We start from the raw sequence: 72,089 nt of genomic DNA on the forward strand, positions 1-72,089 counted from the left end.
ATACAGAAGGTCTAGGTATAGGACATACTGAAGGTCTGACATACAGAAGGTATAGGACATACTGAAGGTCTGACATACAGAAGGTATAGGACATACTGAAGGTCTGACATACAGAAGGTATAGGACATACTGAAGGTCTGACATACAGAAGGTATAGGTATAGGACATACTGAAGGTCTGACATACAGAAGGTATAGGACATACTGAAGGTCTGACATACAGAAGGTCTAGGTATAGGACATACTGAAGGTCTGACATACAGAAGGTATAGGACATACTGAAGGTCTGACATACAGAAGGTATAGGACATACTGAAGGTCTGACATACAGCACATACACATATAAATACACCACCCTAAAATGATAAGAATGTTAAATAAATAGTTGAAATTGAGGCATAAATGGAAAATAGGAATCAGGGTTTTTAGTTTGATGAATACACTTTGAACATCATCTTGTTATTTTTTTATGCTGCTCTTAATCTTCTAATCCTTTCATGTAGGACTGTGTTCCCGGACAGATCGTCCAGTCCCACACGTTCCTCCACATCAGAATAGAGAAGATTGTCCACCCATCTCCTCAGCAGGTCCTCCTGGGGGGACAGAAGAGAAGAGGGTCCACCCATCTCCTCAGCTGGTCCTCCTGGGGTGACAGAAGAGAAGAGGGTCCACCCATCTCCTCAGCTGGTCCTCCTGGGGGGACAGAAGAGAAGAGGGTCCACCCATCTCCTCAGCTGGTCCTCCTGGGGGGACAGAAGAGAAGAGGGTCCACCCATCTCCTCAGCTGGTCCTCCTGGGGTGACAGATTGTCCACCCATCTCCTCAGCTGGTCCTCCTGGGGGGACAGAAGAGAAGAGGGTCCACCCATCTCCTCAGCTGGTCCTCCTGGGGTGACAGATTGTCCACCCATCTGGTCAGCATCAGCCTTTTCACACCATCATGTTAGGCACCATGGGATGTGTAGGGCAGTAACTAATTGAAGTGGCCTACATGTTATTGAGTACTGGAATACTTAAGGCCTACTGTAATGAAAAACTTGGAAATACAATTTATATTATTTTTAGGCTATTGATTTTCGGTGATTAATACAAAACACAATACATTTAATTACAAACATCCCTTTATTTCATCCTGACATAAAATTGTAAAAAAAAAACACTTGACAACAACGAATAAGGTAAACTTATTTTACGCCAATTTACATTTATATTTCACTTTAAAACACTCACTTTATTAAAGCTGCTATAAGCAATAATATGTCCACATTTTAATGGCCTTTTTATTTGTATTGGTATCCAGACAGCCAGCAATAGGTAAAAAAAATGTAGTCTCTGTGACACATCTAGGGGGCGCAATCTGCAGTCATTTCGACGGGTTTGTTCTTTCCGACCAATGACAAAAGCTTCTAGGAACATCTTTGAATGCAGATTGTGGCCCCTAGAAGTGTCACAGAGACTACATTATTTTTGGGAGCGTTTTACTCATTACTGGCTGTCTGAATACCCCCCCCCCCCCCTGCTGGCTGTCTGCCAGTGTCTGGATAGTGGATACCAAAACAATAAATAAAAAACAAAGTCATTAAAATGTTGACATATTATTGCTTACAGCAGCTCTAACATCTACTCTGGCTCTTTGTTGTGTGTTATTGCATTCCATTCACGTGTACAGAGGGTGGGGCGGCGACTTATAAAATACACGTGTACAGAGGGTGGGGCGGCGACTTATAAAATACACGTGTACAGAGGGTGGGGCGGCGACTTATAAAATACACGTGTACAGAGGATGGGGCGGCGACTTATAAAATGTGTATCAAATCTGTAAATACAGAATCAAACGACTTCACTCGTGTGAAGTGAGCCAGTGGGACTAAAGAGTTCTCAAATCTCAAAAGCCCGAACCCGACCGGGGCCTGATCCGACCCCACATTCTTTTTATAATAATCTGTTCCGTTTGAAGCTGGTGCCGACAGCAGTGACGTCTCCCAAGTTCTGCCCAAACACCACCCGACCCTTTTTGTGTTTTATAGCATGATTAGTTTATAATTTAGCTATTAAAAAATAGCAGATCTACAAGTTCATAGCACGGCACCGAGTGGCGCGCTATGAACTTGTAGGTCTGCTATTTTTTTTAAAACGTGAACACGTGGCGCAAATCATTGAATGTAAATTATTTCAGAGCGAACGTTTTTTTAACTCAAATCTTTGCTTCTTGGGGGGGGGGGTCCCTGGAATTACATATTTTCAGAGGGGGGTCGGCGGCCAAATACAGATAATTCTAGGGATCCTTGACATGAAAAAGGTTGAGCACCACTGACAGAAACATGAGGTTTTAGAAGACATTTTGTAGAATGGAGTTCAGGTAGAAATGGGTTAACCGACCCGGCGTTTTAGGACCGGGCCTAAAGTGGATGGATTCCCACAGAGGACAGTCAGTCCAGCCCGACGTCACTGCTTAAAACACAGAGGACAGTCAGTCCAGCCCGACGTCACTGCTTAAAACACAGAGGACAGTCAGTCCAGCCCGACGTCACTCTGCTTAAAACACAAACGTTAAAAGTCCATAGACTTGACCGCCACATAACGTCACGTCTGAAAGCCCCTCGTTGGGAGGGGGGAGGGGCCGGCTGTCTTAGGGCAAAAACATAAAAAAAGAAAAGCCAAATGTTTTCTGAAGTGAAATGTAATTCCGTTACGCCCAGTGTCAGGTTAGAGGACGCAGCGCTACATCACTACAAATACATGTAAACATGAACATAAATATAAATTATACATTTATAAAAAAACAGCAACCAATGGAAGCATTTCCTTATAGTCCCCCCCAACCAGCAACCATGTCCTCATAGTCCCCCCAAACCAGCAACCATGTCCTCATAGTCCCCCCCAAACCAGCAACCATGTCCTCATAGTCCCCCCCAAACCAGCAACCATGTCCTCATAGTTCCCCCAAACCAGCAACCATGTCCTCATAGTCCCCCCCAAACCAGCAACCATGTCCTCAGTCCCCCCCAAACCAGCAACCATGTCCTCATAGTCCCCCCCAAACCAGCAACCATGTCCTCATAGTCCCCCCCAAACCAGCAACCATGTCCTCATAGTCCCCCCCAAACCAGCAACCATGTCCTCATAGTCCCCCCAAACCAGCAACCATGTCCTCATAGTCCCCCCAAACCAGCAACCATGTCCTCATAGTCCCCCCAAACCAGCAACCATGTCCTCATAGTCCCCCCAAACCAGCAACCATGTCCTCATAGTCCCCCCCAAACCAGCAACCATGTCCTCATAGTCCCCCCCAAACCAGCAACCATGTCCTCATAGTCCCCCCCAAACCAGCAACCATGTCCTCATAGTCCCCCCAAACCAGCAACCATGTCCTCATAGTCCCCCCCAAACCAGCAACCATGTCCTCATAGTCCCCCCCAAACCAGCAACCATGTCCTCATAGTCCCCCCCAAACCAGCAACCATGTCCTCATAGTCCCCCCCAAACCAGCAACCATGTCCTCATAGTCCCCCCCAAACCAGCAACCATGTCCTCATAGTCCCCCCCAAACCAGCAACCATGTCCTCATAGTCCCCCCAAACCAGCAACCATGTCCTCATAGTCCCCCCAAACCAGCAACCATGTCCTCATAGTCCCCCCAAACCAGCAACCATGTCCTCATAGTCCCCCCAAACCAGCAACCATGTCCTCATAGTCCCCCCAAACCAGCAACCATGTCCTCATAGTCCCCCCAAACCAGCAACCATGTCCTCATAGTCCCCCCCAAACCAGCAACCATGTCCTCATAGTCCCCCCAAACCAGCAACCATGTCCTCATAGTCCCCCCAAACCAGCAACCATGTCCTCATAGTCCCCCCCAAACCAGCAACCATGTCCTGATAGTCCCCCCAAACCAGCAACCATGTCCTCATAGTCCCCCCAAACCAGCAACCATGTCCTCATAGTCCCCCCAAACCAGCAACCATGTCCTCATAGTCCCCCCAAACCAGCAACCATGTCCTCATAGTCCCCCCAAACCAGCAACCATGTCCTCATAGTCCCCCCAAACCAGCAACCATGTCCTCATAGTCCCCCCAAACCAGCAACCATGTCCTCATAGTCCCCCCCAAACCAGCAACCATGTCCTCATAGTCCCCCCCAAACCAGCAACCATGTCCTCATAGTCCCCCCAAACCAGCAACCATGTCCTCATAGTCCCCCCCAAACCAGCAACCATGTCCTCATAGTCCCCCCCAAACCAGCAACCATGTCCTCATAGTCCCCCCCAAACCAGCAACCATGTCCTCATAGTCCCCCCCAACCAGCAACCATGTCCTCATAGTCCCCCCAAACCAGCAACCATGTCCTCATAGTCCCCCCCAACCAGCAACCATGTCCTCATAGTCCCCCCCAAACCAGCAACCATGTCCTCATAGTCCCCCCAAACCAGCAACCATGTCCTCATAGTCCCCCCCAAACCAGCAACCATGTCCTCATAGTCCCCCCCAAACCAGCAACCATGTCCTCATAGTCCCCCCCAAACCAGCAACCATGTCCTCATAGTCCCCCCAAACCAGCAACCATGTCCTCATAGTCCCCCCAAACCAGCAACCATGTCCTCATAGTCCCCCCAAACCAGCAACCATGTCCTCATAGTCCCCCCAAACCAGCAACCATGTCCTCATAGTCCCCCCAAACCAGCAACCATGTCCTCATAGTCCCCCCCAAACCAGCAACCATGTCCTCATAGTCCCCCCCAAACCAGCAACCATGTCCTCATAGTCCCCCCAAACCAGCAACCATGTCCTCATAGTCCCCCCAAACCAGCAACCATGTCCTCATAGTCCCCCCAAACCAGCAACCATGTCCTCATAGTCCCCCCAAACCAGCAACCATGTCCTCATAGTCCCCCCCAAACCAGCAACCATGTCCTCATAGTCCCCCCCAAACCAGCAACCATGTCCTCATAGTCCCCCCCAAACCAGCAACCATGTCCTCATAGCCCCCCCCAAACCAGCAACCATGTCCTCATAGTCCCCCCAAACCAGCAACCCATCATACAGTCTGGAGCAACGGAAGCTCTGATCATGAGTCAAATATAAAGCAGAAGTTGAGCCTCCTCCCCACTTCCGTTTCACAGTCGCACAAATGTATCCTAATATAAACAGAAATTATTTAAACATACACAGTATAGCTTGCTGCTTAGTAGAAATGGCAGATTGCCCAGCCCCCCCCCCCCCCCCCCACACACACACACACACAGCGCGTGAGGACCCTCACTATAGCGCTGTGTGTGTGTGTGTGTGTGTGTGTGTGTGTGTGTGTGTGTGTGTGTCTTACACACTGAACACAATAATGTAGAATTATGATGATTTTGTCAGCAGTTGAAGAGATTGCAGATTGAAGCGTTATCGATTGCGGTTATGAAAATTAGGGGGGGGCGGGTTTCTGTGAAGAATGAAATAAATAATAACCGAAAACAGGCTAAGTAGGTAGATTTGCTATTTTCTTTTAGAAAAATCTTGAAAATGTGGTGCAAATCTTTGAATATATATTCTTTCAGAGCAAACGTTTTTAACTCAAATCTTTGCTTCTGGGGGGGGAGCGGGTCCCTGGAACAACATATTGTCAGATGGGGGTCCCTGGAACAACATATTGTCAGATGGGGGTCCCTGGAACAACATATTGTCAGATGGGGGTCCCTGGAACAACATATTGTCAGATGGGGGTCCCTGGAACAACATATTGTCAGATGGGGGTCGGCGGCCAAATACAGATAATTCTGGGGGTCCTTGACATGCAATAGTTTGAGAACCACTGATATAGAAACATGAGGGTTTTACAGAAAACTGTCAGGATTCAGAAGCCGTTTTAGAAAACGTTCCCCAGGTCTTAAAGGGTTAATCCACACAGCTCCCGGGCGACCCGGACGGTGACCTTTTGACCCCCCTCCCATGGCGCCGTTCGGTGCGATCCGATTGGTGGCTTCAGCCGTCGGTGGCGAGGATCAGCGCGGCTCCGAACACGCCCACGTTGTGACCAATCAGCTTCATCTGGTTCCAGAACTCCACCCTCCGCTCGCCGTGCCAGTAGCCCAGGTTACCGTCTATCAGGAGCACCACTAGGGGCAGCAGAGTGGCCAGGACCTGTACACACACACACACACACACACACACACACACACACACACACACACACACACACACACACACACACACACACACACACACACACACACACACACACACACACACACACACACACACACACACACACACACACACACACACACACACACACACACACACACACACACACACACACACACACACACACAGGTTACCGTCTATCAGGAGCACCACTAGGGGCAGCGCAGTGGCCAGGACCTGTGTATATATATATATATATATATATATATATTACAGTCGCGCTAATTTATCCTAATATAAATAGAAAACATCTAAAGCATATATAGCTTGTGTCGTAAGTGGCGAACCAGTGACGCCCCAATGTGGCCCCTAAGATCTCCACCCCCGAGCGTCTCAGCAACGAGGACATATGTTATGCTTGTGTGACACAATGCACATGACGTTCACCTATTGTGTTACTGGAATACTGTTTTAAATGATGTGTTCTGACCCCACATGTATTATACTCATGAAACAGTGTTTTTTGCAAGGCAGCCGATGGGTTAAATCTGCTATGTTAAGTCTTCTTCAACTGTATGCATTCATTACATTATTGCAGTCGCTGTATATTGTGTTTCTCCTATAGCAGCAGTAATGAACTGAAGTAACCCAGAAATGAACTGAAGGAACCCTCTACGTGTTCACGCTGTTGACCTTGGCTAGAAATGAACTGAAGGAACCCTCTACGTGTTCACGCTGTTGACCTTGGCTAGAAATGAACTGAAGGAACCCTTTACGTGTTCACGCTGTTGACCTTGGCTAGAAATGAACTGAAGGAACCCTCTACGTGTTCACGCTGTTGACCTTGGCCAGAAATGAACTGAAGGAACCCTTTACGCGTTCACGCTGTTGACCTTGGCCAGAAATGAACTGAAGGAACCCTCTACGTGTTCACGCTGTTGACCTTGGCTAGAAATGAACTGAAGGAACCCTTTACGTGTTCACGCTGTTGACCTTGGCTAGAAATGAACTGAAGGAACCCTCTACGTGTTCACGCTGTTGACCTTGGCCAGAAATGAACTGAAGGAACCCTTTACGTGTTCACGCTGTTGACCTTGGCTAGAAATGAACTGAAGGAACCCTCTACGTGTTCACGCTGTTGACCTTGGCTAGAAATGAACTGAAGGAACCCTCTACGTGTTCACGCTGTTGACCTTGGCCAGAAATGAACTGAAGGAACCCTTTACGCGTTCACGCTGTTGACCTTGGCTAGAAATGAACTGAAGGAACCCTCTACGTGTTCACGCTGTTGACCTTGGCTAGAAATGAACTGAAGGAACCCTTTACGTGTTCACGCTGTTGACCTTGGCCAGAAATGAACTGAAGGAACCCTTTACGTGTTCACGCTGTTGACCTTGGCTAGAAATGAACTGAAGGAACCCTTTACGCGTTCACGCTGTTGACCTTGGCTAGAAATGAACTGAAGGAACCCTTTACGTGTTCACGCTGTTGACCTTGGCTAGAAATGAACTGAAGGAACCCTTTACGTGTTCACGCTGTTGACCTTGGCCAGAAATGAACTGAAGGAACCCTTTACGTGTTCACGCTGTTGACCTTGGCTAGAAATGAACTGAAGGAACCCTCTACGTGTTCACGCTGTTGACCTTGGCCAGAAATGAACTGAAGGAACCCTTTACGTGTTCACGCTGTTGACCTTGGCCAGAAATGAACTGAAGGAACCCTTTACGTGTTCACGCTGTTGACCTTGGCCAGAAATGAACTGAAGGAACCCTCTACGTGTTCACGCTGTTGACCTTGGCTAGAAATGAACTGAAGGAACCCTTTACGTGTTCACGCTGTTGACCTTAGCCAGAAATGAACTGAAGGAACCCTCTACGTGTTCACGCTGTTGACCTTGGCTAGAAATGAACTGAAGGAACCCTCTACGTGTTCACGCTGTTGACCTTGGCTAGAAATGAACTGAAGGAACCCTCTACGTGTTCACGCTGTTGACCTTGGCTAGAAATGAACTGAAGGAACCCTTTACGTGTTCACGCTGGACAGATGCGTGTCCACGGACGTGTTTGCTCGTGCCCCTGGCTATGAGCACGCCTGGACAGGGTCATAGCTCTAAAAATGACGCTATGTGAACCGAGGTGTTAAAAGTATGAACGTGCCTTTGTTCAGTCAGAAGATGATTCCTTGCACCTCTAAGCTTTATCTCCCACTCAGCCAGATAACCAGAATAGGGAGTTGTGCTTGTTCATTTTGCAGGCTGACTGAGTCTGTCTCCTATCTTTTTACTATTTTGTAAATTAATTTGATTTTACTTGAATAAACCTATTTTTTATACTTCAGTGTAATCTACGATGGCCTCCCGTGTTATTGAGTAGCCAATAATACAGTATGTCCGTTGTCTGTGTTTTTCCTGTCACTCCGTGGGGTAAGTTTAGTTTGATTTAACAACTTCATTCTTAGTGACAGCCTGCCGGTGTTTATCTTTCCCCGAGCGGGGAAGAAGACGGCGCGCCCCGATCCGATCCGCAAGTACAGGAATGGTTGGCTAGTCTCCCGTGCTGGCTTTGATGGTGTGTGACTGGTGTTATAGTATAATATTATAAGTTATTAATGGCATATTTAATAAAACATAATATTGTGCGCACGTCACACAACAGCTCTGTAGGGGAGCTATACAGTACTAAGATGTACATGTATGGACGGAAGCCACATGTAATGGGTTTATCTTTTGAAGAGGTGTTTTGAACACCTTAGCTACTAGTGATTTGTAGCACAGCTATTTTGAGACGAAGAGAAGACAGTGAAAGTCCTGACATACTGGGCTACTATACTGCTTAGCAAACCGGAGTAGACCAGTGTTCAGGCGGAGAGGGTGATGAGAGCCAGCTCTCTTTAACAGCTTGTTGCCCTAAAGATATTTTAAAATATATTTTTGTGAACGGAAATGGCAACTTCCGTTACTCAGCTCATGGGGCTGTAGGTCCAGACTCTATATAGCATTCCTTACTCAGCTCATGGGGCTGTAGGACCAGCTCATGGGGCTGTAGGTCCAGACTCTATAGAGCATTACTTACTCAGCTCATGGGGCTGTAGGTCCAGACTCTATAGAGCATTCCTTACTCAGTTCATGGGGCTGTATGTCCAGACTCTATAGAGCATTCCTTACTCAGCTCATGGGGCTGTAGGTCCAGACTCTATAGAGCATTCCTTACTCAGTTCATGGGGCTGTATGTCCAGACTCTATAGAGCATTCCTTACTCAGCTCATGGGGCTGTAGGTCCAGACTCTATATAGCATTCCTTACTCAGCTCATGGGGCTGTAGGTCCAGACTCTATATAGCATTCCTTACTCAGCTCATGGGGCTGTAGGACCAGCTCATGGGGCTGTAGGACCAGCTCATGGGGCTGTAGGACCAGCTCATGGGGCTGTAGGTCCAGCTCATGGGGCTGTAGGTAAAGCTCATGGGGCTGTAGGTCCAGACTCTATATAGCATTCAGAGATTGTGGAATAGGTAATAGTCTGGCTACGCGAGACTAGTACCAACCTGACAGGAAACAGGAAGCAGAGCGTACCTGAGCCGCCAGGCGGACGTAGCACCCAGACAGAAAGCAGAGCGCCAGCAGGGAGAACAGCGCCCCCAGCAGGAAGACGCTCATCTCCCCTCCAGGGATGTGGTTGACGTAGGCCAGCCGGTCCTCCTGGCTGTGCTGCAACGAGTACACCTGGTGGACGGGAGGAGGTACTGCAGCTTTAGAGAGACCTTTTTATTGATATCAAACCGTTGATATCTCGAGAGTCGGATTTTGACTACAGTTCAGTTCGATGCTAATAAAAGGAAAACAGCCGAGCATGTCTGGGAGCAAATAATCACTGAGTTGACAGTTTACGACATTAACTTATATATATATATATATATATATATATATATATAGAGTATGACATTCCAGCTGACAAAGTAGTTTTTGTCAGCTGGAAGCTATTCTGTTTTATAAGCTGATAGGCAGCAGTGCAGTGAGCCGTGCTGACTCTGCAGTGAGCCGTGCTGACTCTGCAGTGAGCCGTGCTGACTCTGCAGTGAGCCCTGCTGACTCTGCAGTGAGCCGTGCTGACTCTGCAGTGAGCCGTGCTGACTCTGCAGTGAGCCGTGCTGACTCTGCAGGGAGCCGTGCTGACTCTGCAGTGAGCCATGCTGACTCTGCAGTGAGCCATGCTGACTCTGCAGTGAGCCGTGCTGACTCTGCAGTGAGCCGTGCTGACTCTGTAGTGAGCCGTGCTGACTCTGCAGGGAGCCGTGCTGACTCTGTGGTGAGCCGTGCTGACTCTGCTGAGCACTTCATAATATGACCAATTTTGTCCGTAGCCTATTATTATTATTACGGGAACCCCTTTTGGTGTTTTAAGCATTACGTTATACTTTAGCTTGTGAAAAATAGCAGATCTACAAGCTCATAGCGCGCCACCGAGTGGCGCGCTACGAGCTTGTAGGTCTGCTATTTTTGGTCTGCTAAAATTGAACATATATTCTTTCAGAAGACTTTTATTTTTATTTTGAGGTCAGGCCTAAATGGATTAATGTTGGCTAGTGGCCAGTGGGTTGTGTTTCTGAAGGCTTCTAAATCCTAATAGTTTTCTGAAAAACCCAATGTTTCTAAGTCAGTTGTGCTCAACCTTTTTCATGTCGAGGACCCCCAGAATTATCTCTATTGGGCCACAGACCCCCCATCTCAAAATATGTTGTTCCAGGGACCCCCCCCCCCCCCCCCAGAAGCAAATATTTGAGTTAAAAATGTTCGCTCTGAAATATATATTCAAAGATTTGCGCCACATTTTCACAACTTTTCAAAAATAGCAGACCTACTAGCTCTGAGCTTGAGCTTGTAGATCTGCTATTTTTTAAATAGCGAAAGTATAACATAATGCTTAGTTGAAACACCAAAACACACGCACGCACGCACGCACGCACGCAAGCACGCACACACACACACACACACACAGAGTCGTTACCATGCAGATGAGGTAGACCCCCAGCAGCAGCTGCCCAGTGTTCTGCAGAGACCTGGTCCTGGGTTTCTGTCTGTAGGCCTCGCCCGCTCCGCTAGCCAGGATGAGGAACCCTCCCACGATGGCCACTGCTCGGGAGTACATGCGCACCTGATGATGTCACACACACACACACACACACACACACACACACACACACACACACACACACACACACACACACACACACACACACACACACACACACACACACACACACACACACACACACACACACACACACACACACACACACACACACACACAGCCACAAGGACCAATCAGAAAGAGACAGACAGTATAATGGATTGCATTTTTATAGCACTTTTCTATGCACTGTGCTTACTCAAAGCGCTTTACAATGGTTCATTCATTCATACATTGGGAGGTGAAGGTTCATTCATTCATACATTGGGAGGTGAAGGTTCATTCATTCATACATTGGGAGGTGAAGGTTCATTCATTCATACATTGGGAGGTGAAGGTTCATTCATTCAACATTGGGAGGTGAAGGTTCATTCATTCAACATTGGGAGGTGAAGGTCCATTCATTCATACATTGGGAGGTGAAGGTTCATTCATTCATACATTGGGAGGTGAAGGTTCATTCATTCATACATTGGGAGGTGAAGGTTCATTCATTCAACATTGGGAGGTGAAGGTTCATTCATTCATACATTGGGAGGTGAAGGTTCATTGATTCATACATTGGGAGGTGAAGGTTCATTCATTGATACATTGGGAGGTGAAGGTTCATTCATTGATACATTGGGAGGTGACGATTCATTCATTCATACATTGGGAGGTGAAGGTCCATTCATTGATACATTGGGAGGTGAAGGTCCATTCATTCATACATTGGGAGGTGAAGGTCCATTCATTCATACATTGGGAGGTGAAGGTCCATTCATTCATACATTGGGAGGTGAAGGTTCATTCATTCATACATTGGGAGGTGAAGGTTCATTCATTCATACATTGGGAGGTGAAGGTACATTCATTCATACATTGGGAGGTGAAGGTTCATTCATTCATACATTGGGAGGTGAAGGTTCATTCATTCATACATTGGGAGGTGAAGGTACATTCATTCATACATTGGGAGGTGAAGGTTCATTCATTCATACATTGGGAGGTGAAGGTTCATTCATTCATTCATTGGGAGGTGAAGGTTCATTCATTCATACATTGGGAGGTGAAGGTTCATTCATTCATACATTGGGAGGTGAAGGTTCATTCATTCATTCATTGGGAGGTGAAGGTTCATTCATTCATACATTGGGAGGTGAAGGTTCATTCATTCATACATTGGGAGGTGAAGGTCCATTCATTGATACATTGGGAGGTGAAGGTCCATTCATTCATACATTGGGAGGTGAAGGTACATTCATTCATATATTGGGAGGTGAAGGTTCATTCATTCATACATTGGGAGGTGAAGGTTCATTCATTCATACATTGGGAGGTGAAGGTACATTCATTCATACATTGGGAGGTGAAGGTTCATTCATTCATACATTGGGAGGTGAAGGTTCATTCATTCATTCATTGGGAGGTGAAGGTTCATTCATTCATACATTGGGAGGTGAAGGTTCATTCATTGATACATTGGGAGGTGAAGGTCCATTCATTGATACATTGGGAGGTGAAGGTTCATTCATTGATACATTGGGAGGTGAAGGTCCATTCATTGATACATTGGGAGGTGAAGGTTCATTCATTCATACATTGGGAGGTGAAGGTCCATTCATTCATATATTGGGAGGTGAAGGTTCATTCATTCATACATTGGGAGGTGAAGGTTCATTCATTCATACATTGGGAGGTGAAGGTACATTCATTCATACATTGGGAGGTGAAGGTTCATTCATTCATACATTGGGAGGTGAAGGTTCATTCATTCATTCATTGGGAGGTGAAGGTTCATTCATTCATACATTGGGAGGTGAAGGTTCATTCATTCATACATTGGGAGGTGAAGGTTCATTCATTCATTCATTGGGAGGTGAAGGTTCATTCATTCATACATTGGGAGGTGAAGGTTCATTCATTCATACATTGGGAGGTGAAGGTTCATTCATTCATACATTGGGAGGTGAAGCGGTGAACAGTCGACGCCAGCGTCCTCACTTCACACATTCACACACCAATGGTGGCGAGCTCACACCGACCAACTCATTGGAGGCAATGTAGGGTTCAGTGTCTTGCCCAAGGACACTTCGACATGTGGACAGGAGGAGGAGCCGGGATTCGAACCACCGACCCACGGATCATTGGACGACCTGCTCTACCTTCTCAGCCACAGTCACTGAAAGTAGTCTCACGTAGGGTTTTTCCATAGAACTACACATCCCACAATGCACTGGGCCATCTAGCCTTTATACATGTCTATGGGCTGGTAGAGTACATATAACTACACATCCCACAATGCACTGGGGCCATCTAGCCTTTATACATGTCTATGGGCTGGTAGAGTACATATAACTACACATCCCACAATGCACTGGGCCATCTAGCCTTTATATATATGTCTTTGTGTCCGCTCACCTTAAGGTCACCCCATAACTCACCTTAAGCCACTCCCCATAACTCACCATAAGCCACTCCCCATAGGTGACCTGTCCAGAGACGTAGGAGGCGTAGGTACTGACTCACCTTAAGCCACTCCCCATAGGTGACCTGTCCAGAGACGTAGGAGGCGTAGGTACTGACTCACCTTAAGCCACTCCCCATAGGTGACCTGTCCAGAGACGTAGGAGGCGTAGGTACGGACTCACCTTAAGCCACTCCCCATAGGTGACCTGTCCAGAGACGTAGGAGGCGTAGGTACTGACTCACCTTAAGCCACTCCCCATAGGTGACCTGTCCAGAGACGTAGGAGGCGTAGGTACTGACTCACCTTAAGCCACTCCCCATAGGTGACCTGTCCAGAGACGTAGGAGGCGTAGGTACTGACTCACCTTAAGCCACTCCCCAAAGGTGACCTGTCCAGAGACGTAGGAGGCGTAGGTACTGACTCACCTTAAGCCACTCCCCATAGGTGACCTGTCCAGAGACGTAGGAGGCGTAGGTACGGACTCACCTTAAGCCACTCCCCATAGGTGACCTGTCCAGAGACGTAGGAGGCGTAGGTACTGACTCACCTTAAGCCACTCCCCATAGGTGACCTGTCCAGAGACGTAGGAGGCGTAGGTACGGACTCACCTTAAGCCACTCCCCATAGGTGACCTGTCCAGAGACGTAGGAGGCGTAAGTACTGAGGGCCAGCTGGACGGCGGAGGCCAGGGCGAACCAACGCCGCTTGACGCCGAACGACATGAAGCTGGCGCACAGCACGGCCACGCCCATATCCACGTACAGGTAGGGCACCTGGATGTCTGGCTTCCTGCAACAAATTGGTTGATTGGTTGGTTGATTGGTTGAAGTATTTATGAACCCATTCTGATCGGGAACCCCTTTTGGTGTTTTAAGCATTATGTTATACTTTAGCTATTGAAGAATAGCAGATCTACAAGCTCATAGCGCGGCACGAGCTTGTAGATCTGCTATTTTTGAATTGTGAAATCTTTGAATATATATTCTTTCAGAGTGAACGTTTTCAACTCATATCTTTGCTTCTGGGGGGGGGGGTCCCTGGAACAAGATATTTTCAGATGGAGGTCGGCGGCCGAATTACATATATTCTTGGGGGTCCTTGACATGAAATTCAGGACAGGATTTAGAAGACATTTTGTAGAATCGGTCTCGGTCGAAATGGGTTTATAACTACACAGCCCACCATGTTCAATTCATCACAACATTTAGAGACAAACAGATATACACTTTCTAAAAAAAAAATCACACCCATGTGAAGTGAGGGGTGCTCTGTCGCCACAAATTTACATCATATTTGGCGGACATTTGACCTGATTTCTCTTTTCATTGTCAATGGTAAATATTGAGACGTGTCAGGACAAAAGCTGTATATAGGAGGGGCTAGAACCCCTCAAAGCTGTATATAGGAGGGGCTAGCCCCCCTCAAAGCTGTATATAGGAGGGGCTAGGGCCCCTCAAAGCTGTATATAGGAGGGGCTAGCCCCCCTCAAAGCTGTTTATAGGAGGGGCTAGGCCCCCTCAAAGCTGTATATAGGAGGGGCTAGCCCCCTCAAAGCTGTATATAGGAGGGGCTAGCCCCCCTCAAAGCTGTTTATAGGAGGGGCTAGCACCCTCAAAGCTGTATATAGGAGGGGCTAGCCGGAAGCCCCTCAAAAACAGGAAATCCATCATATAAGGAGGTAAAAAGGTTGATTGATTAGTTTATTAGACAGAAACCTGGATGTCTGGCTTCCTGCAATTTGATTGATTGATTGATTGATAGAATAGTTTATATATTCGTCTTGTAAATAAGACGGTGCCGTTTGTACTAAATCGGCACAGTCGAATCGGCACTGTCTCTTCCCCCCCCCCCCCCCCCCCCCCAGTGGGGGCGGGGCTGACTCCACCAGATTAATGACAGAGTGATGCTCATAATTACAGGCTGGAAGTCAAACTGTTCCAGATGTCTGCATACAGCAACAGTGGTGGAAAAAAAGCACTCACATTTTTGTTTTACTGAAGTAAAAGTAGCAATACTCAGTCAGATTAAAATAGGGTGCATTTTGCATCCCAAAACACAGTTAACACAACAACCTCTGCATCCACGGGATGCACTACATATGACTCCTAATGTGGTTGAAGTGGGACTCATAAAATGTCCCTGGGACTCATTTCTACAATTTAGGCATTTAGCAGACGCTCTTAATCCAGAGTGACTTACATTAGGCAAGAACAAAAGTATGGGAATACATCACATATATAAAATGCATTTATCAAGAAACATGCGTAAACTAAGAACGTAACTAGAACATATCTATATAATGACGCTATACATATTAACTATACATATATACTATACTATGCTATACATATGTTCTATGATGTGCTATGACTACATACAATGCAATTATTGTGCTGTCTACATGACATGCTATAAGTCTGTTTCAAATGCTATCTAAGTCTAAAAAGTGCTATCTAAGGGGGTAGGATAAGTGCTATGGGCCATGATGGATAGGTGGGTTTTCAGACTACGGCGGAAGATTGGGAGTGATGCTGCAGTTCTGACTGCAACGGGGAGTGCATTCCACAGTTTTGGGGCCAGAAGGGAGAAGAGTTTGGGACGTGTGGAGCGTTGTCCCGGCGCTTTTAGTGAGGGTACTTCCAGCTTTCCTGCGTTGGCTGATCTGAGTGCGCGGGAGGGTTTGTAGGGTTCAATCATGGTTGCAAGATATGGGGGAGCCATACCTCTGGTTGCTTTGAATGCCAGCATCAGAGTTTTGTATTCTGTGCGGGCAGCGACTGGGAGCCAGTGCAGGGAGCGGAGCAGGGGGGAGACATGTGAAAATTTTGGCTGGTTGAAGCTGCGGCATTTTGGATCAGTTGGAGAGGCTTTCTAGAAGACCATCCCTGCATCCTGGAACTCATTTCTAAAAGACCATCCCTGCATCCTGGGACTCATTTCTAAAAGACCATCCCTGCATCCTGGGACTCATTTCTAAAAGACCATCCCTGCATCCTGGGACTCATTTCTAAAAGACCATCCCTGCATCCTGGGACTCATTTCTAAAAGACCATCCCTGCATCCTGGGACTCATTTCTAAAAGACCATCCCTGCATCCTGGGACTCATTTCTAAAAGACCATCCCTGCATCCTGGGACTCATTTCTAAAAGACCATCCCTGCATCCTGGGACTCATTTCTAAAAGACCATCCCTGCATCCTGGGACTCATTTCTAAAAGACCATCCCTGCATCCTGGGACTCATTTCTAAAAGACCATCCCTGCATCCTGGGACTCATTTCTAAAAGACCATCCCTGCATCCTGGGACTCATTTCTAAAAGACCATCCCTGCATCCTGGGACTCATTTCTAAAAGACCATCCCTGCATCCTGGGACTCATTTCTAGAAGACCATCCCTGCATCCTGGGACTCATTTCTAAAAGACCATCCCTGCATCCTGGGACTCATTTCTAAAAGACCATCCCTGCATCCTGGGACTAATTTCTAAAAGACCATCCCTGCATCCTGGGACTCATTTCTAGAAGACCATCCCTGCATCATAGGACTCATTTCTAGAAGACCATCCCTGCATCATAGGACTCATTTCTAAAAGACCATCCCTGCATCCTGGGACTCATTTCTAAAAGACCATCCCTGCATCCTGGGACTCATTTCTAAAAGACCATCCCTGCATCCTGGGACTCATTTCTAAAAGACCATCCCTGCATCCTGGGACTCATTTCTAAAAGACCATCCATGCATCCTGGGACTCATTTCTAGAAGACCATCCCTGCATCCTGGGACTCATTTCTAAAAGACCATCCCTGCATCCTGGGACTCATTACATTGAAAACCTGTATTACCAACACTGTAACACTTGGCCTGAATGATATAAGACTAGGTTTTTTCCCCAATGCAAATATTCTATAAAACAGGGTGGTATTATAATCAGGGACTAGACAATTTACAACTCTATCTTTTTTTTTACAATGGGATGAATCTAGAGTTGCAATACCCTCCATTGACTCCCCACTCATCCAATTTGCGTTTGCGATCTGCTTGTATTAAACAACGTTAAACTCACCATTGCAGCTCTAGGCCAAGCTTGAATTATCCTCTTTCAATCTGCCGAGCTTTTGTTTCATAAAACATCACCGTAGAAATGTTATGAGATACTTTCTGTCAAGAAATTCTGTGTAAGTGATTCTTTTTCTAAGTGCAGTTTGGAAGCACTCGTCGTAAGTCATTGAACAGCCCTGTTTCGAATTTGCACATAATGCAGGAGGCAGCAGCGCGACCCGTTAATAAAAACAAGTGCTTCCAAACTGCAACACTTAGAAAAAGAATCACATGCACAGAATTTCTTGACAGAAAGTAGCTCATAACAACATGTCTACGTTGGATTTTTATGAAAATAAAGCTCGGCAGATTCAAGCTTGCCCTAGAGCTGCAATGATGGTGAGTTTAACGTCGTTTAATACAAGCAGATCACAAACGCAATTTGGATGAGTGGGGAGTCAATGAGGGGATTGAATTGCAACTCTAGATTCATCCCATTATTAAAACAAATCTAGAGTTGCAAATTACATCTAGGTTTGAACTGAACTTATTATACAATCTGTTAATATTAACATCTTCAAATCAATCAATCAATCCGTGTCTCAGATGACGAATAAATAAATAATGGACAGTGATGTGAAAAGTGTTGAAATAAACAACAGTGATTTAGTTGGCTCGGGCCAACATTTTAAACTCTAATTTACATCACTGTAACATTTGGCCTGAATGATATAAGACTAGGTTTTGTCCCCAATGCAAATATTCTATAAAACAGGGTGGTATTATAATCTGGGACTAGTTGAGACTAGTTGACATTCAATGTTCTTTTTTCCACGAATGAGTCTTGATAAATGGGGGTGGTCTTATAATCAGAGTGGTCTTATATTCTGGACAATACGGTAACCAACTAAAACAGGACTAGTACAGGACTAAAACAGGACTAGTACAGGACTACAACAGGACTACAATTAAATGGTGTTTCATTCAAAAGACTTTAAGACTGGATCAGAATATGCTGTACACACACACACACACACACAGTCAGTCAGTCAGTCAGTCAGTCAGTCAGTCAGACAGACAGACACAGACACACACTGTCAGTCTCACACACACACACACACACACACACACAGTCAGTCAGTCAGTCAGTCAGACAGACAGACAGACAGACAGACAGACAGACACAGTCTCCCCCCCTACCTCTTGGCGTCAGCCCGCTCAGCGAACAGCATCAGCATGGTGAAACAGTACAGTAACAGACAGTACAGTAACAGTACAGTACCTCTTGGCGTCAGCCCGCTCAGCGAACAGCATCAGCATGGTGAAACAGTACAGTAACAGACAGTACAGTACAGTACCTCTTGGCATCAGCCCGCTTAGCGAACAGCATCAGCATGGTGAAACAGTACAGTAACAGACAGTACAGTAACAGTACAGTACCTCTTGGCGTCAGCCCGCTCAGCGAACAGCATCAGCATGGTGAAACAGTACAGTAACAGACAGTACAGTAACAGTACAGTACCTCTTGGCGTCAGCCCGCTCAGCGAACAGCATCAGCATGGTGAAACAGTACAGTAACAGACAGTACAGTAACAGTACAGTACCTCTTGGCGTCAGCCCGCTCAGCGAACAGCATCAGCATGGTGAAACAGTACAGTAACAGACAGTACAGTAACAGTACAGTACAGTAACAGTACAGTACCTCTTGGCGTCAGCCCGCTCAGCGAACAGCATGGTGAAACAGTACAGTAACAGACAGTACAGTAACAGTACAGTACCTCTTGGCGTCAGCCCGCTCAGCGAACAGCATCAGCATGGTGAAACAGTTCCAGAACCCAAAGCGAGTCAGAATGAATCCTCCAAACTGACACAGGAAACGAAGCAGCTCCTTTCTGCTGGGAGCCATCACTGTGTGCGTGCGTGTCTGTGTGTGCGTGTCTGTGTGTGTGTGTCTGTGATCAAATCTTAACTATAATTAATTCCCTCGGTTCCAACAAGTAGCACCTTAAACTACAGCAGTGAATCTGCGGTGGTTGTAATTAAAGCAGTTCAACAGTGTATATCATTCTAGATTCTACAGTAATAATTAATAATGTTCAACAGTGTTTATCATTCTACAGTAATAATTAGATCTCCTCCCTTTTTGCTCTGTGAAAACATCATCATATCACGGGGGGGTCATTTGGAGGTTGCACACATCCGCTCCGGTCCCTTCACAACACCGGTCCGACCACACAACCGGTCCTCGTGTCACCGGTCCGGCCGGGCTGTGGTCCCCCCCCCCCCCCCCCCCCAGCCAAGCTGAGATAATATATTATAAGGCACGTCGATACTAATATATATATATATATATATATATAATAAGATGAAAACCATGTACAATAAAAAGGTTATAATGTAAAAACGAGTTCACAAATCTATGACACAGGTTGAATAGTGGGCTGTGATTGGCCAATTACACCAAACATCTTTATTTATTAACTTTTACAGCAATACTGCCTGGCTATTGTTATTATTATTATTATTAATAATAATAATAATAGTGTTTTGTTGCACATAGGCTACCCGCTACCGTATTCCAGTTTCTGAGTTTCAGAGTTCTGGCTCACACCGCCATCTAGTGGCTCAAAACAGAATTGGCCAGAGGGCAAACGTTGTTTCCGACCCAAGATCAACTTAACATTTACTCGAGAACTGTAAATGTATTTTATTATTTAGAACTGTAAATGTATTTTATTATTTAGAACTGTACATTTATTTTATTATTTAGAACTGTAAATGTATTTTATTATTTAGAACTGTAAATGTATTTTATTATTTAGAACTGTAAATGTATTTTATTTGTGGCATTTGTTTACATCCAAAAACATTTATTTCTACTCCACTACATCTCGGAGGGAAATAATATTGTTGTAGTTTTTACCCCACTATACATATTTGAATACTTGTAGTTACTAGTTAACTTGCAGATAAATACTAAAGTAAGTAAGTCTAACTGTAACTGTCGATTCAGGAAATATAAAATAATAATATAATAATTGGTTGAATAATGATATAAAGTGAACTCATTAGTTATGGACAGCACAGATTTACAATGTTACATCATTTTAATTCATCACTATTCAATTCAAATCAATGTTACATCATTTTATTTCATCACTATTCAATTCAATTATTGTTCACGAATACATCTCATCACACATCGTTGCTGTTTTGGGTGGAAACCTTATATTACAACCTTTTTTAAATTATTATGATTACTTCAAAAACAATTTAAAATAGTGAAAATAGCTCATCTGCAAGCTTGTAGATCTGCTATCTTCACTGCTCTTGTGGGCTTGTAGATCTGCTATCTTCACTGCTCTTGTGGGCTTGTAGGTCGGCTATCTTCACTGCTCTTGTGGGCTTGTAGATCTGCTATCTTCACTGCTCTTGTGGGCTTGTAGATCTGCCATCTTCACTGCTCTTGTGGGCTTGTAGATCTGCTATCTTCACTGCTCTTGTGGGCTTGTAGTAAATCGCTTGTAGTAAAATCGTGAAAATTTGGCGCAAATCTTTGAATATATATTCTTTCAGAGCAAACGTTTATAACTCATATCTTTGCTTCTGGGGGGTCCCTGGAACTACATATTTTCAGATGGAGGTCGGCGGCCAATTACAGATATGTTTTGGGGTTCTTGACATGAAAATGTTTGAGAACCACTGACACAGAAACATGAGGTTTAACCCTGTGAGAACCACTGACACAAACATGAGGTTTAACCCTGTGAGAACCACTGATATAGAAACATGAGGTTTTAACCCTGTGAGAACCACTGATATAGAAACATGAGGTTTAACCCTGTGAGAACCACTGATATAGAAACATGAGGTTTTAACCCTGTGAGAACCACTGATATAGAAACATGAGGTTTAACCCTGTGAGAACCACTGACACAGAAACATTTTTGTTTCTGTGTTTTTCAGAAAACCGTCAGGATTTTCAAAACATTTAGTAGAATCGTTCTCAGGTACAAATAGATTAAAGACATTTTAAGCCTCGTCAGACAGACTAACTCTTTTAACTCTTGTGACAAATCATGACAAAAAAAAACCTTCCCCAGATTCCTTGCGAAGCCCCGCCCCCCCGTGGAAACATGAGCGTGTTGCGTCACAGAGTGCATGTTCGGGTCTGATAAGTCCCGGAAAAGATGCGCTGTGATTGGCCAGTAATCACTTGAGTGGCAGCGTGACGTAACGTGCCGTCCACTCCTCCGGCGTACTTCCTCTCCCAGTGTGAATCGTTCCGCCCCTCCTTCAACACACATCGCTCCAACCAACTGCAGGGGCCAATGAGGTCGCTCCAACCAACTGCAGGGGCCAATGAGGCATCTATATTTGAATATCTATGGGCCAATGGGTGTGCTGCAGGTAGCAGGCGAGGCGGGGGGGCAGGGCCAGCTGCTCCACACAGTGCATCCTGTTGACCTTCTGCAGCCCAGAGAGGATGGTCAACCTACACTGAGACAGCAGGGACCTGGGGCGAGCTGCAGGGGAGAGAGAGAGAGACAGAGGATGGTCAACCTACACTGAGACAGCAGGGACCTGGGGCGAGCTGCAGGGGAGAGAGAGAGACACAGAGGATGGTCAACCTACACTGAGACAGCAGGGACCTGGGGCGAGCTGCAGGGGAGAGAGAGAGAGACAGAGGATGGTCAACCTACACTGAGACAGCAGGGACCTGGGGCGAGCTGCAGGGGAGAGAGAGAGAGACAGAGGATGGTCAACCTACACTGAGACAGCAGGGACCCCCCAGGGACCCCCCAGGGACCCCCCAGGGACCCCCCAGGGACCTGGGGCGAGCTGCAGGGGAGAGAGAGAGACACAGAGGATGGTCAACCTACACTGAGACAGCAGGGACCTGGGGCGAGCTGCAGGGGGCGACACAGAGACAGAGGGGATGGTCAACCTACACTGAGACAGCAGGGACCTGGGGCGAGCTGCAGGGGGCGACACAGAGACAGAGGGGATGGTCAACCTACACTGAGACAGCAGGGACCTGGGGCGAGCTGCAGGGGGCGAGAGACAGAGACACAGAGGGGATGGTCAACCTACACTGAGACAGCAGGGACCTGGGGCGAGCTGCAGGGGGAGAGACACAGAGACAGAGGGGATGGTCAACCTACACTGAGACAGCAGGGACCTGGGGCGAGCTGCAGGGGGAGAGACACAGAGACACAGAGGATGGTCAACCTACACTGAGACAGCAGGGACCTGGGGCGAGCTGCAGGGGGAGAGACACAGAGACACAGAGGATGGTCAACCTACACTGAGACAGCAGGGACCTGGGGCGAGCTGCAGGGGGCGACACAGAGACACAGAGGGGATGGTCAACCTACACTGAGACAGCAGGGACCTGGGGCGAGCTGCAGGGGGAGAGACACAGAGACACAGAGACAGAGAGGATGGTCAACCTACACTGAGACAGCAGGGACCTGGGGCGAGCTGCAGGGGGAGAGACACAGAGACACAGAGACACAGAGGATGGTCAACCTACACTGAGACAGCAGGGACCTGGGGCGAGCTGCAGGGGAGAGACACAGAGACACAGAGGATGGTCAACCTACACTGAGACAGCAGGGACCTGGGGCGAGCTGCAGGGGAGAGACACAGAGACACAGAGGATGGTCAACCTACACTGAGACAGCAGGGACCTGGGGCGAGCTGCAGGGGAGAGACACAGAGACACAGAGACACAGAGGGGATGGTCAACCTACACTGAGACAGCAGGGACCTGGGGCGAGCTGCAGGGGGAGAGACACAGAGACACAGAGACACAGAGGATGGTCAACCTACACTGAGACAGCAGGGACCTGGGGCGAGCTGCAGGGGGAGAGACAGAGAGACACAGAGGATGGTCAACCTACACTGAGACAGCAGGGACCTGGGGCGAGCTGCAGGGGGAGAGACAGAGAGACACAGAGACACAGAGGATGGTCAACCTACACTGAGACAGCAGGGACCTGGGGCGAGCTGCAGGGGGAGAGACACAGAGACACAGAGACACAGAGGATGGTCAACCTACACTGAGACAGCAGGGACCTGGGGCGAGCTGCAGGGGAGAGACACAGAGACAGAGGGGATGGTCAACCTACACTGAGACAGCAGGGACCTGGGGCGAGCTGCAGGGGGAGAGACACAGAGACACAGAGGGGATGGTCAACCTACACTGAGACAGCAGGGACCTGGGGCGAGCTGCAGGGGGAGAGACACAGAGGATGGTCAACCTACACTGAGACAGCAGGGACCTGGGGCGAGCTGCAGGGGGCGACACAGAGGCACAGAGACACAGAGGATGGTCAACCTACACTGAGACAGCAGGGACCTGGGGCGAGCTGCAGGGGGCGACACAGAGACACAGAGACACAGAGCGGATGGTCAACCTACACTGAGACAGCAGGGACCTGGGGCGAGCTGCAGGGGGCGACACAGAGACACAGAGCGGATGGTCAACCTACACTGAGACAGCAGGGACCTGGGGCGAGCTGCAGGGGAGAGAGACACAGAGGGGATGGTCAACCTACACTGAGACAGCAGGGACCTGGGGCGAGCTGCAGGGGGAGAGACAGAGACACAGAGACACAGAGAGGATGGTCAGCCTACACTGAGACAGCAGGGACCTGGGGCGAGCTGCAGGGGGCGACACAGAGACACAGAGGGGATGGTCAACCTACACTGAGACAGCAGGGACCTGGGGCGAGCTGCAGGGGGCGACACAGAGACACAGAGGGGATGGTCAACCTACACTGAGACAGCAGGGACCTGGGGCGAGCTGCAGGGGGAGAGACAGAGACACAGAGGGGATGGTCAACCTACACTGAGACAGCAGGGACCTGGGGCGAGCTGCAGGGGGAGAGACACAGAGACACAGAGGGGATGGTCAACCTACACTGAGACAGCAGGGACCTGGGGCGAGCTGCAGGGGGCGACACAGAGACACAGAGGGGATGGTCAACCTACACTGAGACAGCAGGGACCTGGGGCGAGCTGCAGGGGGAGAGACACAGAGACACAGAGACACAGAGGATGGTCAACCTACACTGAGACAGCAGGGACCTGGGGCGAGCTGCAGGGGGAGAGACACAGAGACACAGAGACAGAGAGGATGGTCAACCTACACTGAGACAGCAGGGACCTGGGGCGAGCTGCAGGGGGAGAGACACAGAGACACAGAGACACAGAGGATGGTCAACCTACACTGAGACAGCAGGGACCTGGGGCGAGCTGCAGGGGGAGAGACACAGAGACACAGAGGATGGTCAACCTACACTGAGACAGCAGGGACCTGGGGCGAGCTGCAGGGGAGAGACACAGAGACACAGAGGATGGTCAACCTACACTGAGACAGCAGGGACCTGGGGCGAGCTGCAGGGGAGAGACACAGAGACACAGAGACACAGAGGGGATGGTCAACCTACACTGAGACAGCAGGGACCTGGGGCGAGCTGCAGGGGGAGAGACACAGAGACACAGAGGATGGTCAACCTACACTGAGACAGCAGGGACCTGGGGCGAGCTGCAGGGGAGAGACACAGAGACACAGAGACACAGAGGGGATGGTCAACCTACACTGAGACAGCAGGGACCTGGGGCGAGCTGCAGGGGGAGAGACACAGAGACACAGAGACACAGAGGATGGTCAACCTACACTGAGACAGCAGGGACCTGGGGCGAGCTGCAGGGGGAGAGACAGAGAGACACAGAGGATGGTCAACCTACACTGAGACAGCAGGGACCTGGGGCGAGCTGCAGGGGGAGAGACAGAGAGACACAGAGACACAGAGGATGGTCAACCTACACTGAGACAGCAGGGACCTGGGGCGAGCTGCAGGGGGAGAGACACAGAGACACAGAGACACAGAGGATGGTCAACCTACACTGAGACAGCAGGGACCTGGGGCGAGCTGCAGGGGAGAGACACAGAGACAGAGGGGATGGTCAACCTACACTGAGACAGCAGGGACCTGGGGCGAGCTGCAGGGGGAGAGACACAGAGACACAGAGGGGATGGTCAACCTACACTGAGACAGCAGGGACCTGGGGCGAGCTGCAGGGGGCGACACAGAGACAGAGGGGATGGTCAACCTACACTGAGACAGCAGGGACCTGGGGCGAGCTGCAGGGGGCGACACAGAGACAGAGGGGATGGTCAACCTACACTGAGACAGCAGGGACCTGGGGCGAGCTGCAGGGGGCGACACAGAGACAGAGGGGATGGTCAACCTACACTGAGACAGCAGGGACCTGGGGCGAGCTGCAGGGGGCGACACAGAGACAGAGGGGATGGTCAACCTACACTGAGACAGCAGGGACCTGGGGCGAGCTGCAGGGGGCGACACAGAGACAGAGGGGATGGTCAACCTACACTGAGACAGCAGGGACCTGGGGCGAGCTGCAGGGGGCGAGAGACAGAGACACAGAGGGGATGGTCAACCTACACTGAGACAGCAGGGACCTGGGGCGAGCTGCAGGGGGAGAGACACAGAGACAGAGGGGATGGTCAACCTACACTGAGACAGCAGGGACCTGGGGCGAGCTGCAGGGGGAGAGACACAGAGACACAGAGGGGATGGTCAACCTACACTGAGACAGCAGGGACCTGGGGCGAGCTGCAGGGGGCGACACAGAGACACAGAGGGGATGGTCAACCTACACTGAGACAGCAGGGACCTGGGGCGAGCTGCAGGGGGAGAGACACAGAGACACAGAGACAGAGAGGATGGTCAACCTACACTGAGACAGCAGGGACCTGGGGCGAGCTGCAGGGGGAGAGACACAGAGACACAGAGACACAGAGGATGGTCAACCTACACTGAGACAGCAGGGACCTGGGGCGAGCTGCAGGGGGAGAGACACAGAGACACAGAGGATGGTCAACCTACACTGAGACAGCAGGGACCTGGGGCGAGCTGCAGGGGAGAGACACAGAGACACAGAGGATGGTCAACCTACACTGAGACAGCAGGGACCTGGGGCGAGCTGCAGGGGAGAGACACAGAGACACAGAGACACAGAGGGGATGGTCAACCTACACTGAGACAGCAGGGACCTGGGGCGAGCTGCAGGGGGAGAGACACAGAGACACAGAGACACAGAGGATGGTCAACCTACACTGAGACAGCAGGGACCTGGGGCGAGCTGCAGGGGGAGAGACAGAGAGACACAGAGGATGGTCAACCTACACTGAGACAGCAGGGACCTGGGGCGAGCTGCAGGGGGAGAGACAGAGAGACACAGAGACACAGAGGATGGTCAACCTACACTGAGACAGCAGGGACCTGGGGCGAGCTGCAGGGGGAGAGACACAGAGACACAGAGACACAGAGGATGGTCAACCTACACTGAGACAGCAGGGACCTGGGGCGAGCTGCAGGGGAGAGACACAGAGACAGAGGGGATGGTCAACCTACACTGAGACAGCAGGGACCTGGGGCGAGCTGCAGGGGGAGAGACACAGAGACACAGAGGGGATGGTCAACCTACACTGAGACAGCAGGGACCTGGGGCGAGCTGCAGGGGGAGAGACACAGAGGATGGTCAACCTACACTGAGACAGCAGGGACCTGGGGCGAGCTGCAGGGGGCGACACAGAGGCACAGAGACACAGAGGATGGTCAACCTACACTGAGACAGCAGGGACCTGGGGCGAGCTGCAGGGGGCGACACAGAGACACAGAGACACAGAGCGGATGGTCAACCTACACTGAGACAGCAGGGACCTGGGGCGAGCTGCAGGGGGCGACACAGAGACACAGAGCGGATGGTCAACCTACACTGAGACAGCAGGGACCTGGGGCGAGCTGCAGGGGAGAGAGACACAGAGGGGATGGTCAACCTACACTGAGACAGCAGGGACCTGGGGCGAGCTGCAGGGGGAGAGACAGAGACACAGAGACACAGAGAGGATGGTCAGCCTACACTGAGACAGCAGGGACCTGGGGCGAGCTGCAGGGGGCGACACAGAGACACAGAGGGGATGGTCAACCTACACTGAGACAGCAGGGACCTGGGGCGAGCTGCAGGGGGCGACACAGAGACACAGAGGGGATGGTCAACCTACACTGAGACAGCAGGGACCTGGGGCGAGCTGCAGGGGGAGAGACAGAGACACAGAGGGGATGGTCAACCTACACTGAGACAGCAGGGACCTGGGGCGAGCTGCAGGGGGAGAGACACAGAGACACAGAGGGGATGGTCAACCTACACTGAGACAGCAGGGACCTGGGGCGAGCTGCAGGGGGCGACACAGAGACACAGAGGGGATGGTCAACCTACACTGAGACAGCAGGGACCTGGGGCGAGCTGCAGGGGGAGAGACACAGAGACACAGAGACACAGAGGATGGTCAACCTACACTGAGACAGCAGGGACCTGGGGCGAGCTGCAGGGGGAGAGACACAGAGACACAGAGACAGAGAGGATGGTCAACCTACACTGAGACAGCAGGGACCTGGGGCGAGCTGCAGGGGGAGAGACACAGAGACACAGAGACACAGAGGATGGTCAACCTACACTGAGACAGCAGGGACCTGGGGCGAGCTGCAGGGGGAGAGACACAGAGACACAGAGGATGGTCAACCTACACTGAGACAGCAGGGACCTGGGGCGAGCTGCAGGGGAGAGACACAGAGACACAGAGGATGGTCAACCTACACTGAGACAGCAGGGACCTGGGGCGAGCTGCAGGGGAGAGACACAGAGACACAGAGACACAGAGGGGATGGTCAACCTACACTGAGACAGCAGGGACCTGGGGCGAGCTGCAGGGGGAGAGACACAGAGACACAGAGGATGGTCAACCTACACTGAGACAGCAGGGACCTGGGGCGAGCTGCAGGGGAGAGACACAGAGACACAGAGACACAGAGGGGATGGTCAACCTACACTGAGACAGCAGGGACCTGGGGCGAGCTGCAGGGGGAGAGACACAGAGACACAGAGACACAGAGGATGGTCAACCTACACTGAGACAGCAGGGACCTGGGGCGAGCTGCAGGGGGAGAGACAGAGAGACACAGAGGATGGTCAACCTACACTGAGACAGCAGGGACCTGGGGCGAGCTGCAGGGGGAGAGACAGAGAGACACAGAGACACAGAGGATGGTCAACCTACACTGAGACAGCAGGGACCTGGGGCGAGCTGCAGGGGGAGAGACACAGAGACACAGAGACACAGAGGATGGTCAACCTACACTGAGACAGCAGGGACCTGGGGCGAGCTGCAGGGGAGAGACACAGAGACAGAGGGGATGGTCAACCTACACTGAGACAGCAGGGACCTGGGGCGAGCTGCAGGGGGAGAGACACAGAGACACAGAGGGGATGGTCAACCTACACTGAGACAGCAGGGACCTGGGGCGAGCTGCAGGGGGAGAGACACAGAGGATGGTCAACCTACACTGAGACAGCAGGGACCTGGGGCGAGCTGCAGGGGGCGACACAGAGGGGATGGTCAACCAGCAGGGACCTGGGGCGAGCTGCAGGGGGAGAGACACAGAGACACAGAGGGGATGGTCAACCTACACTGAGACAGCAGGGACCTGGGGCGAGCTGCAGGGGGAGAGACACAGAGACACAGAGGGGATGGTCAACCTACACTGAGACAGCAGGGACCTGGGGCGAGCTGCAGGGGGCGACACAGAGACACAGAGGATGGTCAACCTACACTGAGACAGCAGGGACCTGGGGCGAGCTGCAGGGGCGACACAGAGACACAGAGACACAGAGGGGATGGTCAACCTACACTGAGCTGCAGGGACCTGGGGCGAGCTGCAGGGGGCGACACAGAGGGGATGGTCAACCTACACTGAGCTGCAGGGACCTGGGGCGAGCTGCAGGGGGCGACACAGAGGGGATGGTCAACCTACACTGAGACAGCAGGGACCTGGGGCGAGCTGCAGGGGGCGACACAGAGGGGATGGTCAACCTACACTGAGCTGCAGGGACCTGGGGCGAGCTGCAGGGGGCGACACAGAGACACAGAGGGGATGGTCAACCTACACTGAGACAGCAGGGACCTGGGGCGAGCTGCAGGGGAGAGAGAGAGAGACACAGAGACACAGGGGATGGTCAACCTACACTGAGACAGCAGGGACCTGGGGCGAGCTGCAGGGGGAGAGACAGAGACACAGAGGGGATGGTCAACCTACACTGAGACAGCAGGGACCTGGGGCGAGCTGCAGGGGGAGAGACACAGAGACACAGAGGGGATGGTCAACCTACACTGAGACAGCAGGGACCTGGGGCGAGCTGCAGGGGAGAGAGACACAGAGGGGATGGTCAACCTACACTGAGACAGCAGGGACCTGGGGCGAGCTGCAGGGGGCGACACAGAGACACAGAGGGGATGGTCAACCTACACTGAGACAGCAGGGACCTGGGGCGAGCTGCAGGGGGAGAGAGACAGAGACACAGAGGGGATGGTCAACCTACACTGAGACAGCAGGGACCTGGGGCGAGCTGCAGGGGGAGAGACACAGAGACACAGAGGGGATGGTCAACCTACACTGAGACAGCAGGGACCTGGGGCGAGCTGCAGGGGGAGAGACACAGAGACACAGAGGGGATGGTCAACCTACACTGAGACAGCAGGGACCTGGGGCGAGCTGCAGGGGGAGAGACACAGAGACACAGAGGGGATGGTCAACCTACACTGAGACAGCAGGGACCTGGGGCGAGCTGCAGGGGGAGAGACACAGAGACACAGAGGATGGTCAACCTACACTGAGACAGCAGGGACCTGGGGCCTGCAGGGGGAGAGAGACACAGAGACACAGAGGGGATGGTCAACCTACACTGAGACAGCAGGGACCTGGGGCGAGCTGCAGGGGGAGAGAGACACAGAGACACAGAGGGGATGGTCAACCTACACTGAGACAGCAGGGACCTGGGGCGAGCTGCAGGGGGAGAGACACAGAGACACAGAGGGGATGGTCAACCTACACTGAGACAGCAGGGACCTGGGGCGAGCTGCAGGGGGAGAGACACAGAGACACAGAGGGGATGGTCAACCTACACTGAGACAGCAGGGACCTGGGGCGAGCTGCAGGGGGCGACACAGAGACACAGAGGATGGTCAACCTACACTGAGACAGCAGGGACCTGGGGCGAGCTGCAGGGGCGACACAGAGACACAGAGACACAGAGGGGATGGTCAACCTACACTGAGCTGCAGGGACCTGGGGCGAGCTGCAGGGGGCGACACAGAGGGGATGGTCAACCTACACTGAGCTGCAGGGACCTGGGGCGAGCTGCAGGGGGCGACACAGAGACACAGAGGGGATGGTCAACCTACACTGAGACAGCAGGGACCTGGGGCGAGCTGCAGGGGAGAGAGAGAGAGACACAGAGACACAGGGGATGGTCAACCTACACTGAGACAGCAGGGACCTGGGGCGAGCTGCAGGGGGAGAGACAGAGACACAGAGGGGATGGTCAACCTACACTGAGACAGCAGGGACCTGGGGCGAGCTGCAGGGGGAGAGACACAGAGACACAGAGGGGATGGTCAACCTACACTGAGACAGCAGGGACCTGGGGCGAGCTGCAGGGGAGAGAGACACAGAGGGGATGGTCAACCTACACTGAGACAGCAGGGACCTGGGGCGAGCTGCAGGGGGCGACACAGAGACACAGAGGGGATGGTCAACCTACACTGAGACAGCAGGGACCTGGGGCGAGCTGCAGGGGGAGAGAGACAGAGACACAGAGGGGATGGTCAACCTACACTGAGACAGCAGGGACCTGGGGCGAGCTGCAGGGGGAGAGACACAGAGACACAGAGGGGATGGTCAACCTACACTGAGACAGCAGGGACCTGGGGCGAGCTGCAGGGGGAGAGACACAGAGACACAGAGGGGATGGTCAACCTACACTGAGACAGCAGGGACCTGGGGCGAGCTGCAGGGGGAGAGACACAGAGACACAGAGGGGATGGTCAACCTACACTGAGACAGCAGGGACCTGGGGCGAGCTGCAGGGGGAGAGACACAGAGACACAGAGGATGGTCAACCTACACTGAGACAGCAGGGACCTGGGGCCTGCAGGGGGAGAGAGACACAGAGACACAGAGGGGATGGTCAACCTACACTGAGACAGCAGGGACCTGGGGCGAGCTGCAGGGGGCGACACAGAGGATGGTCAACCTACACTGAGACAGCAGGGACCTGGGGCGAGCTGCAGGGGGAGAGAGACACAGAGACACAGAGGGGATGGTCAACCTACACTGAGACAGCAGGGACCTGGGGCGAGCTGCAGGGGGAGAGACACAGAGACACAGAGGGGATGGTCAACCTACACTGAGACAGCAGGGACCTGGGGCGAGCTGCAGGGGAGAGAGACACAGAGACACAGAGGGGATGGTCAACCTACACTGAGACAGCAGGGACCTGGGGCGAGCTGCAGGGGAGAGAGACACAGAGACACAGAGGGGATGGTCAACCTACACTGAGACAGCAGGGACCTGGGGCGAGCTGCAGGGGAGAGACACAGAGACACAGAGACACAGAGCGGATGGTCAACCTACACTGAGACAGCAGGGACCTGGGGCGAGCTGCAGGGGAGAGAGAGAGGATGGTCAACCTACACTGAGACAGCAGGGACCTGGGGCGAGCTGCAGGGGGCGAGACACAGAGACACAGAGGGGATGGTCAACCTACACTGAGACAGCAGGGACCTGGGGCGAGCTGCAGGGGGCGACACAGAGACACAGAGACACAGAGCGGATGGTCAACCTACACTGAGACAGCAGGGACCTGGGGCGAGCTGCAGGGGGCGACACAGAGACACAGAGGGGATGGTCAACCTACACTGAGACAGCAGGGACCTGGGGCGAGCTGCAGGGGGAGAGACACAGAGACACAGAGGATGGTCAACCTACACTGAGACAGCAGGGACCTGGGGCGAGCTGCAGGGGGAGAGACACAGAGACACAGAGGATGGTCAACCTACACTGAGACAGCAGGGACCTGGGGCGAGCTGCAGGGGGCGACACAGAGACACAGAGGGGATGGTCAACCTACACTGAGACAGCAGGGACCTGGGGCGAGCTGCAGGGGAGAGAGACACAGAGACACAGAGGATGGTCAACCTACACTGAGACAGCAGGGACCTGGGGCGAGCTGCAGGGGGAGAGACACAGAGGATGGTCAACCTACACTGAGACAGCAGGGACCTGGGGCGAGCTGCAGGGGAGAGACACAGAGGATGGTCAACCTACACTGAGACAGCAGGGACCTGGGGCGAGCTGCAGGGGGAGAGACACAGAGACACAGAGGGGATGGTCAACCTACACTGAGACAGCAGGGACCTGGGGCGAGCTGCAGGGGAGAGACACAGAGGATGGTCAACCTACACTGAGACAGCAGGGACCTGGGGCGAGCTGCAGGGGGAGAGACACAGAGACACAGAGGGGATGGTCAACCTACACTGAGACAGCAGGGACCTGGGGCGAGCTGCAGGGGGAGAGACACAGAGGATGGTCAACCTACACTGAGACAGCAGGGACCTGGGGCGAGCTGCAGGGGGAGACACAGAGACACAGAGGGGATGGTCAACCTACACTGAGACAGCAGGGACCTGGGGCGAGCTGCAGGGGAGAGAGACACAGAGACACAGAGGATGGTCAACCTACACTGAGACAGCAGGGACCTGGGGCGAGCTGCAGGGGGAGAGACACAGAGACACAGAGGGGATGGTCAACCTACACTGAGACAGCAGGGACCTGGGGCGAGCTGCAGGGGGAGAGACACAGAGACACAGAGGGGATGGTCAACCTACACTGAGACAGCAGGGACCTGGGGCGAGCTGCAGGGGGCGACACAGAGACAGAGAGGGGATGGTCAACCTACACTGAGACAGCAGGGACCTGGGGCGAGCTGCAGGGGGCGAGAGACACAGAGACACAGAGGATGGTCAACCTACACTGAGACAGCAGGGACCTGGGGCGAGCTGCAGGGGAGAGAGACACAGAGCGGATGGTCAACCTACACTGAGACAGCAGGGACCTGGGGCGAGCTGCAGGGGAGAGACACAGAGACACAGAGGGGATGGTCAACCTACACTGAGACAGCAGGGACCTGGGGCGAGCTGCAGGGGGAGAGACACAGAGGATGGTCAACCTACACTGAGACAGCAGGGACCTGGGGCGAGCTGCAGGGGGAGAGACACAGAGGATGGTCAACCTACACTGAGACAGCAGGGACCTGGGGCGAGCTGCAGGGGGAGAGACACAGAGACACAGAGAGGATGGTCAACCTACACTGAGACAGCAGGGACCTGGGGCGAGCTGCAGGGGAGACACAGAGACACAGAGGGGATGGTCAACCTACACTGAGACAGCAGGGACCTGGGGCGAGCTGCAGGGGAGAGAGACACAGAGACACAGAGGATGGTCAACCTACACTGAGACAGCAGGGACCTGGGGCGAGCTGCAGGGGGAGAGACACAGAGACACAGAGGGGATGGTCAACCTACACTGAGACAGCAGGGACCTGGGGCGAGCTGCAGGGGAGAGAGACACAGAGACACAGAGGATGGTCAACCTACACTGAGACAGCAGGGACCTGGGGCGAGCTGCAGGGGGAGAGACACAGAGGATGGTCAACCTACACTGAGACAGCAGGGACCTGGGGCGAGCTGCAGGGGAGAGACACAGAGGATGGTCAACCTACACTGAGACAGCAGGGACCTGGGGCGAGCTGCAGGGGGAGAGACACAGAGACACAGAGGGGATGGTCAACCTACACTGAGACAGCAGGGACCTGGGGCGAGCTGCAGGGGAGAGACACAGAGGATGGTCAACCTACACTGAGACAGCAGGGACCTGGGGCGAGCTGCAGGGGGAGAGACACAGAGACACAGAGGGGATGGTCAACCTACACTGAGACAGCAGGGACCTGGGGCGAGCTGCAGGGGGAGAGACACAGAGGATGGTCAACCTACACTGAGACAGCAGGGACCTGGGGCGAGCTGCAGGGGGAGAGACACAGAGACACAGAGAGGATGGTCAACCTACACTGAGACAGCAGGGACCTGGGGCGAGCTGCAGGGGAGACACAGAGACACAGAGGGGATGGTCAACCTACACTGAGACAGCAGGGACCTGGGGCGAGCTGCAGGGGAGAGAGACACAGAGACACAGAGGATGGTCAACCTACACTGAGACAGCAGGGACCTGGGGCGAGCTGCAGGGGGAGAGACACAGAGACACAGAGGGGATGGTCAACCTACACTGAGACAGCAGGGACCTGGGGCGAGCTGCAGGGGAGAGAGACACAGAGACACAGAGGATGGTCAACCTACACTGAGACAGCAGGGACCTGGGGCGAGCTGCAGGGGGAGAGACACAGAGGATGGTCAACCTACACTGAGACAGCAGGGACCTGGGGCGAGCTGCAGGGGAGAGACACAGAGGATGGTCAACCTACACTGAGACAGCAGGGACCTGGGGCGAGCTGCAGGGGGAGAGACACAGAGACACAGAGGGGATGGTCAACCTACACTGAGACAGCAGGGACCTGGGGCGAGCTGCAGGGGAGAGACACAGAGGATGGTCAACCTACACTGAGACAGCAGGGACCTGGGGCGAGCTGCAGGGGGAGAGACACAGAGACACAGAGGGGATGGTCAACCTACACTGAGACAGCAGGGACCTGGGGCGAGCTGCAGGGGGAGAGACACAGAGACACAGAGGGGATGGTCAACCTACACTGAGACAGCAGGGGCCTGGGGCGAGCTGCAGGGGGAGAGACACAGAGACACAGAGGGGATGGTCAACCTACACTGAGACAGCAGGGACCTGGGGCGAGCTGCAGGGGAGAGAGAGAGAGACAGAGGATGGTCAACCTACACTGAGACAGCAGGGACCTGGGGCGAGCTGCAGGGGAGAGAGAGAGAGACAGAGGATGGTCAACCTACACTGAGACAGCAGGGACCTGGGGCGAGCTGCAGGGGGAGAGACACAGAGACACAGAGGATGGTCAACCTACACTGAGACAGCAGGGACCTGGGGCGAGCTGCAGGGGGAGAGACACAGAGACACAGAGGGGATGGTCAACCTACACTGAGACAGCAGGGACCTGGGGCGAGCTGCAGGGGAGAGAGAGAGAGACAGAGGATGGTCAACCTACACTGAGACAGCAGGGACCTGGGGCGAGCTGCAGGGGAGAGAGAGAGAGACAGAGGATGGTCAACCTACACTGAGACAGCAGGGACCTGGGGCGAGCTGCAGGGGGGAGAGAGAGAGACACAGAGACACAGAGGATGGTCAACCTACACTGAGACAGCAGGGACCTGGGGCGAGCTGCAGGGGGGAGAGAGAGAGACACAGAGACACAGAGGATGGTCAACCTACACTGAGACAGCAGGGACCTGGGGCGAGCTGCAGGGGGGAGAGAGAGAGACACAGAGACACAGAGGATGGTCAACCTACACTGAGACAGCAGGGACCTGGGGCGAGCTGCAGGGGGAGAGACACAGAGACACAGAGGATGGTCAACCTACACTGAGACAGCAGGGACCTGGGGCGAGCTGCAGGGGGAGAGACACAGAGACACAGAGGATGGTCAACCTACACTGAGACAGCAGGGACCTGGGGCGAGCTGCAGGGGAGAGAGACACAGAGACACAGAGGATGGTCAACCTACACTGAGACAGCAGGGACCTGGGGCGAGCTGCAGGGGAGAGAGACACAGAGACACAGAGGATGGTCAACCTACACTGAGACAGCAGGGACCTGGGGCGAGCTGCAGGGGAGAGAGACACAGAGACACAGAGGGGATGGTCAACCTACACTGAGACAGCAGGGACCTGGGGCGAGCTGCAGGGGGAGAGACACAGAGACACAGAGGATGGTCAACCTACACTGAGACAGCAGGGACCTGGGGCGAGCTGCAGGGGGAGAGACACAGAGACACAGAGGATGGTCAACCTACACTGAGACAGCAGGGACCTGGGGCGAGCTGCAGGGGAGAGAGACACAGAGACACAGAGGATGGTCAACCTACACTGAGACAGCAGGGACCTGGGGCGAGCTGCAGGGGAGAGAGACACAGAGACACAGAGGATGGTCAACCTACACTGAGACAGCAGGGACCTGGGGCGAGCTGCAGGGGAGAGAGACACAGAGACACAGAGGGGATGGTCAACCTACACTGAGACAGCAGGGACCTGGGGCGAGCTGCAGGGGAGAGAGACACAGAGACACAGAGGATGGTCAACCTACACTGAGACAGCAGGGACCTGGGGCGAGCTGCAGGGGAGAGAGACACAGAGACACAGAGGATGGTCAACCTACACTGAGACAGCAGGGACCTGGGGCGAGCTGCAGGGGAGAGAGACACAGAGACACAGAGGGGATGGTCAACCTACACTGAGACAGCAGGGACCTGGGGCGAGCTGCAGGGGCGAGAGACACAGAGGGGATGGTCAACCTACACTGAGACAGCAGGGACCTGGGGCGAGCTGCAGGGGAGAGAGACACAGAGACACAGAGGGGATGGTCAACCTACACTGAGACAGCAGGGACCTGGGGCGAGCTGCAGGGGCGAGAGACACAGAGGGGATGGTCAACCTACACTGAGACAGCAGGGACCTGGGGCGAGCTGCAGGGGGAGAGACACAGAGACACAGAGGGGATGGTCAACCTACACTGAGACAGCAGGGACCTGGGGCGAGCTGCAGGGGGCGACACAGAGACACAGAGGGGATGGTCAACCTACACTGAGACAGCAGGGACCTGGGGCGAGCTGCAGGGGCGAGAGACACAGAGGGGATGGTCAACCTACACTGAGACAGCAGGGACCTGGGGCGAGCTGCAGGGGGAGAGACACAGAGACACAGAGGGGATGGTCAACCTACACTGAGACAGCAGGGACCTGGGGCGAGCTGCAGGGGGCGACACAGAGACACAGAGGGGATGGTCAACCTACACTGAGACAGCAGGGACCTGGGGCGAGCTGCAGGGGAGAGAGACACAGAGACACAGAGCGGATGGTCAACCTACACTGAGACAGCAGGGACCTGGGGCGAGCTGCAGGGGAGAGAGACACAGAGACACAGAGGATGGTCAACCTACACTGAGACAGCAGGGACCTGGGGCGAGCTGCAGGGGAGAGAGACACAGAGACACAGAGGATGGTCAACCTACACTGAGACAGCAGGGACCTGGGGCGAGCTGCAGGGGGCGACACAGAGACACAGAGCGGATGGTCAAAATACACTGAGACAGCAGGGACCTGGGGCGAGCTGCAGGGGAGAGAGACACAGAGACACAGAGGATGGTCAACCTACACTGAGACAGCAGGGACCTGGGGCGAGCTGCAGGGGGCGACACAGAGACACAGAGCGGATGGTCAACCTACACTGAGACAGCAGGGACCTGGGGCGAGCTGCAGGGGGCGACACAGAGACACAGAGACACAGAGGGGATGGTCAACCTACACTGAGACAGCAGGGACCTGGGGCGAGCTGCAGGGGCGAGAGACACAGAGACACAGAGACACAGAGGGGATGGTCAACCTACACTGAGACAGCAGGGACCTGGGGCGAGCTGCAGGGGAGAGACACAGAGACACAGAGGGGATGGTCAACCTACACTGAGACAGCAGGGACCTGGGGCGAGCTGCAGGGGAGAGAGACACAGAGACACAGAGCGGATGGTCAACCTACACTGAGACAGCAGGGACCTGGGGCGAGCTGCAGGGGGAGAGACACAGAGGGGATGGTCAACCTACACTGAGACAGCAGGGACCTGGGGCGAGCTGCAGGGGGAGAGACACAGAGACACAGAGGGGATGGTCAACCTACACTGAGACAGCAGGGACCTGGGGCGAGCTGCAGGGGGCGACACAGAGACAGAGAGGGGATGGTCAACCTACACTGAGACAGCAGGGACCTGGGGCGAGCTGCAGGGGGCGAGAGACACAGAGCGGATGGTCAACCTACACTGAGACAGCAGGGACCTGGGGCGAGCTGCAGGGGAGAGACACAGAGACACAGAGGGGATGGTCAACCTACACTGAGACAGCAGGGACCTGGGGCGAGCTGCAGGGGGAGAGACACAGAGACACAGAGGGGATGGTCAACCTACACTGAGACAGCAGGGACCTGGGGCGAGCTGCAGGGGAGAGAGACACAGAGACACAGAGGGGATGGTCAACCTACACTGAGACAGCAGGGACCTGGGGCGAGCTGCAGGGGCGAGAGACACAGAGACACAGAGCGGATGGTCAACCTACACTGAGACAGCAGGGACCTGGGGCGAGCTGCAGGGGAGAGAGACACAGAGACACAGAGGATGGTCAACCTACACTGAGACAGCAGGGACCTGGGGCGAGCTGCAGGGGCGAGAGACACAGAGACAGAGGGGATGGTCAACCTACACTGAGACAGCAGGGACCTGGGGCGAGCTGCAGGGGGCGACACAGAGACAGAGGGGATGGTCAACCTACACTGAGACAGCAGGGACCTGGGGCGAGCTGCAGGGGGCGACACAGAGACAGAGGGGATGGTCAACCTACACTGAGACAGCAGGGACCTGGGGCGAGCTGCAGGGGGAGAGACACAGAGACACAGAGACACAGAGCGGATGGTCAACCTACACTGAGACAGCAGGGACCTGGGGCGAGCTGCAGGGGCGAGAGACACAGAGACACAGAGGATGGTCAACCTACACTGAGACAGCAGGGACCTGGGGCGAGCTGCAGGGGGCGACACAGAGACAGAGGGGATGGTCAACCTACACTGAGACAGCAGGGACCTGGGGCGAGCTGCAGGGGGCGACACAGAGACAGAGGGGATGGTCAACCTACACTGAGACAGCAGGGACCTGGGGCGAGCTGCAGGGGGAGAGACACAGAGACAGAGGGGATGGTCAACCTACACTGAGACAGCAGGGACCTGGGGCGAGCTGCAGGGGGAGAGACACAGAGACACAGAGGATGGTCAACCTACACTGAGACAGCAGGGACCTGGGGCGAGCTGCAGGGGCGAGAGACACAGAGACACAGAGGGGATGGTCAACCTACACTGAGACAGCAGGGACCTGGGGCGAGCTGCAGGGGCGAGAGACACAGAGACACAGAGCGGATGGTCAACCTACACTGAGACAGCAGGGACCTGGGGCGAGCTGCAGGGGGAGAGACACAGAGACACAGAGGATGGTCAACCTACACTGAGACAGCAGGGACCTGGGGCGAGCTGCAGGGGGAGAGACACAGAGACACAGAGACACAGAGACACAGAGCGGATGGTCAACCTACACTGAGACAGCAGGGACCTGGGGCGAGCTGCAGGGGGAGAGACACAGAGCGGATGGTCAACCTACACTGAGACAGCAGGGACCTGGGGCGAGCTGCAGGGGGAGAGACACAGAGACACAGAGGATGGTCAACCTACACTGAGACAGCAGGGACCTGGGGCGAGCTGCAGGGGCGAGAGACACAGAGACACAGAGGATGGTCAACCTACACTGAGACAGCAGGGACCTGGGGCGAGCTGCAGGGGCGAGAGACACAGAGACAGAGGGGATGGTCAACCTACACTGAGACAGCAGGGACCTGGGGCGAGCTGCAGGGGGCGACACAGAGACACAGAGCGGATGGTCAACCTACACTGAGACAGCAGGGACCTGGGGCGAGCTGCAGGGGCGAGAGACACAGAGACAGAGGGGGAGAGAGAGAGAGAGGGGGAGAGAGACACAGAGACACAGAGGGGGAGAGAGAGAGAGAGAGAGAGAGAGAGACACAGAGACACAGAGGGGGAGAGAGAGAGAGAGAGAGGGGGAGAGAGACACAGAGACACAGAGGGGGAGAGAGAGAGAGAGAGAGAGAGGGGGAGAGAGACACAGAGACACAGAGGGGGAGAGAGAGAGAGAGAGACAGAGGGAGAGAGAGAGAGAGAGAGAGAGAGAGAGAGACACACAGAGGGAGAGGGGGAGAGAGAGGGAGAGAGACACACAGAGGGGGAGAGGGGGAGAGAGAGAGACACAGGGGGAGAGGGGGAGAGAGAGAGAGAGGGGGAGAGAGACACAGAGGGGGAGAGAGAGAGAGAGAGAGAGGGGGAGAGGGGGAGAGAGAGAGAGACACAGGGGGAGAGGGGGAGAGACACAGAGGGGGAGAGAGAGAGAGAGAGAGAGAGAGAGACACAGAGGGGGAGAGGGGGAGAGAGAGAGACACAGGGGGAGAGGGGGAGAGAGAGAGAGACACAGAGGGGGAGAGAGAGAGACACAGGGGGAGAGGGGGAGAGAGAGAGAGACACAGAGGGGGAGAGAGAGAGAGAGAGAGGGGGGGGAGAGAGAGAGACACAGAGACAGAGGGGGAGAGAGAGAGAGAGAGGGGGAGAGAGACACAGAGACACAGAGGGGGAGAGAGAGAGAGAGGGGGAGAGAGACAGAGAGACAGAGAGAGACACAGGGGGAGAGGGGGAGAGAGACAGAGAGAGACACAGAGGGGGAGAGAGAGAGAGAGACAGAGAGAGACACAGAGGGGGAGAGAGAGAGAGAGAGAGAGAGAGAGAGAGAGAGAGAGAGAGAGAGAGAGAGAGAGAGAGAGAGAGAGAGAGAGGACATTATCAGTCAACAGAAACAAGGTTGGGTGTTTTCTATGAATCTATGGTGGTTAAAATGGAGTTAGAAGTTACAATGGGTTTGTATAGGAAGGGGGCGGGGCAACTAAAATGTATATCAAATATCTGAAGACTGAATCGAGCAATTTAAAAACTGTCTGGGGTGAATTATAACCTGTCTGGGGTGTTCACATGAGAATTATAACCTGTCTGGGGTGTTTACATGAGAATTATAACCTGTCTGGGGTGTTCACATGAGAATTATAACCTGTCTGGGGTGTTCACATGAGAATTATAACCTGTCTGGGGTGTTCACATGAGAATTATAACCTGTCTGGGGTGTTCACATGAGAATTATAACCTGTCTGGGGTGTTCACATGAGAATTATAACCTGTCTGGGGTGTTCACATGAGAATTATAACCTGTCTGGGGTGTTCACATGAGAATTATAACCTGTCTGGGGTGTTCACATGAGAATTATAACCTGTCTGGGGTGTTCACATGAGAATTATAACCTGTCTGGGGTGTTCACATGAGAATTATAACCTGTCTGGGGTGTTCACATGAGAATTATAACCTGTCTGGGGTGTTCACATGAGAATTATAACCTGTCTGGGGTGTTCACATGAGAATTATAACCTGTCTGGGGTGTTCACATGAGAATTATAACCTGTCTGGGGTGTTCACATGAGAATTATAACCTGTCTGGGGTGTTCACATGAGAATTATAACCTGTCTGGGGTGTTCACAAAAAATGTGTCAAAGAAGACTGGTATGAACAACTACAGATGGCAGTTTCTAAGGTACCCCAACATGACATGCTTCTCTTAACTGGTGACATGAATGCCAAAGTAGGAACCGATAACTCCAACAATGAGAGGGCAATGGGCAGGCACGGATGTGGCGAAAGGAACAACAATGGCGAACGTCTTGTCGATCTCTGCATGAGTAACAACCTGGTCATCGGAGGTACCATCTTCCCTCACAAGAACATCCATAAGCTCACGTGGCAGTCACCTGATGGTAGGACCATCAACCAAATCGACCACATTATCATCAATGGTAAATGGCGCAGGTCGCTGCAAGATGTTAGAGCTTACCGGGGAGCTGATGCCTTTAGTGACCACTACCTAATCGCTGCCACCATTAAACTCAAGTTGAAGAAGTCAATCCCACAAGGCCACCGGCAGAGGAAACTGGACATTGCAAAACTCCAGTATCCAAACAAAAACAAGGAGTTTGTGTTGGAACTCAGAAACCGCTTCAGCACCTTAGAGCAGGGTTCCCCAATTAATTTTCCTCGAGGGCCATATTTTGACTAGGGTACCAGGCTGGGGGCCGAGTCCGCACGCGTGAGGTCGAGGTCTTGCCCTGAAAATTCATTTTCAGGGCAGGACCCCATTTGAAAAGGATGCCCAGTTTGACATGCATAGGCTACTGACCCCCATTTAATGCCATTTATATCTGGGACCCCCCCCCCGCGGGCCGCAAGGGAGCGCTCCGCGGGCCGCAAATGGCCCGCGGGCCGCCTATTGGGGAACCCTGCCTTAGAGGCTTCTTCTGAAATGATAGAAGAACCCACCGTAAGCAGCAAATGGAATGCCATCAAAAACATATACACCGAAACGGCAAAGAAGGTCCTGGGCTTCAAACAAAAAGGGGCAAAAGAATGGATATCGGCTGACACTTGGCAGAAAATCGAAGAGAGAAAGCAGTTGAAGGCAAAGGCTCTGAACACCAAGTCCCAAAGACTCCTCGAAAAAGCCAACATGTCCTATAAAAACATGGACAGAGAGGTAAAGAGGAGTGCGAGGAGAGACAAAAGGGTCTTTGTTGAACACCTGGCAAGTGAAGCTGAAAAGGCTGCAGCCTATGGAAACTTGGGCACAGTGTACAAGATAACCAAGCGTCTCTGCGGCAAATGTACAAACCAAACTGCCCATGTTATGGACAAGAATGGCAACATCTGTACAACAGAGCGCGAGCAAGCAGCCCGATGGGTTCAACACTTCCAGGAAGTACTCAACCTCCCTGAGCCAGAACAACCAGCCAACATCACAACAACATACAATATCCTGGACATAAACATCAATCCCCCTGACTCTGCTGAGATTAAAACCGCCATACAGACTCTGAAGGGTGGCAAAGCATGTGGCATTGATTCCATCCATGCCGAGATGCTGAAAGCCGACATTGTTACATCAACACGAGTGCTGACGGACCTCTTCCAAAACATCTGGAATAGTGACACCATCCCCGAAGACTGGTCCAAAGGTCTTATTGTCAAAATCCCCAAGAAGGGCAACCTCAAGAACTGCGACCACTGGCGTGGAATCACACTTCTATCCATTCCAAGCAAAGTGTTCTGCAGAGTCCTTCTCAACAGGATGGAGACAGCCATTGACACCAGGCTTAGACAGGAGCAAGCAGGCTTCAGGAAGGGAAGAGGATGTACGGACCAGATCTTTGCACTGCGAAAAGTAATAGAGCAGTGCCTAGAATGGAACACACCCCTATATATAAATTTCGTGGACTTCAGGAAGGCTTTCGATAGTGTCCACCGAAACACCCTCTGGAAGATACTGCACTCCTATGGGATACCACCAAAGCTGATATCCATCATAAAAACATTCTATGAACATTTTGAGTGTAGTATCATCATGGGAAATAACCTCTCTGAGGCGTTTCCCGTGCAGTCCGGAGTGAGGCAGGGGTGCATCATCTCTCCTATCCTCTTCCTTGTCGCCATTGACTGGATCACCACCAACACCACAGCTGACAGACCGAGAGGCATCCAGTGGACCCTATTCTCCCAGTTGGAAGATCTTGACTTCGCTGATGATCTTGCTCTCCTATCCACAAACCACAACAACATGCAGGCTAAAACTGACAGGCTTAGCACCTTCGCCAGACAGGTCGGACTCGATATTAACACCTCAAAAACACAAGTGTTGTGTGTGAACTCTACCCCCACACAACCCATCCTTGTCGATGAAAAACCACTTGAGTTTGTGGAAGATTTCACCTATCTGGGCAGCCTTATCAGTAAGGACAGTGGGGCATCAAAAGACATCAAAGCAAGGCTGGGAAAGGCTCAGGGTGCCTTCTCCCAACTCCGATCCATCTGGAGATCAAAACAATATAGCCTCAAAACGAAGATGCTCCTATACAACAGCAATGTCAAGTCTGTTCTGCTGTATGGTTCTGAGAGCTGGAGAGTGGTCAAAACAGACACTAGGAGATTAGAAGTGTTCCACAACAGATGCCTCAGACGTATATGTCAGATATTTTGGCCGAATAAAATCTCAAACAATGAACTGTACAAACAAACAGGGAGCCGGAGCATTACAAAGGACATTACACACAGACGCCTGAGATGGCTAGGACATGTACTGAGGATGGAGCAGGACTGCATCACAAAGGTGGCCTTAAGATGGACACCACCAGGCAAAAGAAAACCTGGGAGGCCCAAGACCACCTGGCGCAGAACTGTGACGCAGGAGCTGAAACAGATGAACCTGTCCTGGGGAGGAGGAGAGGCGCAACATGCTGCCAGGGATCGGATGCAATGGAGAGCGCTCATTGAAGCAAATAGGGGACGAAGAGGAGTAAGTAAGTAAGTGGGGTGTTCACATGATAATTATAACCTGTCTGGGGTGTTCACATGATAATTATAACCTGTCTGGGGTGTTCACATGATAATTATAACCTGTCTGGGGTGTTCACATGATAATTATAACCTGTCTGGGGTGTTCACATGATAATTATAACCTGTCTGGGGTGTTCACATGATAATTATAACCTGTCTGGGGTGTTCACATGATAATTATAACCTGTCTGGGGTGTTCACATGATAATTATAACCTGTCTGGGGTGTTCACATGATAATTATAACCTGTCTGGGGTGTTCACATGATAATTATAACCTGTCTGGGGTGTTCACATGATAATTATAACCTGTCTGGGGTGTTCACATGATAATTATAACCTGTCTGGGGTGTTCACATGATAATTATAACCTGTCTGGGGTGTTCACATGATAATTATAACCTGTCTGGGGTGTTCACATGATAATTATAACCTGTCTGGGGTGTTCACATGATAATTATAACCTGTCTGGGGTGTTCACATGATAATTATAACCTGTCTGGGGTGTTCACATGATAATTATAACCTGTCTGGGGTGTTCACATGATAATTATAACCTGTCTGGGGTGTTCACATGATAATTATAACCTGTCTGGGGTGTTCACATGATAATTATAACCTGTCTGGGGTGTTCACATGATAATTATAACCTGTCTGGGGTGTTCACATGATAATTATAACCTGTCTGGGGTGTTCACATGATAATTATAACCTGTCTGGGGTGTTCACATGATAATTATAACCTGTCTGGGGTGTTCACATGAGAATTATAACCTGTCTGGGGTGTTCACATGATAATTATAACCTGTCTGGGGTGTTCACATGATAATTATAACCTGTCTGGGGTGTTCACATGAGAATTATAACCTGTCTGGGGTGTTCACATAAGGATTAAAACCTGTCTGGGGTGTTCACATGAGAATTATAACCTGTCTGGGGTGTTCACATGATAATTATAACCTGTCTGGGGTGTTCACATAAGGATTAAAACCTGTCTGGGGTGTTCACATGAGAATTATAACCTGTCTGGGGTGTTCACATGAGAATTATAACCTGTCTGGGGTGTTCACATGAGAATTATAACCTGTCTGGGGTGTTCACATGAGAATTATAACCTGTCTGGGGTGTTTACATGAGAATTATAACCTGTCTGGGGTGTTCACATGAGAATTATAACCTGTCTGGGGTGTTCACATGAGAATTATAACCTGTCTGGGGTGTTCACATGAGAATTATAACCTGTCTGGGGTGTTCACATGAGAATTATAACCTGTCTGGGGTGTTCACATGAGAATTATAACCTGTCTGGGGTGTTCACATGAGAATTATAACCTGTCTGGGGTGTTCACATGATAATTAAAAACTGTCTGGTGACCAAAATGATATATAAAATGACTTTTAACAGCTTCACTTCATAACTAAACCTGCTATTTGTTTAATTCAACGTTTTTTGATGACTTTTATCAAAGTCCGGCTTTGTCGCGGACATCGTGACGAGGCTGACGCGTTAAGATAACGTAACCGGAAGTCGACCTACGTATAACTGGCTTGCAAGGGCTTCTGGGAAACGGAGTCCAATGCAAAGTGAACGCTCTGCTCTTTGTCTGTGAGTCGGATACTGTACACTGCGTGAAAAGGAGTTAACAGGAGGCAACCGCTTGGCTTTAAGGACTTTGCATTCGCTGAATAAAACACCTCTCTCTCTCAGCAGCAGCTCCAGTGCATCGTTCTGTCGGGTGGTCTTCTTACCTCTCTCTCTCAGCAGCAGTTCCAGTGCATCGTTCTGTCGGGTGGTCTTCTTACCTCTCTCTCTCAGCAGCAGCTCCAGTGCATCGTTCTGTCGGGTGGTCTTCTTACCTCTCTCTCTCAGCAGCAGCTCCAGTGCATCGTTCTGTCGGGTGGTCTTCTTACCTCTCTCTCTCAGCAGCAGCTCCAGTGCATCGTTCTGTCGGGTGGTCTTCTATAAAATACCTCTCTCTCTCAGCAGCAGCTCCAGTGCATCGTTCTGTCGGGTGGTCTTCTTACCTCTCTCTCTCAGCAGCAGCTCCAGTGCATCGTTCTGTCGGGTGGTCTTCTTACCTCTCTCTCTCAGCAGCAGCTCCAGTGCATCGTTCTGTCGGGTGGTCTTCTTACCTCTCTCTCTCAGCAGCAGCTCCAGTGCATCGTTCTGTCGGGTCGTCTTCTTACCTCTCTCTCTCAGCAGCAGTTCCAGTGCATCGTTCTGTCGGGTGGTCTTCTTACCTCTCTCTCTCAGCAGCAGCTCCAGTGCATCGTTCTGTCGGGTGGTCTTCTTACCTCTCTCTCTCAGCAGCAGCTCCAGTGCATCGTTCTGTCGGGTGGTCTTCTCGATGATGAGGGTCGGCAGGAAAACGTTGGCTCCGAAATCTATGAGCATCCGGACGTACTCCACACCGCAGCCGTGACGCACGCACATCTCTAACACCGTCTTACTGTTGATATCTTTATGGAGAGAGAGAGAGACACATCTCTAACACCGTCCTACTGTTGATATCTTTATGGAGAGAGAGAGACACATCTCTAACACCGTCCTACTGTTGATATCTTTATGGAGAGAGAGAGACACATCTCTAACACCGTCTTACTGCTGATATCTTTATGGAGAGAGAGAGAGACACATCTCTAACACTGTCCTACTGTTGATATCTTTATGGAGAGAGAGAGAGAGACATCTCTAACACCGTCTTACTGTTGATATCTTTATGGAGAGAGAGAGACACATCTCTAACACCGTCTTACTGTTGATATCTTTATGGAGAGAGAGAGACACATCTCTAACACCGTCTTACTGCTGATATCTTTATGGAGAGAGAGAGAGAGAGAGAGAGAGAGAGAGAGAGAGAGAGACATCTCTAACACTGTCCTACTGCTGATATCTTTATATTTGACTCATGATCAGAGCTTCCGTTGCTCCAGACTGTATGACGGAAGCATTTATATTTTACTCGTGATCAGAGCTTCCGTTGCTCCAGACTGTACGACGGAAGCATTTATATTTTACTCGTGATCAGAGCTTCCGTTGCTCCAGACTGTATGACGGAAGCATTTATATTTTACTCATGATCAGAGCTTCCGTTGCTCCAGACTGTACGACGGAAGCATTTATATTTGACTCATGATCAGAGCTTCCGTTGCTCCAGACTGTATGACGGAAGCATTTATATTTTACTCATGATCAGAGCTTCCGTTGCTCCAGACTGTATGACGGAAGCATTTATATTTGACTCATGATCAGAGCTTCCGTTGCTCCAGACTGTACGAAGGAAGCATTTATATTTGACTCATGATCAGAGCTTCCGTTGCTCCAGACTGTATGACGGAAGCATTTATATTTGACTCATGATCAGAGCTTCCGTTGCTCCAGACTGTACGACGGAAGCATTTATATTTGACTCATGATCAGAGCTTCCGTTGCTCCAGACTGTATGACGGAAGCATTTATATTTTACTCATGATCAGAGCTTCCGTTGCTCCAGACTGTACGACGGAAGCATTTATATTTGACTCATGATCAGAGCTTCCGTTGCTCCAGACTGTACGAAGGAAGCATTTATATTTGACTCATGATCAGAGCTTCCGTTGCTCCAGACTGTACGAAGGAAGCATTTATATTTGACTCATGATCAGAGCTTCCGTTGCTCCAGACTGTACGAAGGAAGCATTTATATTTGACTCATGATCAGAGCTTCCGGTCCTCCAGACCAGGGGTTCCCAACCTTTATATTGTCACGGACCGGCTGACAGTTTATAAAATGTTCGCGGACCGGCAAGAGTGACGCATTACTTTACCTGGGTAACATCATCTTCTGATACTTGTTTTGTTTTGACATGAAATAATAATCCTGACGAATGAACAACAGTGTCGGCGAATTAATAACCGTGGTTCTAACGCGGTGTTACTCACTCATGGTCCGGGGGTCGTGGGGGGTCCCCCGGGGGTCGTGGGGGGTCCAGTTGTAGTCTGGGTCGGCCCCGTAGAGCAGCAGAGCTCTGAAACACTCCATGTGACCGTACAGTGCTGACAGGTACAGAGGGCCACTACTGGACACACTGGACGAGGACACGCCCCCTCGGGAGCCAGAGTTCACCTGGGCGCCGTGACGGAGGAGCTCCCTCAGGATGGAGACGTCGCCCTCTCTGGTCGGGAGGGGGAGGGCGGGGGAGAGAGGGTTAGGATTTAAACCATTTAGGCCTGACGTCGAAATAAAAAAAACGTTCGCTCTGAAAGAATATATATTCAAAGATTTGTGCTGCATTTTTACGATTTTTCAAAAATAGCAGACCTACAGGCGAGTGGCGCGCTACGAGCTTGTAGATCTGATATTTTTCAATAGCTAAAGCATAACATAATGCTTAGTTAAAACACCAAAAGGGCTAAAGCAGACATTTAGCAGACATTTAGCAGACATTTAGCAGACATTTAGCAGACATGTTGAGGGTCCAATGGAGTTTGGAACGTTTTTCCCTGGAACTACATATTTAACCCTAACCCTGGAACTACATATTTAACCCTAACCCTGGAACTACATATTTAACCCTAACCCTGGAACTACATATTTAACCCTAACCCTGGAACTACATATTTAACCCTAACCCTGGAACTACATATTTTAACCCTAACGCTGGAACTACATATTTAACCCTAACCCTGGAACTACATATTTAACCCTAACCCTGGAACTACATATTTAACCCTAACCCTGGAACTACATATTTAACCCTAACCCTGGAACTACATATTTAACCCTAACCCTGGAACTACATATTTAACCCTAACCCTGGAACTACATATTTAACCCTAACCCTGGAACTACATATTTAACCCTAACCCTGGAACTACATATTTAACCCTAACCCTGGAACTACATATTTAACCCTAACCCTGGAACTACATATTTAACCCTAACCCTGGAACTACATATTTAACCCTAACCCTGGAACTACATATTTAACCCTAACCCTGGAACTACATATTTAACCCTAACCCTGGAACTACATATTTTCCGATGGGGGTAATTCTGGGGGTCGTTGACATGAAATAGTTGAGCACCACTGATATAGAAACATGAGGTTTAACCCTGTGAGAACCACTGATATAGAAACATGAGGTTTAACCCTGTGAGAAACACTGATATAGAAACATGAGGTTTTAACCCTGTGAGAACCACTGATATAGAAACATGAGGTTTTAACCCTGTGAGAACCACTGATATAGAAACATGAGGTTTTAACCCTGTGAGAACCACTGACATAGAAACATGAGGTTTAACCCTGTGAGAACCACTGATATAGAAACATGAGGTTTTAACCCTGTGAGAACCACTGACATAGAAACATGAGGTTTAACCCTGTGAGAACCACTGATATAGAAACATGAGGTTTTAACCCTGTGAGAACCACTGATATAGAAACATGAGGTTTTAACCCTGTGAGAACCACTGATATAGAAACATGAGGTTTTAACCCTGTGAGAACCACTGATATAGAAACATGAGGTTTAACCCTGTGAGAACCACTGATACAGAAACATGAGGTTTTAACCCTGTGAGAACCACTGATATAGAAACATGAGGTTTAACCCTGTGAGAACCACTGATATAGAAACATGAGGTTTTAACCCTGTGAGAACCACTGATATAGAAACATGAGGTTTTAACCCTGTGAGAACCACTGATATAGAAACATGAGGTTTTAACCCTGTGAGAACCACTGATATAGAAACATGAGGTTTAACCCTGTGAGAACCACTGATATAGAAACATGAGGTTTTAACCCTGTGAGAACCACTGATATAGAAACATGAGGTTTAACCCTGTGAGCACCACTGATATAGAAACATGAGGTTTAACCCTGTGAGAACCACTGATATAGAAACATGAGGTTTTAACCCTGTGAGAACCACTGATATAGAAACATGAGGTTTTAACCCTGTGAGAACCACTGATATAGAAACATGAGGTTTTAACCCTGTGAGAACCACTGATATAGAAACATGAGGTTTAACCCTGTGAGAACCACTGATATAGAAACATGAGGTTTTAACCCTGTGAGAACCACTGATATAGAAACATGAGGTTTAACCCTGTGAGCACCACTGATATAGAAACATGAGGTTTAACCCTGTGAGAACCACTGATATAGAAACATGAGGTTTTAACCCTGTGAGAACCACTGATATAGAAACATGAGGTTTTAACCCTGTGAGAACCACTGATATAGAAACATGAGGTTTTAACCCTGTGAGAACCACTGACATAGAAACATGAGGTTTTAACCCTGTGAGAACCACTGATATAGAAACATGAGGTTTTAACCCTGTGAGCACCACTGATATAGAAACATGAGGTTTAACCCTGTGAGAACCACTGATATAGAAACATGGGGTTTTAACCCTGTGAGAACCACTGATATAGAAACATGAGGTTTTAACCCTGTGAGAACCACTGATATAGAAACATGGGGTTTTAACCCTGTGAGAACCACTGATATAGAAACATGAGGTTTTAACCCTGTGAGAACCACTGATATAGAAACATGAGGTTTTAACCCTGTCAGAACCACTGATATAGAAACATGAGGTTTAACCCTGTGAGAACCACTGATATAGAAACATGAGGTTTAACCCTGTGAGAACCACTGATATAGAAACATAGGGTTTAACCCTGTGAGAACCACTGATATAGAAACATGAGGTTTAACCCTGTGAGAACCACTGATATAGAAACATGAGGTTTTAACCCTGTGAGAACCACTGATATAGAAACATGAGGTTTTAACCCTGTGAGAACCACTGATATAGAAACATGAGGTTTAACCCTGTGAGAACCACTGATATAGAAACATGAGGTTTTAACCGTGTGAGAACCACTGATATAGAAACATGAGGTTTTAACCCTGTGAGAACCACTGACATAGAAACATGAGGTTTTAACCCTGTGAGAACCACTGACATAGAAACATGAGGTTTTAACCCTGTGAGAACCACTGACATAGAAACATGAGGTTTTAACCCTTTGAGAACCACTGATATAGAAACATAGGGTTTAACCCTGTGAGAACCACTGATATAGAAACATGAGGTTTTAACCCTGTGAGAACCACTGACATAGAAACATGAGGTTTTAACCCTGTGAGAACGACTGACATAGAAACATGAGGTTTTAACCCTGTGAGAACCACTGATATAGAAACATGAGGTTTTAACCCTGTGAGAACCACTGATATAGAAACATGAGGTTTAACCCTGTGAGAACCACTGATATAGAAACATGAGGTTTTAACCCTGTGAGAACGACTGACATAGAAACATGAGGTTTTAACCCTGTGAGAACCACTGACATAGAAACATGGGCTACCCATCTTACTAACCAAGCGAACCCTACCTGGCAGCGGTGAGGACGGGGGAGCAGTTGTTGAAGGGGCTTCCGTCAGGGTGGGCTCCTGCTGCCAACAGCGCCAGCACACACTCCAGGTACCTGCCACGCACGCACGCGCACACACACACACACACACACACACACACACACACACACACACACACACACACACACACACACACACACACACACACACACACACACACACACACACACACACACACACACACACACACACACACACACACACACACCTCTGGATTACAGCCACGCATACACACACTGCACGGCACCAGTAATGAATTCTGTCCTGGCCATATATGGAGCGTGTCTTGAGTGTACAGGGTTTGATGAGGTCAGATCAACATATGGAATGTCAGAACATCGACAGGTCAACACCATATATGGAGCACACACACACACGCACACATACACACATGCACACATGCACACACGCGCGTACGTACCGTCCGCACACGGCTGTGAACAGGGGCGTCTGTGCCTTCACGTCCACACAGTCCACCTGGGCCCCGTGTGCCAGGAGCACCCGCACGCACCCCAGGGTGCCGCGGCCCGCGGCCAGGCGCAGCGGGGTGGCCGCGATGCCCCAGCCCCCCCGCACCTCCATGGACCTCTTGTAGATCTCCTGACACAGCATGTGGTCCAGGAGACTGGGGGGGGGGGGGGTTATTATCATAGTTAACACATTTAGACCTGAGATCAGATTCAAAAAATGTCTTCTACATCCTGACAGTTTAAAATGTCTTCTACATCCTGACAGTTTAAAATGTCTTCTACATCCTGACAGTTTAAAATGTCTTCTACATCCTGACAGTTTAAAATGTCTTCTACATCCTGAGAGTTTAAAATGTTCTTCTACATCCTGACAGTTTAAAATGTCTTCTACATCCTGACAGTTTAAAATGTCTTCTACATCCTGACAGTTTAAAATGTCTTCTACATCCTGACAGTTTAAAATGTCTTCTACATCCTGAGAGTTTAAAATGTTCTTCTACATCCTGACAGTTTAAAATGTCTTCTACATCCTGACAGTTTAAAATGTCTTCTACATCCTGACAGTTTAAAATGTCTTCTACATCCTGACAGTTTTCTGATAAAGCTATGTTTCTATGTCAGTCGTTCTTCGATTTTTTTAAAATTGCAGACCTACAAGCTCGTAGCGCGCCACTCTGTGGCGCGCTACGAGCTTGTAGATCTGCTATTTATTTTACAATAGCTTAAAGCATAACATAATGCTAACACCAAAAGGGGTTCCCGCCCAGAATGGGTTAACACATGAGGTCACCTTATAGCTTTTAACCACTTTGAACCGTTATTTAACATATTTAGACCTGAGGACGATTCTACAAATGTCTTCTAAATCATGACAGTTTTCCTGGAAAACCTCATGTTTCTATATCAGTGGTTCTCAACCTATTTCATGTCAAGGAACTCCCAGAATTATCTGTATTTGGCCGCCGACCCCCATCGGAAAATACCCCATCAGAAGCAAAGATTTGAGTTAAAAACGTTCGCTCTGAAAGAATATATATTCACACGCCACATTTTTACGATTTTTCAAAAATAGCAGATCTACAAGCTAAAAGCAAAGCAAAAGCAAAGTTACTATATTTACCCAGGGTATCTGGGCTAAGCTCAATAACTTGTTTCCAGCCAGACCCTGCTCATAGAACATTTCATGGTAGTGGTTCAATGCCTTGCTCAAGGGCACTTCAGCGGTGGTAATTTGAACGTGTCAGACCGCTGATTCGAACTAGCGACCTTCCGGTATCAAGACCGCTCCGCAATCCGTTCGGCCACCGCTCGTAGCGCGGCACATATTTTCAGATGGGGGTCGGCGGCCAAATCCAGATAATTCTGGGGGTCCTTGACATGAAATAGTTTGAGAACCACTGATATAGAAACATGAGGGTTTTACAGAAAACTGTCAGGATTTAGAAGACATTTGTAGAATCTGGTCTCAGGTCTGAATGGGTTAACAAAAAATAAACAAAATCATGAATTCTAAAATAAACTGGGGACGACCAATCACCATGCAGTTAAGTAATACATAAAGTAATAGATTACATTGGGTCATCATTGAGGTGCAATAATATAAAGTAATAGATTACATTGGGTCATCATTGAGGTGCAATAATATAAAGTAATAGATTACATTGGGTCATCATTGAGGTGCAATAATATAAAGTAATAGATTACATTGGGTCATCATTAAGGACAGCCTGTCTGAGGTGCTGGACGACCCACACTGCCTCCTCGTCTTCTGATGACTCTTCTTCTGTGGTGGTCTGGAACATATAGACCTGTTACACACACACACACGCACGCACACACACGCTGGTTTCATTTTAGGTACTGTGTCTTTAAACAGACGACATCAAAGTGCTTAAAGACTTAAACTTTGTATGCCAACTCCCTAGAGGCCAAGGAAAAACCTTTGCTTGGAATTTTTCACATCTGAGTGGCAGCGGTGGCCGAACGGTTTGCGGAGCGGTCTTGATACCGGAAGGTCGCCAGTTCGAATCAGCGGTCCGACACGTTAAAATTACCACCGCTGAAGTGCCCTTGAACAAGGCATTGAACCACTACCATGAAATGTTCTATGAGCAGGGCCTGGCTGGAAACAAGTTCTTGAGCTTGAATGAATGAATGAATGAATTTTATTTATATAGCACCTTTCCAAACAAAAAGTTACAAAGTGCTTTACAGACAGGATTAAAAACAACAATCATAAAGAACAATCAAGAACATCAGAATTAATAAAGCATAACATCAGATCAAAACAAATCACGGACAGAAAGAAAGGTAAATAAATGAAAAAATACACACCTACATACATATACACATGTACATACTTTCATACATACACCCATACACACACACACACACACACACACACACACACACACACACACACAGGTCTACACACATACATATAATACTGAAATTAGGAAAAACACTTGACATACAGGTGTGTTTTTAAAAGCTGTTTAAAAGCAGGCACTGTCTCCGCTTGCCTAAGGGCCAAGGGGAGGGCATTCCAGAGCGATGGAGCGCGGGCCGCAAAAGACCGGTCACCTCGGGTGACAAGATGAGTTATAGGTGGGACTAGAAGGGCCCTATCTGCAGATCTGAGGCTGCGGACCGGCCTGTGGGGTCTTAGCAAATCTGTGATGTAACTGGGGGCTAGTCCATGTAGGGCTTTGAAAGTGATTAATAAAACCTTAAAATCGATCCTGTAGCTCACAGGGAGCCAATGTAGGGTAGCCAGGATTGGCGTGATATGTTCACGTTTACGTGTGTTGGTGAGTAGGCGTGCCGCGGAGTTTTGCACCATCTGGAGACGTGCTATGTTTTTTTTTTGCTCATGCCGGAATAAACAGAGTTACAATAATCCAGTCTTGAAGAAATGAAGGAGTGTATAACTGTTTCTAGGTCTGCATGTGACAAAAATGATTTAATTTTAGCAATGTTCCTAATCTGGTAGTAGCAGGACTGGACAACTTTGGTAACTTGGGTGTTAAAGGAGATGTCAGGGTCAAAGAAGACACCCAGGTTGCGGGCTGATTGTGTAATGTTTGCAGATAAAGTGCCGAGTTCAGAGTGGAATGGGAGGGTGGAGTGTGGAGGACCGAAAATAATAACTTCTGATTTAGAGTCATTCAATTTAAGGTTAGCCCAGATACCCTGGGTAAATATAGTAATCATTTCATTTCATTGCTCTTTATAGCACCACCAGGAGGCCGACATATGTAAAACACATTTTCTAATATTACTCCTTCAGATTTTATCCAAATTTCACGCAAATCGGTACACATGCTCTCCATAGTCATGTGATCAAGACGGGTTTGTTTGATTTCTCATAATCCACCCTCATTGGCTACGATTGGCTTCTAAACTTTTCAGGAGTAGCCCGCTTTTGCCAAACATCACACACACACAAACTCCTATCCTCCTGGTGGAGACCTGTGCCCAGAAGGGCACTTTTTCTAGTTTACTGTCTGTCTGTCGCCAGGAGAAAATAGCAGATCTACAAGCTCACAGCGGCTTGTAGATCTGCTATTTTCGCCCCTTCTTCCTGTATTGCCACACATAGTATTCCGCTAGCATTCAACGACACACAAATATACCATAATGATGAAATAAAGAACTACAAATGCGCGTCATAGTGAACGCTACGGTAAGATGTGTAGTTTGTTGAGTTTATTTATTTACCTGCTCAGTAAATGTTTGTTTACGCACTTCTTCCCATCGCTGCTAATGCTGCTCTAAACCAGAGGATCACTCTGCATCATCCCATAGTCCGGAGGGGACGGCGGCCGGGGAGGGCCTCCCGTGATTGGCTGGCTGGCTGGTTGGTTGTCATGGCAACTGGACGTCTTTTTTTGTTGCGTGTAATGTAAGCGGTTATATTTGATTTTATTTATTGTATTTACTTAGCATTATTTATTAGTATCATTATTATAATTAATATAGTTATTGATAAATGTTTAATTTCTCAAATCATTATAATGTGTCATTGTAGTTACTGAACTTTAATGATCTCCACCAATAGAATGTTATTCCATTCATTAATTTATCAAACAGTTAATAACGTATTGATGATAAACAATAATCCATTAATGAATTCATCAAACAGTTAATATTAACTATATGTATGATTTATGAGTGGACGGAGTGCGGTTGCCAGGCAGCTGAGCAGCCAATCACAGCGCGGCCGTCCCTGTGGCTTATGGGACAGTGTGCTGTGTTTACTTCCTTGCCCAGTTTGAAAACCATCCAACGGTGTGTTGTCGCCCCCTACCGACAAGTGATTGTTATAGCAACCATTAACCTAAAACCTACTAAAAAAACCAACATCAACAACGTAATACTTACGTTTACTGTAAGGTTAATTTGAGCATCAAAACTATATTTTAAATAATTGTTATTAGCAGATGCATTGCATACAGCCTTAGAGTATATACATACTCTAAGGCTGTATGCTTAGAGTATATCTTATTAATATATACTCTAAGGCTGTATGCTTAGAGTATATCTTATTAATATATACTCTAAGGCTGTATGCTTAGAGTATTATTAATGTATAATACTCTAAGCATACAGCCTTAGAGTATATATTAATAAGATATACTCTAAGCATACAGCCTTAGAGTATATATTAATAAAATAAATGGTAAATGGTGCATTTATATAGCGCCTTTATCCAAGGCGCTTTACATAGATTGTGCATTACATTCACCCATTCACACATACATTCATACACCGATTGCGGCGGAAGCCGTGCAAGGTACCAACCAGCACATCGGGAGCAATTTGGGGTTCAGTGTCTTGCCCAAGGACACTTCGACATGTAGCCAGGAGGAGCCGGGATTCGAACCGCCGACCCATGGATCATTGGACGACCTGCTCTACCTCTTGAGATATACTCTAAGCATACAGCCTTAGAGTATATATTAATAAGATATACTCTAAGCATACAGCCTTAGAGTATATATATTAATAAGATATACTCTAAGCATACAGCCCATTTAGGTCCATTTGATATTGGCTTTAATATTTCAACATGAAATGATTTCACAAAAAAGCGAAAAACAGATTGGGGGGGGGGTGGGGGGACAAAATCGGTGAAAAACTGTGGGTATTATTTTAAAAATATTCCTAAAAGAAATTACTAATATTTCTCCTTTGGTCCACCTATTCCAATCCTGGGACATGTTAGAGTGCACAGTTTAATTTCACTGCCCATTGTGGGAGTTTTTTGTTTTTTAACCCTTTATAACTAAACAACTGCCTGTAGAAAGAAGAATGGTCCAGTAAACACCATTGTGGCGTGGTATGGGATGGGATTTCACTAAACACGGTTTAAATTCACCCAAACACCTGCCTGTAGGAAAAACCTTCTCTGTCACTGAGCATCATGAAGGTACCGAAAGACCCGCCCACCTCAGACATCATTATGATGTCACTGAGCATCATGAAGGTACCGAAAGACCCGCCCACCTCAGACATCATTATGATGTCACTGAGCATCATGAAGGCACTGAAAGACCCTCCCACCTCTGACATCAGCAACATTATGATGTCACTGAGCATCATGAAGGTACCGAAAGACCCGCCCACCTCTGACATCATTATGATGTCACTGAGCATCATGAAGGTACCGAAAGACCCTCCCACCTCTGACATCATTATGATGTCACTGAGCATCATGAAGGTACCGAAAGACCCGCCCACCACTGACATCAGCAACATTATGATGTCACTGATTATCATTAAGGTACTGAAAGACCCGCCCACCTCAGACATTATGATGTCACTGAGCATCATGAAGGTACTGAAGGACCTGCCCACCTCAGACATCATTATGATGTCACTGAGCATCATGAAGGTACTGAAGGACCCGCCCACCTCTGACATCAGCAACATTAAGATCGATACCTAACACCGGGGCTCCACCGGGCGCGTCAGCGTCGCGTCTCCGTCAGCGTTAGGGAATGTTCCCTTTTTAATCAATGAAGGGTGGCTCCACTGCCCGCGTTGCGTTGACGGAGATGCGACGCGTGCATTAAAATTGAACCGGTGCGTTTTTTGACGCACGCGACGGAGACGCAACGCGTCCGGTGGAGCCCTGGTGTAACGGTGCCGATTTGATTTAGATTGCGATTCTTAAATATATTGTGATTTAAATGGTAAATGGTGCATTTCAAGGCGCTTTACATAGATTGTGCATTACATTCACCCATTCACACACACATTCACACACCTTTACATAGATTGTGAATTACATTCACCCATTCACACACACATTCACACACCTTTACATAGATTGTGCATTACATTCACCCATTCACACACACATTCACACACCTTTACATAGATTGTGCATTACATTCACCCATTCACACACACATTCACACACCTTTACATAGATTGTGAATTACATTCACCCATTCACACACATTCACACACCTTTACATAGATTGTGCATTACATTCACCCATTCACACACACACATTCACACACCTTTACATAGATTGTGCATTACATTCACCCATTCACACACACACATTCACACACCTTTACATAGATTGTGAATTACATTCACCCATTCACACACACATTCACACACCTTTACATAGATTGTGCATTACATTCACCCATTCACACACATTCACACACCTTTACATAGATTGTGCATTACATTCACCCATTCACACACACATTCACACACCTTTACATAGATTGTGAATTACATTCACCCATTCACACACATTCACACACCTTTACATAGATTGTGCATTACATTCACCCATTCACACACACATTCACACACCTTTACATATATTGTGAATTACATTCACCCATTCACACACATTCACACACCTTTACATAGATTGTGCATTACATTCACCCATTCACACACACATTCACACACCTTTACATAGATTGTGCATTACATTCACCCATTCACACACACATTCACACACCTTTACATAGATTGTGAATTACATTCACCCATTCACACACACATTCACACACCTTTACATAGATTGTGCATTACATTCACCCATTCACACACACATTCACACACCTTTACATAGATTGTGCATTACATTCACCCATTCACACACACATTCACACACCTTTACATAGATTGTGCATTACATTCACCCATTCACACACACATTCACACCTTTACATAGATTGTGCATTACATTCACCCATTCACACACACATTCACACACCTTTACATAGATTGTGCATTACATTCACCCATTCACACACACATTCACACACCTTTACATAGATTGTGCATTACATTCACCCATTCACACACACATTCACACACCTTTACATAGATTGTGCATTACATTCACCCATTCACACACACATTCACACACCTTTACATAGATTGTGCATTACATTCACCCATTCACACACACATTCACACACCTTTACATAGATTGTGCATTACATTCACCCATTCACACACACATTCACACACCTTTACATAGATTGTGCATTACATTCACCCATTCACACACACATTCACACACCTTTACATAGATTGTGCATTACATTCACCCATTCACACACACATTCACACACCTTTACATAGATTGTGCATTACATTCACCCATTCACACACACATTCACACACCTTTACATAGATTGTGCATTACATTCACCCATTCACACACACATTCACACACCTTTACATAGATTGTGAATTACATTCACCCATTCACACACACATTCACACACCTTTACATAGATTGTGCATTACATTCACCCATTCACACACACATTCACACCTTTACATAGATTGTGCATTACATTCACCCATTCACACACACATTCACACACCTTTACATAGATTGTGCATTACATTCACCCATTCACACACACATTCACACACCTTTACATAGATTGTGCATTACATTCACCCATTCACACACACATTCACACACCTTTACATAGATTGTGCATTACATTCACCCATTCACACACACATTCACACACCTTTACATAGATTGTGCATTACATTCACCCATTCACACACACATTCACACACCTTTACATAGATTGTGCATTACATTCACCCATTCACACACACATTCACACACCTTTACATAGATTGTGCATTACATTCACCCATTCACACACACATTCACACACCTTTACATAGATTGTGCATTACATTCACCCATTCACACACACATTCACACACCTTTACATAGATTGTGCATTACATTACACCGATGGCGGAGGAAACCATGCAAGGCACCAAGCTGCACATCAGGAGCAATCAGTGGTTCAGAGTCTTGCTCAAGGACACTTCAACACTAACTCTGGGGGAGCCCACAGGGATCGAACCGGGAGCCTTGCGGTTGCCATCCGGCCACTCTACCGCTGATCCAAGTTACTTTGCTTTAATCATACTAGAACATTTTAAAACAATTATAAACAATATAGACCTTTATATGAAAAGTTCAACCATACACTTCAATCATACGAATTATACTGTATAATAATATAATGTAAAAAAATAAAAATATATAGAAAAAAGGCATGTAAGCACTTTTATTTTATTATTTTACTTGAATATTACATTGTTCAGTAGAAATGAAACACATGAACTGTTTTTGTTTGAAAACCTGTAAAAGACATGAAATACCTTTGATGTAAATAATTATGTCCAAGTCAATCATTTGAATTGCAGCCAATGGAGTGTAGCAGTTGATTATCCATTGAATACATACAATGAAATATAAAAATCACACCCGTGTGAAGTGAGGGGCGCTCATCATCATCACCGTACATCATCATCAAAAATGGTGGTCCCTTATTGGCCAAGCGTTCCCACCGGCATCTGATTGGTTAGCCGATTTGCTCGTCTACATTATGACGTAAATGTTCCCTTCATTGTCAACGGGGCGTTTCATGTTTAATTTACGTCATATTTGGCAGAGATTTGACCTGAATTCTCCTTTCATTGTCAATGGCAAATATTGAGACGTGTGAGGACAAAAGCTGTCTATAGGAGGAGCTATATAGCGCCCCTCAAAAAGGCACATTTTGGAAGGCCATTCGTACTTAGGCTATGTATCATAAGAGCCTTATTCATGAAGTTATGTCATATTTTGGCGATCATAGACATATTGTTGCATTGTTGGCGTTCCTGAGATTCCTTGCGAAGCACAGCGGAAGCAAAACGGAAGAACGGAAAGGGAGGTTCGGTAGGCCAATCAGAGGCCCGTTCCCAGCAGCCAATCAGAGGCCCGTTCCCAGCAGCCAATCAGAGGCCCGTTCCCAGAGGTTCGGTAGGCCAATCAGAGGCCCGTTCCCAGAGGTTCGGTAGGCCAATCAGAGGCCTACCGATAATGTACATCATCATAATGTACATCATCATAATGTACATCATCATAATGTACATCAGCATAATGTACATCAGCATAATGTACATCAGCATAATGTACATCAGCATAATGTACATCAGCATACTGTACATCTTGTCAATCAGAATTTGCGTCCCGACCTTCGTCTTCAATGTTTGTGTTTACACGATGTTTGTGTTCAATACACAAACACAAACAAATTGTCCATTCATTGTCAACGGCATTTAATGTTTGTGTTTAGGACGGAGTTTGTGTTTATAAACACACTAAAAGCTGGACATAGGAGGGGATAGCGCCCCTCAGAAATGGCCTGGAGAACCTCTTCTATCTGCTGCCTCAGAACAACTTCTTCTCAGTGACGCCTAGAATTATCTCAGCTCTCTGTACAAGAAAGAACTCTTGTTCGAATAAAATATATACAACACTTGTGTGAGGCACTGTGCAGACCCACTTAAAAAAATAATGCATGTAGGCTAGAAATGAAACAATAACTGAGGGGCGCTCTTATCATCAAACATCATCTCATTCTGGCCAATCACAATTTGCGTCCTCACTTCTGTCTTTAATGTTTTTGTGTTTACACAGACCCTCAAAGCTGGACATAAAGGAGGGGGTAACGCCCCTCAAAAAATGGTAGAAGAAATGTCTTGTATTCACGCGGACGCCGTCGTCGGTCTCGTCGCCTCAGATGAAGTTCAGGACCAGTTTCTTGGTGAGTCTGTTCCGAAATTCTGGCATCTGTTTGTACTCCTTATACTGCCCCCTGCTGACCACCGGTTCACGTCCGTCAGCACGCCGAGAATGTCTCCGTCACTGTCAGGAAACAGAAGAGAAGCAAAATGCCTCTAAATTACAACTTCCTCACCCAGGAGTCCGCCCAGCTCCTAATCCAGACAACAGTCTTGTCAAAAGTTGACTATTGCAACTCCCTCCTTACTGGCCTACCGGCATGTGCACTTAAGCCCCTCAAACTGATCCAAAATGCCGCAGCTCGCTTGGTCTTCAACCAGCCAAAATTCTCACACGTCTCCCCCCTTCTCCACTCCCTCCATTGGCTCCCGGTCGCTGCCCGCACAGAAAACCAAACTCTGATGCTGGCATTCAAAGCAACCAAAGGCATGGCTCCCCCATATCTCACAAGTATGATCATACAAACCCTCCCGCGCACTCAGATCAGCCAACGCAGGGAAGCTTGAGGTACCCTCACAAAAAACGCCGGGACAACGCTCCACACGTCCCAAACCTTTCTCCCTTATGGCTCCAAAACTATGGAATGCACTTCCCATCACAGTCAGAACTGCAGCCTCACTCCCAATCTTCCGCCGTAGTCTGAAAACCCACCTCTTCAGACTCCACCATGGCCCGTAGCACTTGCCCTAGCCTAGCCCCCTTAGATAGCACTTTATGTAGACTTAGGTAGTATTTTTAAACAGACTTATAGCTTGTTACGTAGACAGCACTAGAATTGCATTTTTATGTAGTCATAGCACTTTATAGTACACATGTATAATATATAATATAGTATAGTATGTATAGTTTACATAGATACTCCACTGTTACATTCTTAGTTTACGCTTGAGTCATGATAACTACTTTTTATAGTGTGTGAGTGAGTGTGGAACTATAGTGGTCCTCTGGAGTTAGCCTGGCTAATAAGCCAGACCGAATCAGCCGTTGGCAAAAAAAAGTGCCTGCCGGCGGATTACCACACGACAGTGTGATTTGAGTCTGGCTTATTAGCCAGGCTACTCTGGAGTGAGTGTGGAACTATAGTGGCCCTCTGGAGTGAGTGTGGAACTATAGTGGCCCTCTGGAGTGAGTGTGGAACTATAGTGGCCCTCTGGAGTGAGTGTGGAACTATAGTTGTAACTATTGCCACTATAGGTGTTATAGTTTGCTTTATTTCTCTAAGACAAAGTTCATAATAAGGTTAAAATAAGTTCATAATTGTTTATTATCTTCCTAAAAGGTCTAAGTTCATAATGAAGTCACATTTACGTTTAAAACATTATTTCATGTATTTGTGTCAAGTTGTTGTAATGCTTTTATTTTGAAGAGTCAAAGTCATGTTCTGTGTCTCGTTTGGTCTGCTCTCATGTCAATTGGTTACACAGGACTTTTGTATAAGCAATCAAGCCACAAGCAGCAGAAGCAGCAAGGTGCAGCTCCGTTTGCACTGGTCACACAAAGAGACTAAGTTACAAGAGGGACCTAAGAATGAAGAGATTCCCTTCTTTGTTATTTGCACGCAGCCAACGAGGTATTTGTTGTTTGTTTTATGTCTGTATTTTACTTTGGTAAAATGTTTGCATCTACATGCTGTGCATGTCATGTCGTATTTATGTTAATTGTAACGTGCTTGTTTTATTGTATCGTTTATAGTTTTCACGGTGAATTTGGAGGATCCACAAGTCTTCAAATAAATCAGTTTCAAGGAAACCACTTGTGTCTGTGCTCGGAGGGAGTTACAGTGAAAACTCAAACTGTTCATCGACGCAGTGGACAACGCACGCTAATTGACGGTCGTCAAGATCAAAGGACCAGGCCAGCTGCACGGAGTGATCGTCAGCAAGCACCGACAGATGAGCCCGTTCAGCTCAAATGAAAGCTCAACTAGAAGAAGAGGATATAGCCCTACAACGGACTCTGGAGGAAAAACAGAGAAAAATAAAGAAATTGGAGACAGTTAAAGGTCTGAATGCAGCACAAGCGAGAATTCTGGTGTATGATCAAGGGAGCATCAAAGAAGAACGGAAAGACATATTACTAGAAAATGAGAGAGGAGCAGATAAACAAGTACCTGCTTCCACAAGTCATCTGTCCAGTCATACGTCTCCCGTGCCACAAGCCTCTTATGACAGTACAGCAGATCTCGTTAATGTGCTGGCAGGTGCTTTAAGTGCCAACAGAATCCCTATTCCTGAACCTCCAATATTCAGTGGGGATCCATTACAGTATAATGACTGGAAACTCTTTTGAAACACTGATTGACCAGAAGAACATAAAAGAGAAGGAGAAGATATATTACCTTCGAAGATACATAGGTGGTCAAGCTCAGAAGGCAGTTGATGGCTACTTCCTGCTCGGAACTGAATCTGCCTATGTTGCAGCATGGGAGATTCTGGAGGAGACATACGGAAACCCATTCACAATTGCCAAGGCGTACAGAGACAAGCTCCAAGCATGGCCTAAAATGGGGCCTAAGGACAGCTTTGAGCTCAGAGAGTTCGCTTATTTTCTCCGCAGTTGTGAGGCTGCCATGGTCAACAACAAGACTTTGGAGATCCTGAATGACTGTAATGAGAACAGGAAAATCCATTCTAAGTTACCAGATTGGCTAACGGCTGCATGGAATCGAAAGGTTATCGAAATGGAAGATGATAAAAAACAATTCCCCTCGTTCAGTCACTTTGTCAGATTTCTAACTAAGGAAGCTAGAATTGCAATCTCAAAATCTCAAAACTGAAGTACACTATGTGTGTCGAACCAAAGTAAAGGAAATCACTCCCTCTGACATCATAAAATGAGAGAGAACATCACACAAAAGGACAATGGCCACTACGAAATGCCATTACCATTCAAAGAAGAACGACCAAACTTGCCCAACAACAAGATATGTGCAGTGCACCGCCTAACTTCTCTTGAAAGGAGACTAAAGAAAGACCAAAAGTACTACAGAGACTATGTCAATTTTATGGATGACATAATTGAACGCGGTGACACAGAGAAGGTGAACCCTTGGGGTTCCTGTCACCCTTTGTCCTTCTGGGGAAACAAATACTCCAACAAATGTGTAGAGAGAAGGTCGGCTGGGATGAGGAACTTCCAGAAAATCTCAGACCTCAGTGGGAGTCCTGGATTAGAGACCTACCCAATTTAGCTGAAATGCAAATTGAAAGATCCTACTTACCTTCAAGTTTTGGCGACGTCAAAAGGTATGAGCTGCACCATTTGGCTGACGCGATACGGTGTATGTACTTACCTGCGAGCCGTCAACGAGTCAGATGAAGTTCATTGCTGTCTGGTAATGGGAAAGTCAAGAGTTACGCCAACCAAAGTCACTACTATACCAAGACTGGAACTCTCAGCGGCTGTTGTAGCAGTTCGAACCAGTGACATGCTCCGAAACGAGCTAGAAATCCAAGATCTGCAAGAGTTCTTTTGGACAGATTCCACAGTCGTTCTAGGCTACATAAACAATGATGCTAGAAGATTCCAAGTGTTCGTAGCCAACCGTATACAGAGAATCAAGTCAAGTACAAAGCCTGAACAGTGGGCTCATGTTGCCTCTGAAGACAATCCGGCAGATCACGCCTCCAGAGGTTTGACTGCAGAGCAACTTAAGACCTCAAACTGGTTCTCGGGACCAAAGTTTCTCTGGCAAAGACAGCTACCCATAAGAGAGTGCAAGGTGGGAGAAATCAAGGAAGATGATCCTGAACTCCGCAAGGCTTTTGTGTTACACCAAGGCAGAAGAAGATAGATCACTGCTGGATCGCCTAGAGAAGTTCTCTGATTGGTCAAGAGGAGTAAGAGCTATTGCCAGATTGAAACGACATGTCAAAAAACACAAAGGTGTGAAACAACGAACCAGTGAAAATACAAGTCTGGAAGAAAGGAAAGAAGCGGAACTTGCTTCATCAAGCTAGTTCAAGCAGAAGCATTCTCAGATGAGATAAAGAGCTTGGAACTTAAGAAAGCAGTTACCAAGACTAAGGACAGTAAGCTGTGCAAGTTAAATCCATTTTTGGATGAAGAAGGCATTCTGAGAGTGGGAGGACGCTTGAGTCAGGCCACGTTACACCCACACGTGAAGCATCCGGCCATACTCCCAAAGAGCAGCCACATTACAGCCCTACTCATTAAGCACTTCCACGAAAAGGTGCTTCATCAAGGACGTGGAATGACGATGAACGAACTGCGAGCCAATGGATGGTGGATCCTGGGATGCAGCAGCACAGTCTCGTCGCACATATTCAAATGTGTCAAGTGTCGAAAGTACAGAAGAAGTACTGAGGAACAGAGAATGGGTGACTTACCTGAAGACAGAACGGAGGCAACTCCACCCTTCACTTACACAGGCATAGACGGTGGGAGGACTCTGCTTCGGTCCGATCTATGTTAAAGAAGGAAGGAAGGACATCAAAAGATATGGACTCATACTTACCTGTCTATGCTCAAGGGCCATACACATTGAAGTTGTTGATGATATGACAACTGATGCATTTATCAATGCTTTGAGAGCGTTCACTGCCATAAGAGGAAATATTCGTCAACTAAGAAGCGACCAAGGCACCAATTTTGTTGGTGCAAGGAGAGAGTTTGCAGAACTCATGAGAGGAATGGACCAAGAAAGAGTGAAGGCTCTCGGATGTGAGTTTCTTATGAACCCCCCAGCGGCTAGTCACATGGGCGGCATTTGGGAGAGGCAAATAAGAACTATAAGTGTTCTTACTGCTGTTCTCGACCAGTCGGCACAAAGGCTTGACACAACCTCACTAAGAACATTCCTATATGAGGTCATGGCCATCATTAACAGCAGACCACTTACCGCTGAACACTTGAACGGCCCATCTGGACCTGAACCTTTAACTCCGAACCATATCCTGACAATGAAGTCCACAATACTACTGCCCCCACCTGGACAATTTGTTAAAGAAGATCTTTATCTCAAGAAGAGGTGGCGCAGAGTCCAGTATTTGGCCAATGAGTTTTGGACTCGTTGGAGAAAAGAATATCTTTTGAACCTACAATCAAGACAAAAGTGGCACAAGGACAGAAGGAACTCGAAGGTCAACGACATCGTCCTTCTGCAAGACGATCAGGCACCACGCAACAAATGGAAGCTGGCCAGAATCACCGATGTCTACCCAGGGTCAGATGGTAGGGTGAGAAAACTAAAACTGATGGTTAGCGACACCACATTTGACAAAAAGGGAAAGCCCACAACTAAAACAGGGTTTCTTGAGAGACCTGTACAGAAGGTTGTCACTCTGCTTGAAGCAGAGACCTGTACAGAAGGTTGTCACTCTGCTTGAAGCAGAGGCCTGTACAGAAGGTTGTCACTCTGCTTGAAGCAGAGGCCTGTACAGAAGGTTGTCACTCTGCTTGAAGCAGAGGCCTGTACAGAAGGTTGTCACTCTGCTTGAAGCAGAGGCCTGTACAGAAGGTTGTCACTCTGCTTGAAGCAGAGACCTGTACAGAAGGTTGTCACTCTGCTTGAAGCAGAGGCCTGTACAGAAGGTTGTCACTCTGCTTGAAGCAGAGGCCTGTACAGAAGGTTGTCACTCTGCTTGAAGCAGAGGCCTGTACAGAAGGTTGTCACTCTGCTTGAAGCAGAGGCCTGTACAGAAGGTTGTCACTCTGCTTGAAGCAGAGGCCTGTACAGAAGGTTGTCACTCTGCTTGAAGCAGAGACCTGTACAGAAGGTTGTCACTCTGCTTGAAGCAGAGACCTGTACAGAAGGTTGTCACTCTGCTTGAAGCAGAGGCCTGTACAGAAGGTTGTCACTCTGCTTGAAGCAGAGGCCTGTACAGAAGGTTGTCACTCTGCTTGAAGCAGAGGCCTGTACAGAAGGTTGTCACTCTGCTTGAAGCAGAGACCTGTACAGAAGGTTGTCACTCTGCTTGAAGCAGAGGCCTGTACAGAAGGTTGTCACTCTGCTTGAAGCAGAGGCCTGTACAGAAGGTTGTCACTCTGCTTGAAGCAGAGGCCTGTACAGAAGGTTGTCACTCTGCTTGAAGCAGAGGCCTGTACAGAAGGTTGTCACTCTGCTTGAAGCAGAGGCCTGTACAGAAGGTTGTCACTCTGCTTGAAGCAGAGGCCTGTACAGAAGGTTGTCACTCTGCTTGAAGCAGAGACCTGTACAGAAGGTTGTCACTCTGCTTGAAGCAGAGACCTGTACAGAAGGTTGTCACTCTGCTTGAAGCAGAGGCCTGTACAGAAGGTTGTCACTCTGCTTGAAGCAGAGGCCTGTACAGAAGGTTGTCACTCTGCTTGAAGCAGAGGCCTGTACAGAAGGTTGTCACTCTGCTTGAAGCAGAGACCTGTACAGAAGGTTGTCACTCTGCTTGAAGCAGAGACCTGTACAGAAGGTTGTCACTCTGCTTGAAGCAGAGACCTGTACAGAAGGTTGTCACTCTGCTTGAAGCAGAGACCTGTACAGAAGGTTGTCACTCTGCTTGAAGCAGAGACCTGTACAGAAGGTTGTCACTCTGCTTGAAGCAGAGACCTGTACAGAAGGTTGTCACTCTGCTTGAAGCAGAGGCCTGTACAGAAGGTTGTCACTCTGCTTGAAGCAGAGGCCTGTACAGAAGGTTGTCACTCTGCTTGAAGCAGAGGAAAGGGTTTAAGGTTTTACCTGAAATTTCATGGAAAAGGTTTAATAACTGTAATGGTTTACTTTATTTTTTAGCTTTAAAAGGTGTTAAGAAGAAATCCCACATGAAGGTTTGTGAGATTTGGTGGGAGTGTAACTGTTGCCACTATAGGTGATATAGTTTGCTTTATTTCTCTAAGACAAAGTTCATAATAAGGTTAAAATAAGTTCATAAGTTTATTATCTTCCTAAAAGGTCTAAGTTCATAATGAAGAAGTTCATAATTAAGTCACATTTACGTTTAAAACATTATTTCATGTATTTGTGTCAAGTTGTTGTAATGCTTTTATTTTGAAGAGTCAAAGTCATGTTCTGTGTCTCGTTTGGTCTGCTCTCATGTCAATTGGTTACACGGGACTTTTGTATAAGCAATCAAGCCACAAGCAGCAGAAGCAGCAAGGTGCAGCTCCGTTTGCACTGGTCACACAAAGAGACTAAGTTACAAGAGACTGTCATAAGAAAGGTTATAAGGACCTAAGACTGAAGAGATTCCATTCTTTGTTATTTGCACGCAGCAGCCAACGAGGTATTTGTTGTTTGTTTTATGTCTGTATTTTACTTTGGTAAAATGTTTGCATCTACATGCTGTGCATGTCATGTCGTATTTATGTTAATTGTAACGCACTTGTTTTATTGTATTGTTTATAGTTTTCACGGTGAATTTGGAGGATCCACAAGTCTTAAATAAATCAGTTTCAAGGAAACCACTTGTGTCTGTCTGTGCTCGGAGGGAGTTACAATAGTGGCCCTCTGGAGTGAGTGTGGAACTATAGTGGCCCTCTGGAGTGAGTGTGGAACTATAGTGGCCCTCTGGAGTGAGTGTGGAACTATAGTGCCCCTCTGGAGTGAGTGTGGAACAAATCTATCAATATATGTATATATAATATGTAATATGTACACTGTGCCCAACATGACAGCCATGTAAACACACACACACAATGTCATTTAACTAAACATCATGCTTTGAAAACATTTGAAGTGATAAATAGACAATATAAGTCCCGTAAATGTATTCCATTTGATCAACACTCACTTCCTTGTTTCTGAGGCGACTCGTTGCCTCTGCGCGCCAACTTGGAATACTTTCATTACCGTAAGCAAAGAAGTACTTTGCTTTGTTGTCACCTTTGGGTCTATTTATTAATTTGTGTATCAAGTAGGCGTCTAATAAGCGGGTTAATGCATGGCGGGGTGGTACTCAGCCATACATTATCCCTTACTTAACTTATCCTATATTACAATTCTCTTCATTCCACTTGTGCGAATTGACTATAACTTTGTGCAGAGTTTGTGTGGCCAAGTCATAGACATAGAATACAGACTATGCAGAAGTGCCGCTCACGCCTGTGGCAGTAGGGCTACTGTATGTGCGTTGTGTACGTGATACGTCACTGACAAGTCATGTTTTAGGTTTAAGGCACTTTTAAAGACAAGACGAGAGTTCCCACTTCATAAACAAAACTAATATGAAGCATCTAGTAGAGAAATGGTCAACGTGTGGTCATACTTGGAAGCTGTACGGTCTCGTCGTCTCAGATGAATTTGAGGACGAGTGTCTTGGTCAGGGTGTTACGGCGGATTTCTGGCATTTGTTTGTACGTCTTCAACTGTCTTCTGCCCACCTCCCGGTTCACGGCCGTCAGGACGCTGAAAATGTCATCTCCTCTGTCAGGAAACAGTGGAGTAGAACGTTACATTAGGAAAACAGCTGAAACCCAGCGCTGGACATTTCATTGATGTTTATTCTGTTGTGAGGAGGATGTGAAAATCACTTCTCTGTGTGAGAGCTCATAACAACACATGGAAGAGTGTCCTGTCGGAATGATTTACATTGCATATCAAAAAAAGTTCCCTTTAAAGAATAACTTGTTATTAGAGAAAGTAAAAGATGAGTGTTAATTTTTTTTCATTTGCTGCTTTCTTTTGTTTTAGCGATTTTAGCTATTTTTGACAGGGGGGCGGGGCATTCGAACATGGGGCTAAATATGTATTTTTTTACAACATTTTATAGCGATTTATTTTTTTATTAGAAGATCACAAAAGATCACAGGATCTACTGAATGTGAAGGGGGTACTACAGTGCCCCCTATAGGGGGGTACTATAGGGGGCTGCTATACTGTGTTATATGGCTCAACATGCCAGTTTGTCACCCCTTCACATTCAGTGATCTTTTGTGGCCAGATGTAATTTCCTGGGGTCTAGTAGGACTATAGTAAATAATAAAAAAATAAATCGCTATAAAAAATTGTAAAGAAATACATATTTAGCCCCATGTTCGAATGCCCCGCCCCCCTGTCAAAAATAGCTAAAATCCCTAAAACGAAAGAAAGCAGCAAATGAGAAA

At 48.8% G+C, this 72,089-nt stretch overlaps 2 protein-coding genes across 5 annotated transcripts; both read right to left on the reverse strand.

The window, feature by feature from the left end:
• Positions 1-5,047: 5,047 nt before the first annotated feature.
• On the reverse strand, positions 5,048-19,996 carry tmem101 (transmembrane protein 101). Of its 2 annotated transcripts, none has more exons than XM_079531839.1 (5): positions 19,577-19,996; positions 14,369-14,549; positions 11,129-11,275; positions 9,697-9,846; positions 5,048-6,123 (listed from the first exon to the last, which is right to left on the reverse strand). In XM_079531839.1, exons 1-5 carry the CDS (start codon positions 19,702-19,704, stop codon positions 5,965-5,967), a joined length of 765 nt encoding a protein of 254 aa, XP_079387965.1. In that variant the 5' UTR covers positions 19,705-19,996; the 3' UTR covers positions 5,048-5,964. The 2 variants fall into 2 exon arrangements, with proteins under 2 accessions (XP_079387965.1, XP_079387966.1); XM_079531840.1 differs by lacking the exon at positions 19,577-19,996 and adding an exon at positions 18,999-19,038.
• Positions 19,997-20,916: 920 nt separating this feature from the next.
• On the reverse strand, positions 20,917-56,764 carry LOC306918996 (ankyrin repeat and SOCS box protein 12-like). Of its 3 annotated transcripts, XM_079531832.1 has the most exons (8): positions 56,680-56,764; positions 54,664-54,767; positions 52,911-53,114; positions 52,450-52,542; positions 48,972-49,204; positions 47,345-47,509; positions 22,609-22,640; positions 20,917-22,314 (listed from the first exon to the last, which is right to left on the reverse strand). In XM_079531832.1, exons 2-8 carry the CDS (start codon positions 54,759-54,761, stop codon positions 22,294-22,296), a joined length of 846 nt encoding a protein of 281 aa, XP_079387958.1. In that variant the 5' UTR covers positions 54,762-54,767; positions 56,680-56,764; the 3' UTR covers positions 20,917-22,293. The 3 variants fall into 3 exon arrangements, with proteins under 3 accessions (XP_079387958.1, XP_079387957.1, XP_079387959.1); XM_079531831.1 differs by lacking the exon at positions 22,609-22,640 and having other exon boundaries at positions 20,917-22,324; XM_079531833.1 differs by lacking the exon at positions 22,609-22,640 and having other exon boundaries at positions 20,917-22,324; positions 54,664-54,752; positions 56,680-56,755.
• Between the last annotated feature and the right edge of the window lie 15,325 nt (positions 56,765-72,089).

Source organism: Electrona antarctica, assembly GCF_951216825.1.
Source record: "Electrona antarctica genome assembly, contig: scaffold_54, whole genome shotgun sequence".
Taxonomy (NCBI): Eukaryota; Metazoa; Chordata; class Actinopteri; order Myctophiformes; family Myctophidae; genus Electrona; species Electrona antarctica.

Excerpts from the sequence above, each read along its gene's own strand:
- tmem101 (XM_079531839.1), bottom strand. The coding sequence starts at position 19,704 with ATGGCTCCCAGCAGAAAGGAGCTGCTTCGTTTCCTGTGTCAGTTTGGA. Across the intron at positions 14,550-19,576 it reads GAGCGGGCTGACGCCAAGAG|GAAGCCAGACATCCAGGTGC; the intron begins GTACTGTACTGT and ends AATTTGTTGCAG. Across the intron at positions 11,276-14,368 it reads CCTATGGGGAGTGGCTTAAG|GTGCGCATGTACTCCCGAGC; the intron begins GTGAGTCCGTAC and ends TGACATCATCAG.
- LOC306918996 (XM_079531831.1), bottom strand. The coding sequence starts at position 54,761 with ATGTTCCAGACCACCACAGAAGAAGAGTCATCAGAAGACGAGGAGGCA. Across the intron at positions 52,543-52,910 it reads TTCACAGCCGTGTGCGGACG|GTACCTGGAGTGTGTGCTGG; the intron begins GTACGTACGCGC and ends CGTGCGTGGCAG. Across the intron at positions 49,205-52,449 it reads CCCGTCCTCACCGCTGCCAG|AGAGGGCGACGTCTCCATCC; the intron begins GTAGGGTTCGCT and ends CCTCCCGACCAG.